The sequence below is a fragment of the Nuphar pumila genome, chromosome 14 (assembly GCF_984573655.1).
Source record: "Nuphar pumila chromosome 14, dmNupPumi1.hap1.1, whole genome shotgun sequence".
Taxonomy (NCBI): Eukaryota; Viridiplantae; Streptophyta; class Magnoliopsida; order Nymphaeales; family Nymphaeaceae; genus Nuphar; species Nuphar pumila.
This window is the reverse complement of record NC_143262.1, coordinates 9,984,389-10,045,405: the sequence shown is the minus strand read 5'-3', so window position 1 is coordinate 10,045,405 and position 61,017 is coordinate 9,984,389. Positions and strand designations below refer to the sequence as shown.

General features: G+C 37.0%; 1 protein-coding gene across 2 annotated transcripts; it reads right to left on the bottom strand.

The window, feature by feature from the left end:
* Positions 1-22,634: 22,634 nt before the first annotated feature.
* LOC149816315 (calmodulin-binding transcription activator 3-like) lies at positions 22,635-60,527 on the bottom strand. Of its 2 annotated transcripts, none has more exons than XM_089987521.1 (13): positions 60,262-60,527; positions 57,514-57,633; positions 55,075-55,190; positions 54,789-54,877; positions 54,317-54,359; positions 51,988-52,168; positions 51,701-51,832; positions 51,267-51,604; positions 49,550-50,041; positions 41,059-41,729; positions 40,330-40,918; positions 23,579-23,902; positions 22,635-22,845 (listed from the first exon to the last, which is right to left on the bottom strand). In XM_089987521.1, exons 1-13 carry the CDS (start codon positions 60,299-60,301, stop codon positions 22,735-22,737), a joined length of 3,246 nt encoding a protein of 1,081 aa, XP_089843647.1. In that variant the 5' UTR covers positions 60,302-60,527; the 3' UTR covers positions 22,635-22,734. The 2 variants fall into 2 exon arrangements, with proteins under 2 accessions (XP_089843647.1, XP_089843648.1); XM_089987522.1 differs by having other exon boundaries at positions 54,789-54,873; positions 60,262-60,491.
* Positions 60,528-61,017: the final 490 nt, after the last annotated feature.

The following is a 61,017-nucleotide window of genomic DNA, read 5'->3' as shown; positions in this document are numbered from 1 at the left end:
GATCGGTGCATTCCGACGGTAGATCGTCCTTCTAAGACAATCTCTTGGAACCACTGTTGCAGAAAACCCCTTTATGAGAAAACTCAGGAGAACACGAGAGAAAGATAACAACAGGGAGAGAGAAAATGAAGAGTCGGGCGACTTCCTCTATCTTCGTAACCCCAGCCCTAACCATGTTTTTATAACCCACGAACGGTTACAAAAATGTGGAAGAGACCCATTACGGAATACGAGGGGTCGTGACCCGATAACGAATTTATTTGTTATCCATTCTCTTAACCCATTATCTAATCCAAATAAAAACAAAAATCTGAGGCAAAAAGATCATTGGACTTTGATTGGATATGCCCCTAAAGGGTCAATTCCCCGAACCCAAGCCCGAGGCCGAGCCCGAGCCTGAGCCTGGCCCGACTCGGCTCATCACGGCACAACGTGATTGGCGGGCGCACACGTGTGTGTGTGGTAGTAATCTCACTCCCTTGTTCTTTGGAACAAGTGTAAGAGCTTCCATGTAGGTTATAAAGCCTACAACATACTTGAAACTCTTCAATATATGACTATTCCATATCATTAAGTCCAAACATACTCCAAAAAAGGAGTGGTCCCCATTGTTTTCCATTATTTAAATTCCCTATTCTCTTCTTCTTACACCCAACATTCTCTCACAAATTCAAAGAATGAAAATAGGTGGAAACCAAGATGCAAGATGGAGTAATATGCAGCAAGACATATCATGCTTTCAGTAATGATACCTTCCCGTTTGAACCACTACCTTAGTTGACTAACTTTACCCCCACAAGAACGAAGTGAACTAAAGTCTTGAACTTGAACCTTTGGTGTAGGAGTGTCCATTAGCAGCAACACGATAAATGTTCTGGTTGTAATCTTTAGGGCAGCGCGTTAAAGGTCATGCGCCTGAATCCTGTTTCATGAGTGACTTCAGGAATAACCCAATTCCTTAAACTGCGGCCACACAGTCACACTCACATAGGTGGGCTTCTCTAAAGATGCACTGCTAACATCTCGCCTAGAAGGCTTTGAACCCATCAGAGTTTTAACTCTTTCTTAATTTGCAGCTACAACACCTTTCTAGAGTAATTAGGAGAACAAACACAGATACATAGTATCACATTAAGAAGGTGTTATTCAGTTCACCCTACAGCTTGTTATTACCACATTGAACCTACTTTGTGGGATCTCCACTCAGATAGGTTGGGTTGCCACTGTAGATGAACTACTGATGGGTTTCAGTCACATCCCCTCTCTTGATTTCAGGACTAATGACTTATCTAGTTCTTTCGTTAATAGATCAACTGTGTTCTCTTTAAATCCAACATAGTCCACAACAACCACCCAGTTCCCTTACAGATTTTATTCTGACTTGAATGTATCTTCTTTGCTTTTGATTATATTTTGTACTTTAAATTTTTGCAATTGTGGTCATATTGTCACAATGCACAGATATTGCAAGAATTGGTTTGCTCATTAAAGAAAGTTCCTCAAGAAGTCTCTTTAACCACTCAGCTTCCATTTCTGTGATATCTAATACACAAAGTTCAACCTCAAAAGTAGACCATGACAAGATGGTCTGCTTTACTGATCTCCAGGCGACTGCGCCACCACCTAAGGTAAATACATACCCTGTTACGCCATAACTCCCAGAGTTCATGGCGATCCAGCTTATATCACTATATCCCTCAAGAACGACAGGTAATCTCTTGTAATACAAACTCAAGAAAATAGTTCCTTTTAGGTACCTAAGCATCTTATCTAATGCCTTCCAATGAGTGTGATTTGGACAACTTGTGTATCTACTTAATTTTGTCACCGAGAACGAAATATTTGGTCTCGTGTAATTTGCAAGATACATCAAACTTCTAATAATCTGAAAATATCTTAATTGAGACACAGGAACACCAGTTGTATTCTTATAAAGAGGAATAGAAGGGTCATATGGAGTTGCTACAGATCTTTCTTGGTTATAGCCAAATTTCTCAAGTACTTTCTCAACATAATGAAATTGAGAAATAACTGTAACATCAGCTGAACGAGTCAACTTTAACCCTAAGATCACATTTGCAACACCCATATTCTTTATATCAGATTTATTACTAAGAAATGACTTCGTCTCATTCACAATTCTCATATTGGAACCAAACAATAGAATATCATCTACATACGTGCATAAAATAATACATGCATCACTTTTAACTCTGCAATAAACACATTTATCAGATTCATTGACAACAAAGCCAAATGATAAAATAACATTATCAAACTTCTCATGCCATTGTTTAGGGGCTTGTTTAAGTTCATATAATGACTTAACAAGTCTACAAACTTTATTTTCATTACAAGGGGTCACATAACCCTCAAGCTGATCTATATAAATCTCTTCTTCAAGATCGCCATGCAAAAAGGCAGTTTTCACGTCAATTTGATTAACCGAGAGATTATAAATGGAAGACAGTGCAATAAGCACCCTAATTGCGGTCATCCGGGTAACCGGAGAATAGGTGTCAAAATAATCTATTTTCTTCTTTTGTTTGAACCCCTTGGCAACCAATCTCGCCTTGTATTTATCAATGGATCCATATGGTTTCAACTTCTTCTTAAAGATCCATTTGCACTCAATAATGGAACTACCATGAGAGAGATCAACCAGTTCTCAAGTGCCATTAGAGATAATGAAGTCCATTTCACTCTTTATGACTTTTTTCCAATGCATTGCTTTAATGCCTTGCTTCAGGTGAAGCCATTGCATTTCGAAAAGTGGGAGGATCATCCTCGATAAGGTAAGTGATATAATCACTTTCCAAATCTTTGGTAATCCATGGTCTCTTGCTCCTTCTTGGTTCAACCACTTCCTCAGACTCAATTGGTCTAGGGTGGGAACAAGATGGCTCAACCCCCATATCTGTGATCCTTTCCACATGTTCGAGAATGAAACCAGAAGTTGAATGTATATTTAAAGAAGAAAGATTATGAGGTACACCAACTTTCATGAGAAATACATCATCAAAGAATGTAGCTTCTCGAAGCTCAATAATAGAGTTTACATCTATGCTAGATATCTCAGACTTAATTACTAAGAACTTCTAGGTATAATTGTTTTCTATATAACCTCAAAAAACATCATCTAAGATTTTAGGACCCAGCTTCTTCCCGTTATGCTCTGGGACAAGTACCTTTGCAAGGCACCCCCACACTTTGAGGTATTTCAAGCTAGATTTCTTATATCTCCAGAGTTCAAACGGGCTATTGTCATTATACTTCTGAGGAACTCTATTCAGAATATGACAAACAATATTCAGAGCATTCCCTCACATATAGGTTGGTAACCCAGAACTCCATAGTAGAGCATTTATCATGTCAGTTAGGGTTCTATTCTTCTTTTCTGCAATCTCATTAGATTAAGGAGAATATGGAACGATAAACTCATAAACTATGCCAATAGATTTACAATATTCGTAATAGTTTGGTGAACCCCTTGACACTTGGTGGTGCATTGTATTTTGTGACTTTCTATCATAAAGACTTTCCAGTTTGGTCCAAAGACCATGCGTAATAGTTTCTGTGGATACATGATGAAAAACATTATCATCGATCCATTGCCGAATGAAACCGATAGCTTTCATGTCTAGCTTTTTCTACTCATCATCTTTCATCTCTTCTAATTTGCCGCTATCACCCTCTATAGGTCCATCCAAATCTTTATAAACTAAGAGGTCTTCCATTTTTGTTTTCCAGGTCATCCAGTTTGTGTCATTCAAACTGATTATACGACCGACGTTGTTCTCCACGACTTCACACACAAATATAACAAACTGAGACTAGAGAAACCAAGGCTCTGATACTAGATGTTGGAAAAAAATTGGCTTTCCCATAAGTGTGAATTGATGAAGGCAATACAACAATGACGGTAGAAGAAAAGGTAAACCAACAATGAAAACAAAAATAGCAAACAAAGATTTACGTGGTTTCCTCTCAAACTGAGGTACATCCACGATGACCAATAGGTCAGTACCTTCCACTATTTTCAAACAGAGTTTACAAAGTGGTCAAAGGACATAAGCCCTTATAAACACACGAAGGTGTAACAAAATAAATAAAAGAGGATATACCTCACTGAAGAACAAAGAACGAATGCTCTGAAGAACTAGACTCACGAAGCTGTCCTGAAAGAAGTGTAACGACACTTCTTACCTTTTTGTTCACAACACACCCTTTCGGTGCCCTAAAAGTGTTTCTCACACTTTCTTCCTGCCTTTTTTCAGCTCTCACTTTCTCTCTCTCATTCATCCCTTAAATAGAGGACGAGACCCACATTTAATGCAGAAGACTAAACGTCTTGCACAACTTACAATACGCCTGAAATGCCTTATCACAAATCGTTATCCAACGAATACTACAAATCGCTATCTAGTGAGTACTGCAAATCACTATCCAACGAGTACTGAAACAAATCGCTATGCAGCTTAAAGCACTAACCACAAATCGCCATCGACAAATGGCTGATCATCAAAACTCTGAATAGTTGAATCATCATTCAGCTACGAGGACTTCTATAAATCGCTATCCAACGAATACTCCAAAACGTCCTCGAAAAGATCAAGCGTCGCGCTTGGAAATTCTGTCGCGATAATGAATATGCATCAAACTACTGATGATGCCATAAATGATCAGTTATCAGACGATCCATTTTCAAGATAGATGGGTCCCATAAGGAGGGAAACCCAACATGACGGTCCATCTATGTTCAAATCCCATGGGAGTTTTGGCAACTCCGTGGAGTCGAGGGATAAGTCCTCAGAGTTTTACGCTGACATGAACAAAGACCATAAGTCTGACATGCTGAGCCTGTGTGGCTAGGTCTCTGCACCTAGAGAGGTTTCTCAGAGTAAAAAAAACCATTAAAAAAACCACATGTAATATTTTGTTCACTTTAGCATACTTAAGATTATGTAGAAACAAGTAAATAGGTATAGGCACACAAGGGCTCAGTGTGCCTAGCTAGGTGGACCAGCTTAAGCCCTTCAAGTTGAAGGAGGTCAAAAATTCGATATCAGGGGCACATGTCCTTTGCCACACAACTTAAGCTATATTAGAAACTATCCCTAGTGGGCAGATGGGAGTACTCATGGAGCTTGACACTGGGAACACCGACTCTGATCTTTGGTCCTTGATGCGATGTCCAAACTATAAAGGTGGTTTCTCCACTCTAATAAAAAAAAAGTAGATAGGTATACATTTTTTTTTATTGGTGACATAAAGAAACTCCCTTAAATCCCAGACCCATGGTGACAAATATTGCGAGATTTACAAAAATCTCACGATAATATCGTGAGAAATTGCCTGAAAGTTTAAAACGACATTTTTTCGTGAGATTTTCAAAATATCGTGAGATTTATGAAAAAAACATAAATACCGCAATTTAAACACGATATTTATGTTTTAAACGACTATTTATTGCAAAAAAATCATGTATTTTTATTTTAAATAATTTTTATTAATATTTTCTTATAAAAAATAAAAAAATTTATTTTTTTATTGCTGAGATTTTGCCAAAAAAATGCGAGATTTATGAAATTTTTTCAATTTCTCATAAGTTTTTGAAAAACAAGAAATTGCCTATAAAAAAGTTTGTCACTATGCCCAGACCTAGTCACGCTGGCTTAGTCTTCCATACTTACAGTGGCCGTCCTGGTAGCATAAAACTCCGTGCGTGCACTCCTTGCCCCCAAAGAGTCATTTTGCTTGGGCTCAGGCAAGAGAGTGATGCCCGTGGGATTTTAACCTTGACCAGTTACCACTACACCAAAACCCTTGTGGACAGATAGGTATAGAATTAAGTAGGAACAAACAAGTAGGTTTTGCCTACTAAGATTGATGTGACAGTAAATTGAGTTAAGGATGTGCATTAGGCCCGTCTATTTATTAGATCCAGGTAAACTACTTGCTTGTTTTTTACTTGAAAACGACTAGTGAATTTTTCATGCCATCGGAGGGAAGTGCCCATCAATGTAGTTGAGCTGCAGCCACCAACTTCCTGTTAGGGTTGCTTTCTGCCTAGGATGCAACTTTCTCACACATTGCCTCACATGCTTCCCTAATGCTGCAATTATATGAATGCAAATAAAATAAAGAATATATACATAAAACTTTGCTTGCTCTTTTTTTTTATTTACACGAAGAAACCATCAACAAGGGGATCAGAGATCTAGTCACACTGGCTTTGCCTGTCGTGCTTACACTTTCGTTGTCCTAACAACGTAAAACTCCGTGGGCTTACTCGTTACTCTCAGGGAGTCGCAACACTTTGGCTTGCACAAGGGGTGATGCCTCTGGGATTTGAACCTAGACCACCTGCTTAGTGGCCTAGGTCTCATCCCACTACGCCAAACTCCTTTAGGGCATTTGCTTGCGCATTTGAAATGTGTATGTTATGGTATATGATTCCATCTCTCATGTGATTCACAATCATATGATTCAAAATCACAAGGTGAAGAATATGATTTGGAATCATATGAAAAATTAGTAAAATGGAAAATCTCATGCCTACTTTCTCATGTTTGCTTGCACATGAGAAATGAGACATGAGAATATTATTGTTTCACCATTGTGAAAGAACTATTCTTATTTGGAACCAAGAAAACATGTCGAAGACTAGAAGTTACACACGTTAGATTGAAGATGTGCAAGTGGCCTTGTGTGAATCGGAATCTCACAATTGAGAACGAGTAGAGTTGCTCATGGTTTGGTTTGGTTTGGTTTATGTTTGATTGGTAAAGAGCTCATTCAAACTCATAAAATAGGTTAGGAAAGCCAAATCCAAATATAGTTGGCTTACCAACAGGAGCTCCTCTTGTTTGGTAAGAGCAGTTAGTGCACGTCACCTTGTGTTGGGATGTTACAAGTTCAAAACCCACTGGTGGAGGTCTGCCTAACCCCAGCTTGCCCATAAAAAAACGAAAACAAACAATAGGTAGCTTGGCTAGCTCCCCTCATATAAACTCATTAAATAGTAATAAATATATATTTATATCATATATTGCATGTACATAATAAATAGTTGCAGAATTTGTCTTACAAGCAATAGGTTTAAACTTCCATTGCTTCCAACTTTGAAAAAGGGCTTTTTTTTTTCTCTCGATAAACTAGTCTGCTTGATCTATTTTTTTTTTAAAGGCAAGCTAGGGTTAGACAGACCCCCACCAGTTATTATTCATCGTACCACTGGGGTTTGAACCTGCAACGCCCTACGATAAGGAGGCGTGCACTGACGGCTCCTACCAACCATGCTGAGCCCCCGTTGGTTAGTCTGCTTGATCTTGGCTCAATAGTTTAAGTTCTATTTTTTTCATATAGGAAAGAGAAAACCACCCCATAGGGGTGTAAACCAGGGCGCACCCCTTGACCCCAGGGAGCCACCGGCTTCGGTTTACACAAGAAGAATAGCGTCCCGGAATCAAACCCCGACTGCCTGTTTAACAGCTGAGGCCCGTTAAATGAGCTGAGCTTGAACACCTCAAGTTAGGCTTGTTTGGCTCGTTTACCAACCGTTAAATGAGCTGAGCTGAGCTTGAACACCTAAATGCAAGTGAAAGATTCTTGTTGGGGATGGACATCCGATTGTGTACCCCACCTGAGATGGGCCGGTTTGAACTGCATAAGTAGAATAAAGCCCAATAAGTCTCAGGCCAAACCCAGCTTTATAGTGATGCGTGATCAATTTGCTGGAGCCCAACCAGGAACCATCCAGACCCAACCCACCCCAAACTCAACCTGATGATAAAGCTTGGGACCAACACTAAGCCAACAAGAGCTAGATAGAGCATTTGACGGGTAGAGATTGGATTGGGCTTGTCATGCTCTAACGAGCCTCAGGTCAGATCAGCCTGATGTCTTAAGCAGCGGTAGGTGACCAACAGAAAACAAAAGCTGAGCTCCATCGTACCTAGGGATGTCAACTGATCTGATGCAACCCGACATCCGACCTGAATCCAAATCTGATTAGTCAGATTCGGTAGCTAAACTCGGATTCGATTAATAATTGGATTTGGGTTTGGTATTGAGTTTTGCATTCAAACCTGAATCAGAATCCGATTAAGTGTAAATAACGGGTTTTAAGCTAGTTGGATCTGGAATCGGTTTTATCTGATTTCATCAGACTTTGAATCCGATTAATTAAAATCCAATTAGGTCGGACTCAATAATGTCTAGATCCGACCTAAGTTTGACCTGTTTACATCCCTGATAGTACCATGTTGCAACTATACAAAACCATTTTTTTTTTGGAGTTAACTGGAAGGGTGATAAGAATTCTGTGAAGAAAATTCTCTCTCAGACCCAAGGGGTTTGGCGTAGCGGGATGGGGCCTAGACCGTTTGACAGACAGTCTAAGTTCAAATCTCATAGGTGTCACCCCTTGTGTAAGCCAAAGCTTGGTGACTCCCTGGGGTCGAGGGGTAAGTCCTGGGAGTTTTACGCCGACATGGACAAAGACCGTAAGTACAGCAGGTTGAGCCAGCACGACTAGGTCTCTACGCCCGGGGAGGTTTCTTCGAGTAAAAAAAAACTTTCTCTCTCTCTATATATATCCACATATCTTCAAGAGAAAGTGGTTGTACTGTACATACCAACCCCCAGGTTTGACAACTACAGTAGGGATGGCAGGCTACATTTTTTAGGGTTTAAGGTTTATTGGGTAGCTGGGGGGCCTGCTCAAATGGGCCAAGTATGGGGCCACTTTTTTGGTGCAAGACCAAACCCAACCCAACCCATCCTGGCTTAGGCCTGGCTCCCGCGGGCAATAGGTCGGTCAACCAGCCTGTAACCTGTTAACAGGCTGGCTAGCCCAGTCCAAAATGGAATTGGGCCGGTGGGAACCATTGGAAAGAGGTGGGCAGCTCACGGGCTGGCTGTGGCCCAGCCTTAGGTGTTTAGGGCTGCAGGTCCATTGCCCACCAAAAAGGATCCCAACCTTTGAATAGGATGGGTTCCAGCCGTCCAGCTGAAGCATCTGGACCAATGTTGTCAGTATCGGTATTGGCCCTGAATCATTGGGCTGCCCATTCAGCTGTATTGGCCGATACCCATACTCAGCTGAATCGTTCTGTATAGGCTAAAAATAATAAAAGATATTAAGTGTCAATCATCACGTGACACCTGTTAAAACCATTAAAATAATCAAATAATAATTTAAAATAATATTTATTTTTTTTGGATATTTTTTTTACATTTATTAAAAATTAGCTGAATCGGCCCTGAATCTTATCGAAATTATGCCCATAAACAATAACATTGATCTGGCCACATCAAGGTGAAAATGTGGACTAATCTTAGCCATTGATTGGACTGGCTAGGATTCAATGCAGGAGGGAACCCATCCTATGTGAAATGATGGGATCGGTGCTCATTGCCCACCAACAGCCGACGTTACCATCAGCCATGGATATTGCAAGCAAAAAGAGTTTCTCTTTTCTTTCTTTTTATATCGATGGATTTTTTTTTTTAAAGCTCCGGTCTGAGTCTAAACGATAAAAGAGATTTGCTATTTTAAGCTTTGTAACGGATAAAAAGAAAGTGCGCACTTAATAAAGACCATAAAGTCGGTATGCTATTGACACGTCTCATGATTTGTTGAAATTGACACTTCTCTTGGGTTTGTTGAATTTCCATTACATTAGTTGTCAGTATTATTATGCATTAATATGATTAATATGATGTGTTTTTCTCTTTTTATGAGAAAAAAATACCCACCAGGATCAAGCCCTAATTGGCCCCACCAAACTAGTAAACCTTGAGAGAGTGGACTGGCTACACAATTGATGATAGAGGGGAATCAAACTCGGTACCATAGCTACTAGAAGCTTCTTGTTACTCATAGAAGCATGCTTAAAAATGAGAAATGCTTCACTTCTTCGACACGGAAGGAAGTCTTGAAAAAATCATTTTTAAAACGAAAAATGATCGTACTATCTTTTTAAAAATGATGCATTCTCCGAAATGCCTACTAATTTGCTGAAATCTTCCCATATCCAAATTCTCCCATGCTCTACTTTTTTTTGATATTTTTGCCCCTTTGCAAATATGGTATGACCATCACAATTATTCTTTTTTAAGAATGTCATGCACTCAAAATGTGTGAAACTTCTTTAACTATATACTCTTGACGCACATTCGCAAATATAACACAACCTTCACAAATTATTTTTGTGAATTTCACCTAAAATTTGTGAACCTTCTTTAACTAAAAATATATGTATATGTGTGTGAAACATGTTTGTAAGATAACTAGTTTGAATATTACAATCAATGATTAATTTATCATATATGTGTGAAATATGTTTTTAAGATAACTAGTTCGAATATTGCAATTCAATCATTGATTAAATTCTTATATATATAAGTGTACGAAGCATATTTATAAGATAACTAATTTGAATATTGCAATTCAATCATTGACTAAATTATCAGATATGCGTGTGAATCATGTTTATAAGATAACTAGTGTGAATATTGAAATTTCATGATTAATTTATCATATATGTATAAAGCATGTTTTTAGGATAACTAGTTTGAATATTATAATTCAATCATTGATTAAATTGTTATATATGTGCGTGTAAAGCATGTTTGTAAGATAACCAGTTTAAATATTATAATTCAATTATTGAATAAATTATCATATATGTGTATGCGAAACATGTTTGTAAGATAACTAGTTTGAATATTGTAATTCAATAATTAATTTATCATATATGTGTGAAACATGTTTTACGATAACTAGTTTGAATATTGCAATTCAATCATTGATTAAATTGTTATATATGTGTCTATGTGAAACATGCTTGTAAGATAATGGTTTGAATATTGCAATTCAATCATTGATTAAATTGTTATATATGTGTCTATGTGAAACATGTTTATAAGATAATGGTTTGAATATTGCAATTCAATCATTGATTAAATTATCATACATGTGTGTGTAAAGTATGTTTATAAAATAACTAGTTTGAATATTGCAATTTAATGATTAATTTATCATATATGTGAAGTCTGTTTTTAGGATAACTAGTTTGAATATCGTAATTCAATCTTTGATTAAATTGTCATATATGTATGTGTGTGAAGCATGTTTGTAATATAACTAGTTTGAATATTGTAATTTAATCATTGATTTATCATATATTAAATAATTAAATTATGATATGTGACTGATTTCTTGCAAATTTTATTATGATTACAGGATCCACAACTACAAAAAATAGAAGATCCTACATGCCTTATGCATCAATTCTATTAGTTTTAAGTACATGAGTGGTTTTTAACACTATTAGAAGATGAAAATGATTGGTTGGAGTGAATGCATTTTTTATAATTCTTAAAAGTTACACCATAAAACATTGGTCATAGTCTTGTAGATTCTATGGTACAGTTCTGGAATTCAATAATGAATAAGTTTAAGTTCCTAGATTTTGAGATGACCATCACCTTGGAAGGCGTGATATGCATCACAAGATTGACGTGCCACGAGGAGCCATTGAATGTACATCGGCTTGAAGATTTCAAGCACATTTGTCGTATTTTATTGGGAGCACTCGAGAATGCATTCGAAGTTAAAAGGTTGAAGTTGTCATGGTTGAAGAAGAGTTATGACAACAAGGCAAGGAAAACGAAGGGAAAGATACTCTCTGTTGGAGGAAAAATCAGTCTTAGGGTAGATAAGGAGTTAAGAACATTCTTGATCTATTTATTTGGCACATGTGTATTCATCGACAATGGTGAAAAGTCGATCCATGCATCATATGTGCAACTGGTGTAAGATCTAGATCATGTCAATGAATTTGCATGGGGAGTAGCTTCACTTGCACACATGTATGTAAGTTTGAGTCAAGTGAAGTGTGGAAGAAACAACTTTATTGGTATATTGGTTTTGTTAGAGGTAGGAATATTGATTCAGAACTTTGATTTGATCCATATTAAAATATAATTTTGTTATTATGTGTTAATTTATAGTGTGGAAGAAAAAAACCGTCCGTATATTGGTTTTGTTGATGGTAAGAATATTGATTCAGAACTTTGATTTGATCTATATTAAAACATATAATTTTGTTATCTTTATGTATTAATTATGTATTGATCTTTGCAGGTTTAGATATGGGAACAAATATTCATTGAAAGGTTCTTTAAACATAACAAAGTCTATAGTTTTTCACATATTGCTATGTAGAGTAGGTCATGCAAGAAAAAAAAATTAGATGAGAAAGAGGAGAATGAAGGAAGAGGGATGGGTCCTTAGTTGGGAAGGGCCATTTGCACTGCAAAGTTGCATATGTTAACTGAAACACATATAAGTACACGTGAAAGAAGTGACTATATTTTTATAAATAATGCAATATATAACTCTGACCATGAATGAAACTTAATTCTATAGGTAACGTGGTGCCCCTACAAAGATGATATAATTCATGAGTATGTGGTTGTCCATGTCATGGACCTTGCAAGGAAGGGCATTTGATTGCGCAAATGAATAAAGTTGAACAACAAATAGCCAGCCAAGTGGTCCGACAGTTTAAAGTATGCTCAGCAACAACCTTGTGACCCTCCCGTTGTTGACAGAAGTGTCTCATGCTATCGAATGGTTACCCCACGTTGTTCTTCTTCCAAGATGAAAACTATTGTGACGATGATAATGATATCAACTTGTATTCCATGGTACGTGCATGTTAAGAGAACATAACTGCTCACAATAAGCAGTTCCAATATAAAGAGGGGCAGTGATATGATAATGCAATTATACATATATATTGTGATCTTTTCATACATTTTGAAATTCATAGTTAGATTTTACTTTGATTACAAATTAACTATATTTATAAATTACTTTCATTACAAATGAAATGAGGAGGAGCGAATTGAGGCTAGGAGCCTGAAGCTTAGAAAGCTTCAAGTTGATTGGATGCAGTGGAAGAGTTAACTCTTGCAAGGGATGAAATTCATAGGATGTAGGATTTACTTAAAGCGAAGAAGATCATTCTAAAAGCCCAAGAAGAGCTTGTGTGAACTCAAGCAGAACTGCTCTCTACCAAAAATAAAGAGCTTGAGAACTAAGAGTACAAGGGCAAGATTAACATCCACAAGAGTCGCAAAGAATGAATTTCTCACCGTTCTGATCGGATTCGCAAATAGTTATATGTTGTATAGATATTCTTATAATTTGTATATACTTTTGTTATAGTTTAATTAATGTCAGGTTTAAATTTGAATAAACTTATATACTTATGTTTGCATATACTTTTGTTCCAATCTTTGAATATATATATTATGAATGTGTAAGTGTATACACTGTATTTTATGTTTATGAATGTATTGACAGGTTTTTGTATATGGATGTCTGTATAATTTGAAACAAGTTTTTTATACTATAAATATGTGAATGTATGACATAAATGTATGTAAATAACAGAGCGTACGAACATGAGGACATTCACGCACTTTGCTATTTACCTTATCAATTAGACGACATTCGCATATCGGAGTTTGCAAATGTCCTCATGTTATTCACATAATCTGTTATTAACCTTATCAATTGGACAACATTCACACATCAAAGTGTGCGATCTTAAGGACATTTGCATGTTCTGGTCGTGATCATGACAGGATTGCAAAGGTCGAGAAGTTCACAATACATATTTGAGAACTTTGTCCTGTATTTAAGAGCGTTGTCAGTGGTCAACTTAAACGTCGATATACTTAAAGGAGATCTGCATGCAATGAACTTGCGAAGGTTCTCATCTCCACAAATATGTGATACCAATATGCAGACCACGTGATCATCATAAGGTTGCGAAGGTTGGGTCATTGGAGTACATATTTGTGAACTCTATCATGTATTTGTGTATGCCAGTGTTTAACTTAAGCATGTAAAAGGAGATCCACATGCAATGATGTGCAAAGGTCCTAAGTTCTACAAATATGTGATGCCAATATGCGAACCTTATGATCATCACAGGGTTGTGAAGCTTGGTCATTCACAACACATTTGTGAACTCTGTCATGTATTTGCAGTCGTCAGTGTTCAACTTAAGTCTGCATACTTAAAAGAGATACACATGCAATGAACGCACGAAGGTCCTCAGTTTTGCAAATATATGACGCTAATATACAAACATTGTGATCATCACATGGTTGCAAAGGTCCGATCATTCACAACACATATTTGTGAACTCTATCTTGTATTTGCGGATGTTAGTGTTCAACTTAAACTTGTATACTTAAAAGAGATTTGCATGCAATGAATGGGCGGAGGTCCTCAAATCCACAATTATATGTTGCCAATATGCGAGCCTTACGATCATTACAGGGTTATGACATGATCTATTTGTGAATGTTCTTTGTTTCGCATATTGAAATATATGAATATCACTGATTTGTGAGGTTAATGATCCCCCATGAATGTCATGAGGCCGCGAAGGCCATTAATTTATGGTGTGAAGATCATTCAAAACATGCTCTTATCATATCCTTGTTACTATCATCCACATAGTAACCACAATAAAGACATACAACCACTATAAAGAAGATAATATACACTAAAATCTGCATAAAATGTAATATGTTGTAAAATTTACATGGTAATCACATATCAATTACAATGTAATATTTACAAAAAAAGTTTATGAATACAAATTCTATGATATCAATAACAATTTGGAACAACCCACATCTCCTTCATATCAGTTTCCTCATCAGAAGCCTTTGACTTCTCCTCCTCTGCTTTCTTTGTGGCCTATGGACCTTTTGTGGTGGTTGGTTTGTCGTCCTTTGCCATTTGTTTGGCTAGTACACCTTTTTCGGTGGTTGGCTTCACTTTTCTTGTCATTGTTGTCATCGCCCTTTTTAGGGCTTGATGTTTTTGCATCTCATTCTTCTTATTTTCTTTTTTGCAATATTTGACCATGCCCCCCCTTACTGCCGTTACATCATTGTGAAATGAAGGTTATTAGCAAACAAATAATTATGTTACATCCCAAACACCTAACAAAACATTATAAATGATAATGTACCTGTGTGAAATTAAGTTTCAAGTTTTTGGGCAATAATTACATGTACAATAGGACAAATATACCACAATCTGTCCTGTAACAATCATATACAAAGTCAAAAACATATACATGTACATATTGAGTTAACAATCATATACAAAGTAATTACTCATTATCTTACTGAGGAATCTCACCTACGGGATAGACTTGCCAATCAAAGTAAGTGTCATAGCTAAATGACTCTATAAAAAAATAAAGTTGAAACCCAACATCATTTATACCTAATATGAGAAAAAACCTAAAATATTATTGAATAAGTAATAAGTTCGTACTAGATCTTTGATTTCCTAACCTATATTAAATGTGGTCCACATGGAATTATAGAGCTTGAACTCCCTTTCTTTCATGATCATCTCCCACAGAACTCAGTGTTGGTTTCCTTAGTTGAGAGAATTTAAGATCTACAACATAAATCACGTTGAAGACATAAGCACACATCATATGTATTGTAAATATAAATGTAAGTTTACAATGTTGTTTAATGGATACCTTGTCACATTCTTTAAAATGATACGACAAGTGTTGATTCTCTAAGAAAGAATGAGCCCTTAATTGAGAAAAAGGAGAGACAACCATTTTTTGTCAATAATTAATTTTAAACAGTTAGTTTCTATTAGTCGATAGAAAAACATGAGAACTATCATTTTTTGGACTCACCGAGAAATACATGGTAAGTTAAATGGTTTTTCTTAGTTTTATTTCTTTTGCCATGTCTCGTTTGTGTTTCTTCTTAATTCTAATTATAAATCTTTCTAAATGCTACATAATTAAGATATGTAATACATTCATGTTAGATTTAACTTTGAAGTATGTAGCCCTCTAATATATAAACAAACAAACATGCAAACCTAACACTTACATCATTGCTCAATAAAGTGTTCATGAAAAAATCATGCTTAGGCACATATTTTCTTATTGTCCATCTGGATGGTTCTCTTGAATATGTTTTTATGATCAATTACAATTGAATATAAACACATACATATAATACCACTAATTATATATACACATAACTTATTTCATTATACATCTTACCTCAATTGAATATATGCTTGTGGGTAGGACTTTGGATCCTAGCTTTTTGTTGACATGTTTCTCTTTAGGTAGTTTATCAATATTGTGAAAGACATAAGATATATATAGAAGACATAAGACATTGGAGCAGTTCATTAAAAAATTACGTTAAATAGATAGAAGCAATGTATTCAATAATTTTTAACAAACACGTACACATACATAAAAAAGCACACATAAACACACACTCATTTTACAACAAGAAGTACTCAAACATACTGTTATGCATGCTTCCGTCTGTTGTCGTCAACCTCACCACATATACTGTACTTGTATGACACAATATCATTTGATATTATTTTTCTTTCCTTTACCTTAGGTTGTCCTGGTGAATGCATAATCTTTAGTGGATAGATTGAAATAAGAGTTAATAGAGCACTACGTGAGACATTATCCACTATAAAAAATATAAATGTATGATATGCTGCTAGATACAATTCAACTTTGAAGTACTTGTCACAGTAATTCTCTGATACTTTATTGTTATACAAAATGCATGCAATCGCTAGTTTACATGAAATCCCACTCGTCTGTCATTCTTCACAAAGGCATCTCATCTTCTCAAGATCAATACAGTAACTATGAGATCGGTCATGAGCCTCGTACAAGCATCGGTGACAATGTATGGCAACCATATATAGTTGTCATGTCTTTCTCTTTTGTGTTTCTACCTTTTCTTTTACATCAAGCACAACAACACTTGATATTTTTTATCTGATATTCATTCTTTTCTCAAATAGTGTTATTAGCATAAGACAGAGCCTCTTTAGAAGAGACACTAGGGCCCTGTCACATATGGGAAGAATCTATAAATTGAAGCACTCTACTATATATGATGTTAAACACCCATATCTTATTCCTAAAAAGTGAGATGTAACTCAAAACTGTGGTTCCATGTCGGTGGAAAATAATCATATGTAGATTTATCTTGCTCCTAGTTTTTTTCAAGAAAATATGTGTATTGTAGTTTCGTGATTGCTCGAGTTACTCTCCACCAAAGTGCACTAAATAGTGAATCAATTTTTTTAGCAAAGTTCTTTAACAAATGCTTCATGCAATGTCCAATATGACATCTAAGAATGATGTAGGGGACAATATACTTTAAGCCAGAGTGTCTATCTTAGATAAAGTAAATTTTAATCTCTCTCTAAACTCGTCAAAGTGTATTAAAACTATGCTCGTGACTCTTTGGACTCCTTATTTTTAACTGCAAACACTATAAAAGATATCTCACCATAAATATCAATACTATGAGTTGACAATAATATATTCATGTGATTTTTTTTAAGGAATGTATCATCTACCATAAGAACTGAAGGGCACCCTTTTAAAAAGTCATCAATGCATGGACAGAAGGATAAGAACATGTAGTTAAATCGATCTCTCTTATCAGACTAATGAACCCTAGCATTTTAAGGTTTACCATTATAAAATGATTCAAATAGGTAGGAAGCATCTTGAAAGAGTATTCATATGAACCATATAGCTCTTCATTTATGTGTTCACAACCACATCATACTTGTTTGTAATTAATCTCTATACCTTCCTCGCGACTGATGTCATTGATGATTTCTCTTGGAGTCATGTTCGAGTTCTCGTACAGACGTTTATGAATAACACCTGTAATCAATGCAGAAAGCATTTTTTCACTCAAAAGTTGCCCAATGAACCACTACATATATGCTATCTTTCATAATTCTTCACTTAGAATGTTGTTTCGCGCACCTTTGTGCAATGGATCTTCCAAGGACAATCAACCATAGTCTACAGATTGTTTCTCGTGCATACGACAATCATTCAATTACTGCAACTCCTCAAAATTTGTGTTTTATAGTTATTCCCGATTACATGATATTTTAAAAACTCATGGTAGTGCCTTAAATTATTAAACCTTTACCCGACAACAATGTCTCCATCATTTGAGTTTATTCTTAACCACTGAAAAGATTCTCGATTATTAAGTTTTTCGTTATGTAACTGATCAATCAACTAAGAGGTCGTCACTTAAATGATTTTCAATTGCTCTTCATTGTAAGAGAATCCATTAAATGATAACATATTCAATCATATCCCATTAATATAAAAACAAAGACAATTCTATTGCCCAATAAATGCTTATATAGCGTATACAACATACTAAGGGTTCAACTTTCTAATTACCATTTGTGCATAATTTGCATCCACCATTGATTGTCCCATGTCATTAGTGTCTTGGTCCTTATTATTTTTTAGTCATCCTCTTTCGGTAGGGTATAGTCATCATCATCATCCGATTCTCTACTGTCGACATGATCGCTGCTACCACTAATTAGTTGTTCGGATACACAAACTAAATCAAAAGTCATTGTATTTATCTCTTCACTTGCTTTCATGTATGCATCATTCTTGTATTTCAAACTTTCAAGATTAACCATAAAAAAATACTTACATCTAAAGCATAAATTACAAAGTCTAAAAACTTGTATTCAATTATGTCATCTTCCTTACAAGGCTAGATGTTATCCAAATTATTGTGATGAAGATCAATAGCACTGGTTTACTGACGTAGCACTATATTCTCAACAAACATCCTTTGATCATATACAACATTAATTATTGATGCAATTTTTTTATTGCTTGCATGTACAACATCTATACTCCTAATTAGTTTAGGCAACCGCATGCCTTCCACATGCATATTAAGAACATCAATAGCCAACTGGTTGGGACAGACAGATGTTCACCATAGGATTAAGCTCAATAGATAATGCTTGAGATATATTCATATTCTTTATAGGATTCCCATCATTGCTTCTTCGATGAATATTTCATTTATCAATTGTTTCTTGTACATAACTTTTAACCACTTATTATTTATATTTGCAAGCAATCAAGTAAATCTCACTACTACATAACATAGAGTCTACATCATTATCATCATATAAAATATCTATCCATATTTGTTAGTTATCTATGTTTAAAGAATAATTATACTGATATATCCGGTTTTACAAGACATCAAAACCATAAAATCCTTAAAGCTACTATTTTTAGATACCATAGATCTCCAATTAAGGTAATCAATGAGACTATAGTGTACTTTAACCCTTTATGAGGTCATCATTAACTGTCTACACCAGCCACACAACATATCATTCATCTAATGAAAATAACATGTGAGAATAGGTCATCTATATATCTTTTATATATTCAATTAACACAACTACCAATAACAACTATTCTAAAAACCAACTACCTACAATAATCCCATTACTCATATTAAATGTTTGTGCACAATCAACCGCAACCCCATTGCACTAATTGAATGCTTGTGCAGTCAAACATAAATATGAAAACAAACAACATAAAACCACCAAATATTAAATAAAAGACAAATGAGCAAACATAAATTATCTATGAGACCAACATATATATATATATATATATATATATATATATATATATATGAAAAAACTTAAACATAATTAACCCTAAACAAAAAATTTGATGTCAAATATTAAATAAAATATAAACAAATATACATAAGTTATCCACGACAACAACCAAATACAAATACTATAAGGCTATTAAATAAATATATCTACAAAAAAACTTAAGAGTGCAACAAAACAATATATATATATATATATATATATATATATATATATATATATATATATTATATGAAACTCACCTTTCGACCTAAATGAAAGATGAGAAAGTTGACATAAAGAATGCCACAACCTCGTCAGAATGCTGCAAGATGAATATTACAAGTGTAGACACCCAAATTTTCATAATGCTCAGATGCTGACATATTTAGGAGAACACTTTTTTAGGTTCTTAAGCCAAAATCCCAAAAACCTAGCCACTTCTCACCTTAGTTTAGAAAAAATTCAAAAAGTTAGGTATTATCTTTAGAATTTTAGGAAAATCCAACCAAAAAATAAAAAACACCCAAAATAAAGCAAAAATCCTCAACTTTTTGGCTTTATCATCCAATGCGTTTGCCATTTCGAACTGAGGATGGCAAATCAGTTAGCCATCCCAGATTGGCGACGACATACCCTTTGTCATCCCACATTGGGGACGACATGCTCCTTGTCGTTCTACATTGGGGACGACATACCTTGTGTTGTCCCGCATTGAGACAACAAATCCTGTGTCATGCCGTATTGGGGACGGCGTACCCCATGCCATCTCACATTGGGGACGACAAACTCTTTGTCGTCCCATATTGAGGATGACATTATAGTGTGTCGTCCATCCTAGGACGACATTCTGCTATGTCATTTGACTCATCGACCATGATGATAAGCCTCTAAAGAGGCGTATCTCAGTCCAATCAAACCAATTCTTGTGTGTGTTCGTAGATGAGCCTTATCCCCCTTCAGGATATGACATATCCATTTGGGTTGGATATGAATTTTGAAAACCCATGATTCATATTTCATACATGACTTATAAATAGAGGTTAACCTCTAGAGTATGGAGGATTGAATTTTTTTTTACCTAAGTGTTGGCCCTAGAGAAAAATGAGCCCTAGTCTTGCCCTCACTTTGCCCCCCCTTTCTCTCTCGAGTTGTCGTACCCTACACGAAAGTGTTGCCGATGGAGAAAAGTCAGCTGGAACGTAAAGGATAAGCAGACTCTAAAATATGAAAAATTGATTTTCTGATCGACCTGCTTGTTTATTCATTTGTTTTAATTTTTATATTTAATTTGTTTTGTGAGTGCTTATACACGTTTGATTTCTATTGCATATCTCGTATCTTGATGGTGTGCTTCATGCTTTGGAGATTGAAAATATTTTCTTGCTTTACCTTCTCATGGAGAAGGACAATTGAGGCTTGAAATAGACGTTCCACATATTTTTAAATAGATTTAAAGAAGAGTTTTGCGAAAATCTGGGTAAGTCCTATTCCTTCACAACAAAATTTCTGTTAACAACAAGAATTACTGCAAATGGGAGATAAAAACAATGTTACAAGAGTAAAGGAAAAAAGGTTAGGGTTTTAACGATAAACAAACAAAAAAATGAATAAAAAAGAACCACAATGACTTTATATATGAATCAGAACGCATGCGATGGTAAGAGCATTCACAAAATGACATTGAGAATGATTTGTGAATGTCATACTATATTTGTGATCATATTTCGTGAAATATGAGGTTCGCACATTTTTGAGGCATTCACAAACATGAATTGTAAAGGTCTCACTATATTTGTGGACATACATTTAGAGTATTTAGTTAAAAGAGGTTCATATGTTTTGGGGAACATTCATATAAATTATTTATGAAGGTCATACTGTATTTGCGAACGTACTAGTTAAAGGATGTTCACACATTTTGAGAATATTCACATAAATTATTTGCGAAGGTCATACTATATTTGAAGACATACTAGTTAAAGGCGGTTCACACATTTTGAGGACATTCACACAAATTATTTGCAAAGGTCGTATTATATTTGCGAATGTATGTCAAGAGTGTTTAGCTAAAGGAGGTTTCCATATTTTGGGTGACATTCACAAAAATTATTTACCAAAGTCATGTTATATTTGCATCCGTACATCAGTATATAGTTAAAAGAAGTTTCACACATTTTGGACATTCGCGAAAAAGATTTCTAACAGCTGTACATATTTGTGAAAGAGAAAAAATGTTGAAAAAAAGTTGAAAATCAGATATTTTGGATATGAAAAGAATTTCCACAAATTGGCAGGCAGGAAACATGTCATTTTTAATATGATCATTTTCCATTTTAAAAATATGAACCTGCTTCCTCCCCCACTTACTTTTCAAATTGATTTTCTCTCTCTCGTATTTGCCTCTTTGTTTCTTGTGACTTCTCGCTTCCCCTTCCTACATTTTCATACTAAAAAATAAAAATTCTGTTTATAACAAACTTGGACGTTGATTCTATGTTTTTTCATGTCAGATTTTTATTTGCTTCCACTCCTGTTTTGTATTGGTTCATATACGTTTTCTTTTCGCTTCTCATGCTCTTCTACAATTGCTTTACAATTGTATCATGCTTTCCGCTTCGTGCTACTTTTTAACACTGATTCTTCGCTTTCGCTTCACGCATACTATGCTTGTGACCTTAAGTCCATACATTATATTTTGAATTGCTAAAAATAAAACCAACTTCTATTTGACAAGGAAATGATGATTACTTGTACAGAGACATCAAAAGTTGTGTTGAAACGGGATCACAAATCTCTGAAAAAGTGGGAATTTGAGACCCCTTTTTGAATGGCTAGGATCTCTACACGGGGCCATGCATTGAGACGCCTAATAAATTTGCCTTGAACAGAACATTGGCTATAAGAGTACTTAAAAAACTTTATCAAAAATTTATGTCTGACTAGTAATTGCTTACCAAGGGCCTTATGTCTCACATAAAGACGGTTACTTGGACAAAATCAATAGATGAAACCTACAAATTTCTCTAAGCATGATACATTTATTTTAGCTAAAAGGTTTCTAACAGATTAACACAATAAAAATTGAATAATATTACAACAGTTTTAATAAATTTACAATATAATGTACCGTCCAGACACTAGCCTGTGACAAACATAGAAATGTCATCATCTTCATCTTGTGTTTCAACAATGACCAGATCATCAATTTCAATTGACTCTGCTCCATTCATCAGTCTTTCAATTTCAACCTGTACAATATCATTTTCAGAGTTTCAATGAAATAATGATTTGGAAGTGAATTTTCTAGAGTGCAATGCAAAAGAGCATAAGAAATGACATTCAGCACAAGTATCACTCTTCATGGGAATGATAGACTACTTAATAATCGGATAGAAATGCTCTCTCTAAACAAAAGACAGTCAACTGCACACTATTTCACTTGCAGATTGCATCAGCCAGGTTTACAAGCAGCAGGAATAACAATAGCTAGTTTGCAGCATTAGTTAACATATAGCATATATATATATATATATTTGTCACCATTACCTTACACAAAGCTTCAAACAGACATATTCTACCTTGCATTTATTTGACCACTTGTGTGCATGAGTGGGCGTGTGTGTGCATTATTAAAAAAGGCAAAATAACACATTTTCAAAATTAAAATAATCTTGTGAATACTTTTTTGAGAAAAATATTGTGATATTTTGTCTTTTTATTTAAAATTTATTAATATGATTAGATTTTTTCTGTGTTATGAATATCCTTCTATTTTTTCATCATTTTTCTAATTACACGATTTTTATTTTCCATTTTTCTTTTAAAGAGATTTTCTCAAGATTTATACAAAAAAACAGTATCAAAAGGAAGTAGCTCTTTGAGATATTTTCAAGTCTGACTCTCTCTCTCTCTCTCTCTCTCTTATATATATATATATATATATATAATCATTTGAGTACAAAAATTAAGTAACAAGATTACCTTGCTCTCTTCAAACTCTGAGACAGCAGTGAGCAGCCTTCGGTACTGATCTCTGGCTTCAGGGTACTGAACCATGGACTTCACTCGTGCAAGGGCTTTCTCCAGCCTTGCTTCTGTTTGCCTTCTGCCTTCTTTCAGAAAATCATAATCATCAGTTTTAGAGGGGTCGCTTTGCATTGCAGGGCCATCAATGAAAGCTTCTGCCCGGAACCCACGCAGACCAATTCCCTTTCGCCTCCATCGTAGTATTGCTTTCTCAACAATACCCACGGACCATACAATCTTTCTCAAATGCTTCCTTACCTGATGACCCCTTACATGGGCCTACAAAATACAGAGAGTTAGGACTTCAAAATCATAATTTCAAGCATGAGCAAGAAACAGGACTTTTTCCTTTAAAGGAAAATTTCAAAAAAACAATCCTACAAAAAGTGCTAAATAGCATGACCGTTAGGACAATAGTAACAGCATCCCAGGTGGTGCAAGTGGGGGCACATAAGCTTGTTGAAATCAGCGTCTGACAGATGATTCCAGCAGTTAAAAAGAGAACCACACAATTGTATAATTTCAGCTCAGGTAAAACTTTGAAAACCTTGAGCTAAGGGATGTTCGCATTTACTCAGAAATATATCATAAATGCCTTAGTTCCCAAGTGCAGGATAAGTGGGAAATTCAGAGAGTTCAAAGTTTTTCATGCACAACTTCCAAAGCACTTGGGAACATTTGATTCCATTTTGGGTAGACACAAAATGATTGAGAAAAAGCGTTGCGCATAATCATCAAACCAGGGGCCTCAGGTTTGAATGACAATGGGGTCATCCCCCAGCTTGCCTATCAAAAGAGGGAAAAAAAAGGTGATATGCTGATAAGAGAACCTGTGTGATGGTTCACACTGTCTCGGAGGTGCCAATCCTCGCACAAACCAACATCAATAGACAGAAGCAAAATGAGAAGGAAACTGGCAGTATTCTCATGGCAGAAGAAAAAAGATCCACACTTTTCCGCTGCCACGTATAAGGTCAGAAAGATTTTCCTCACAATCCCACAATTCTAATTTTAGTTACTTCCACAAATGGCCCCTGATTTTGCACACATGACAGCACTACAATGTCAGCCTGGTTTTGGATCTTATAGACTTCAACATTGTGGGTATGGTTGGCCATCACTAATTGATATCATATTAGAAAAGGTTTTATATATTTATGGCCTTTAATAGTACAAATCAACATTTTCTGAACATGTTAAGTCTCCCTCATATGCTCTAGGTGTTCTTTTACTCGCAACATCGTTGTCTAAGCAATTTTTGGGATGAAGGCGTAATTGTTGTTGTTGTTGTTGTATCGTTGTCTAAGCAATGAGTGCTAGTGTCTATAGGAGTCATGTGTCAATTCTTTTGTTCTTCAAGGGCATTTTGGTCTCCCTAACCTCTTTGAGTAATTTTTTTCCCACTTGCCATCATAGTTGGCAACTCGGTGAGTCAACTCGTGACTTGCCTGAGTTGGCTCGGATTGGGCCCTTACCGAGGTAAAAACAATGTATGACTTGGTTAGAACCAAATTCGACCAAGAAACACCCGAGTTTACCTATGAGTCTATGACTCAGCGAGTCTAGCTTACTTTCATGAGATGCATTTTAAAACATAACATTCAAGGTTTTGTTAGAATTTAAACTACTAACTAAAAGCATTTAAAGCTTTTTTTTTCCAAAGCTGAATTTGAAAAGCTTTTTCTACTCTTTAACACTTTTCAAAGCTGGGTTTTCTTGAAAATATTTCTTATTCTAGGTGTTGATAATTGGTGGATGAGAACTTTATTAGCATTCAATAGAGAGAGAGAATTAAATGATAATAAAGACAGATTTTATTGAAAATAACATTATTTTAATGCTTCTTAAATAACTCTCATGCAGTTAATTATCTACAGTTTTTGAAAATTTGTGTAGAACATAAATATCATAAGTAACTTTATATTTTGTCAAGTATATCATGATATTTGGAAAATATCATGTCATTTTACAATTTAATATTTTGAAAATATCGTCAATCTCTCACTATATATACACCTATATAATTTTTTAAGTTATAAGTATTATTATATATAATAAATCACACTTATACATTAATTTTAAAAAAATGTATTACAATATATATAGTATACATTTTTAATAAATTAAATAAAAAACTTGACTCGCCTGAGTCGTCAAGTTGCATGCGGCCGACCCGATACCGATGAGAATGCCAACCATGCTTGCCATATGCTCTTTTTGAATGAGAAGAGTAGAGTCATTGAGCCCTAAGCTCTTCTCTCCCTTCTACTACATCACCTGACACCCTGTCCTCATTTCTCCTCGATCTCTCATTTTTCTCTAATTACTTTGCATCCTTTTACATCGAATATAGGGCGTTTTTAAAGGATTTTAAGCCTGAGTCATAGCATTCAGTGAAGTTATAAAGTTATGAATTTTATTGGCATTTATCTGTTGTCTTAGAAATGTTAGGTAGGATGTGTGTGACCATAATGGTGGTTACCTTTCACAAGAGCTATGAAGTTATGTTGAATTTGAAGGAGAATAAACTTCGCAGAAAACTGATTAGGTTTGACTGCAAGTAAAGTGTGTTTTTTAATTAGAAAGAAGGAAAAAAATATAATAGGTGATACTAGTAATCACCTAATGTGTTTGTGTACCTAGGATAGAGAAGGAATAACTCAATTCATATAATAGGTGATACTAGTAACAACCAATTGAGAATGGGGATAAGAAAACCCCTACAGAACCTCAAATGTTGGAAATATAGATGGTTTCCAAATTACAAACACAAACTTTATGGGAGAACCTATATAAAATGGGTCCATTTTATAGAGTTACTGATTCTTGCTGAAGGCAAGTGGGAGTATATCCCAGTGAGATGAAAAAAAATGAGAAAGAGCAATGATATACAAACTGGAGAAAAGAGATTGCTTTAGTGATATCATTATCAATATAATCCATGCTCCCTAGTATCTCGAGAACGTTTACCTCCAAAGAACAAAAGAGGTGTGAGAAGACATTGCTGAGGCCTACTAAAAAAAATGCTACGGAGAATGAAATTCTTGATGAGATAAGGATATGTTGCCAAGGTATGTCACACGGATACTTCATTTTGGCCCTGTATTGTGTCCCCTTATATACTAGTCATATTGAAAACTTCATAAAAATGGTCGTATCCTTGAATCTCCGTTGCGAAGGAAATAGATCCATAAGCAAATATTGTGCGGCGTTACAAGAATTATGGGATGAATTATATGACAATATTCAAATTGACTGTGCAGTATGTACTAAGAAAGAAGGTGTTCGACCTACTTTAAGTGGTCACTCCATAGTACGAGGCCATAAAGGCATACAAATGAAAATAATGTTAGAAATTGGTTCTTACCGATTTTATGTTCCTAGAATAGCACTTGAGAGAGGAAGATGTAAAAGAGAAGCTTCCCCTTGTGGTAGAGGAAGAGGATTCATGATTGGAGACAAAAAGAATAAGTAAAAATGCACTCATTGCCGCAAGACTTGCTATACTAAGAACAAGGTTGACACCTGGTTGGAAGGCTCAACTTTCACAATAACAAGATCATTCCTCAAGCTTAAAAAGCCCTCATGAAGGTGTGGAGCGTGAGACAAAATCCTTGGTTACTCTAAAGAAGAAAATTAAAAAGTTGGAGAGGTTAAAGAGCTTGACATCCTCTTTGATAACTATCATTCACCCCTCTCATACCACACGATAATCTCTCTTTACATTTAATCTCTAGATCATCGATTATTGACTCTGAAGCATAAACCATATGGCGGAAAAAAAGGTGTTTTCAACATAAGTTCATCTCTTGCTAATAGCCTAATTAACATAATTCATACTATCTGCCGTACTACATGTGCCTAGTTTCCTTGTAAATATACTTTTAGTTTGTTTTTTGATGAAGACCTTAAATGTTTTATGACCTTCCCTGATTATTGTATTTTCTAGTATCTAAGGCTGAGAAAAATCCTTGGTCGTGGGACTCATGTTTTTTATAAACCTTAGGCCAAGACATCAATGAAAAAGCCAAATTTGACCTTGGTTTTGGAATATGTACAGTTGTGGCACGATGGAATAGGACACTTATTATCAAAGTAATTAGAGTGAAAATGAGTTTGTTCTACAATATGATTTATGCCAAAAATCAAAACATCATAGAACCTCTTTTCTCAATAGTCTCTCTAGGAGTTGTAAACTGTTTCTAAAATCTTACATCTAGATATATAGGGTCCATCCCAGTTTTGTTCGTTGATGGTCATGGATACATTGTATCATTTCATGGAAGGTTGTATCGCATCGTTACCCGTATCAGTCGGGCCCAAAATAAGATACGCATCGTATCATATTGTATCGTAAAAATTTGTACTTTTTTAATATTCTTTTAAAAATTCTAAAAAATCATGAAAAATCAGAAAAAACTAAAAAAAATCTAAAAAAATCATAACACATAAAACAATGATGAATTGCACAAAATACAACCACAAAATCACATATGAAGCATTTATGTCTCTATGAGCTGCATAAAAAATCATCAAACATCAACCATCTCACAAGAACAATGCAAACCTATGTCACAGGGATTCGGCTAGCAGGGTGCCGCACCCGCGTCGACGCGACTCGACGCGGGTGCGGGTGCGGCACCGGGTGCGGTCAACCCGATCCTGGGTGCGTTGACCGCACCCAGGATCATTTAGGTCCATTTGTTTTTTGGATTTTTTTTTTTAAAAAAAAATTCCCTGTGAAATGGGCTGCGAATTTGAATTTTTTTTTTTAAAAAAATCTGCTGTCAGGGCTGACAGGCAGCTGCTGTCAGCTGCTGTCTGTCTTTAAAAAAAATCTGCTGTCAGGGCTGACAACAGCTGTCTGTCAGGGCTGACAGACAGCTACTGTCTGTCAGCAGCTGACAGGCAGCTGCTGTCAGCTGCTGACAGCAGAAAAACCTGCAGGGAAACCCCAGAACTGTACTGGAAGCTTTTCCAGCTCGTATAGAGACCATTTTGCTCTAAACTAATAGTATTTGTCAGTGCAAGCATGCTAGAAGTGGTATATCATGAATGACATTCATCTTTGAGAAATACTATCTTTGAGAGATACGATGCATTATAAAAACCCTCATTTTACCCTAAATGTCTTATGAAACTTTTTAATGTCAAAATATGGCCTAACTTTGTATAAGCGGGAAACTCCATCAGTGGCATGATTTTATTATCTGGGAAGACCACATCACCACCTTCTCTTGTGATAAGATGATCAAAGTGATACACTTCCCTTTTACATATATATATATATTTTACATTTTTGCCCCTGCCGCACCCCCGCACCCGGGTTTTTTGGAAGTGCCGAATCCCCGCACCCGCACCCGCACCCGGGCCCGCACCCATGTGACATAGATGCAAACTATTAAATATCTTGCAATTAAAAACATGCTACAAGACTCATACTGTCATATTACATCAACAAAAATATTATGGCAATAGTTGCACTAGATTTTCAATCGGTTTTCACTCATCACTTGAGTGCCTTGTTGCCATGCCGGATCATCTGATGTCATCTTTGTTGGAGTGTGGAGCTTGATTTTTTACTTTGATATAAATCTCTAATTTCCGCGGATCCAACTTCACGGTAAGTTAATGGGGGTTGTAGGGGACAGCCCCTCCCCCAAGACGATTTTTTTTTAGGGTAGCTTTGTAATTTTACTTATAATAAATATTTTTTTACCTTAACCCACTTTCTTAGTGAAAAAATGGTGGAAATACACTTTTACTTTAGTAAACTACAAAAGCCCTCTCCTTTGTGTATGGATCGCCGCTCCCAAATCGCTCTCACGAGTCCTAGGGTGCGTGGATACCTCTCTAATGGCTTCTACACAAATGAAGGAGTCAACCCCAAGAGGTCTTTAAAACCCAAAAACTGAAAAATTACAATTAGGCTATTTTTTAAGCGTGTTGACCCCATATTGTACGATACATCCCGTATCGTACAATACACCATGATACAGCTACGATACGCACACGTATCATGATACGAGTGTATATCGTATCGATATTCTTTATAGTAACAATATGTATCGTACGATACGTACAGCATTGATCAAAGTGTAGTATCTTGACATATGCATGGTATTGATTCTCTAGCCATTTGTGAACTATTAAGAATATAGAAGTCACTTCAGCTATAGATTTCACCTAATAAACCATGGTTGTTCTAGTATAATCATGAAAATTTTATAGTTTATACAAATCTTGTGCATAGTGTACAGGAGTATTTTTAACAAGGTTTGCTAGCCTCTAACTTGTATCATATATCAATGTGAAAAAGGAACAAGCTACCCCATTCTCATCTCACGTTTTCTCTCTTCCTCGTCATCATCATCATTGTCTTTTTCTTCTTTTCCTTATTTTTACTAATCCTCCAGTCCACACCAAATTAAACAAAAATTTAGCCCCAGGTAATGTAAAATGAAATCAAAGCTACAGTGAAGGTTCTGGACCTATTTTTTGATGAACGACAGGCATAGGTGATGTCAGAAAAGAGAGGACCGAATGGCAAGTAAAACGGGATTTTATCATTGAAAAAGTAGTGTTTTGTATATTACATATGTCATACCAAATATATAATGTATTCTGGGTCTGGACATTATACCAGACCCGGACCCATATTGTATATCAAAACATATAAATATATGTTCTAGGTCACGATTTCATTATTGAAATCGTGACAGCCGCAGCCCCTCTTCTCCTCTTCATTTTTCTTTCTCACAAAACAGATTCTAGTGAAAATCTCTCATGGTATCAGAGCGGAGATCCACCTAGGATTTGAAGCGGCTTCCAAAGGTCCGACCTGACTGTTTCAATCAAGAGAGGTTCCCTTATTTCTTCCCCTCTTTTCTTTTCGTAAGTCTTACTTTTTTTTCCCCTCTTGTCTGGAACATTCACGTCTCACATGAATCCCTAAAATCATCACGTCTCACGTGAATCCCTAAAACTCCCTTATTTCTTTCCTTCTTTTCTTTTCGTAAGTCTTACTTGAAATTTGTTTTTTTTCTCTCCTTGTCTAGAACGTTCACGTCTCACGTGAATCCCTAAAATCATTATGTTTCACGTGAATCCCTAAAATCAACCCACCTTCTTCTTCGTCTGGAACATTCCGATCTGGTCGTGCTTCTGCATCAGATCTGAAATACTCCACCTCTGTGCATTCTTATTTTGTCTTGAATATTCATATCGAATCGTGCATCTGCGTTAGATCTGAAATATTCCATCCCTGCATATCCTCATTTTTATTTATAACTTGAACTGAAATATTCAGATCTAATCGTGAAGTTGTATCAGATCTGAAATATTAAGTTTCTGATTGATATTTGCCCTATATACACCAGGCCCGAAGTTAGATCTGTGTCCCATTTCTGTCCAGACTTGATATTTGACGTCAGATTTCAATCTGACTCTAATCTATCAAGCGTCCACAGTTTATTTCTTCTTGATGTCACATCTGATATTCATATAGCATTCTGCTCTTTGTCCACATAATACCCATCTGCAATTTGTCTGAAAACACCATCAGTTTTAAATTTTGTTCAACGTGTGTTGTTCAAAACTTCTTCCTGCGTCAATCACAAGCCTTATAAATATAACAAGAGAAAGAAAACTTTTAGATCTGGTTTTCTCTTCGAATCTGAAAGTTTCTGATCGCTAATTTCTTGAAGGTTGCCCAGTTTCAGCAAAAAAAAAAAGGCCGACCAGCAAACTTCTCTGGCAGTAGACTGGGCACTTCGTGAATATCTTTGTTAAAATTTTAAATCATGGATTCCCATTCTTCTCAATCGAGTCTTCCTTCGAGTTTCCTCAATCAGCTTGTTTCCGAAAAGTTAACCACCTCAAACTTCTTGATTTGGAAGAGACAAATCATTCTTTTTATAAGGAGCCAAGGTCTCTTAGGTCATCTGGATGGAACCACTTCAGCCCCGCTAGAATTTGTTACGAGAGAAGAGAAAAATGATAAAAGGGCAATTTAAATTATGTATGTAAAAAATGCAGAATATCTCAACTGGGAAAGGAAAGACCAATAAGTAGTTGCATACATTACCTCTACATTGTCTCAAGAGGTTCTTGTTGTAATCCCTGACAATTGTACAACCATGCAACTTTGGGAGAGACTAGTGCAGACGTATTCGCAAGTTTCACAAGCGAGGATGGTTTTTCTCAAGAGAGAATTTCAGCTACTCAGAAAAGACTCCATGACTATCATGGAATATCTAAACAAGATAAGACTATCACAGATCAACTTGCATTTATAGGATGTGCAGTGAGCGACAGTGATATGGTGCAACAAACTCTGAGTGAATTGGGATCCGATTATAATATGATCGTCACTTCACTGTTGTGCTTGCCTGCTCTTCCTACTTTTGATGAGTTGCAGGCTAAATTAATTCAATATGAAATGACTCTGAAAGGCTTTTCTGAAGAAAATCACGCTCATACGAATTCACAAGAAGTTTTTACCACAGGGGTGACTTATGGTCGAGGACGGGGGTGAGGAGGACAAGGGTGAAATGGACACAGAGGACGTGGATTGCTTCTCACTCCAAATATGTCGACCAATGCTCAGAGACAAAGATCTATCCCCACTTGCTTTCTTTGTAACAAAAGGAGGCATATCAAGGCGAATTGTTGGTACAATCCTGAAAATAAAGGAAAGCCTCTACAGACAGAACAAAAAAAGGAAGTCCAGCAGCATCAGAGACAGTGGAGAGATTAGAGATATGTTGATATCTGCCTTGTCAGAATTGAATTTAAAGCAGAATGACCAAAGAACTTGGTTTGTTGACTCAGGGGCAGCAACTCACGTGACTGGTGATGCAGGTGAACTTTTTAAACCTATTCCTTATTTTGGAAAAAGTAAGATTGTCACTGGAGATGGATCCTACCATCCTATTTCTCACGTTGGAAAATCTGTCATTCCCATGTCACATTCTACCCTTGAACTTTCGGATGCCCTTCATGCTCCCAATATCAAGAAAAATATTATCTTTGTTTCTAAACTTGTTGATGATAATCATGCTTCAGTCGAATTCACTCCATTGTCTTTGCAGGTCAAGGACCTTCGCACGAGAAAAACGTTCGCTAAAGGAAAGAGACAAGGCAATATGTATGTCTTTCAAGAAGATCCATGTCATTCGGTCCGCTCTGCTCATCTGGATTTGAAGTCTTCATTAGAGTCATGTTCTTTCTCTTCAGCAAATGTTTTTAGTATTTCTGAATGTAATAAGCCTTTCCTATAGCACAGTTAGTTAGGACATTGTGGGAGTCACTTTATTGAGAAACTTGTTTCTAATAATCTCATTCCAAAAGAAAGTCTCAATGTGGATGAGAGAAGCCAAAAGTGTTCCAGTTGTCTTTTGTGCAAAAGTCATGTATTGCCTTTTCGCTTAGTTAATAAGAAAGCTTCAGAGTCTTTTGAGATAATATGTTCTGATCTATGTAACACGGACTCGGCTAAAGGGTTGCCGCACCCGAGTCGACACGCCCCGACACGGGTGCAGACTCGGGTGCGGCTTCGGACTCGGCCCGGACTCGGTCAATGCCGAGTCCGACTCGGTCAACGAGTCGAGGCCGAGTCCGTCGACATTTTGGACTCGGTCAACTTTGACCGAGTCCAAAAATGTCCATTTCAAGTTTTAAATTATGTTTTGGATCCGGGTTGGGTCGGGTCCAAACCCGACCCAGATCCAAATTTTTTTGGCAGCCGAACCCTAAAAGGGGTTTATCGACAGGGAGAGGGGCTTACCCTCTCGATTTTGCCTCTTCCCCTCAGCCCCTGCAGCTTTCTCCTGCACCCACGCCGGCGATCCAGACTCCGGTGACGGTACCCACAGGCAGCCACCGTCTCCCCCTCCGTCAGGTATGTCGACCCTCCTGCACCCTCTGCTCGTAGCTTCCCTCCTTGCACCCTTTGCTCGCAGAAGAGGGGCTCGCCCCCCCTCCCTGCACCCTCTGCTCGCCGAAGAGGGGCTCGGCCCCTCCATGCTTCCCTGTTTTCGCAGGGGAGGGGCTCGGCCCCTACCTGTGCTTCCCATTCATAGAGGAGGGGCTCGGGCCCCCTCCCTGCACCCTCTGCTCGCAGAAGAGGGGCTCGGCCCCTCCATGCTTCCCTGTTTTCGCAGGGGAGGGGCTCGGCCCCTCCCTGTGCTTCCCATTCATAGAGGAGGGGCTCGGCCCCCCTCCCTGCACCCTCTGCTCGTAGAAGAGGGGCTCGGCCCCTCCCTGTGCTTCCCATTCATAAAGGAGGGGCTTGGCCCCCCTCCCTGCACCCTCTGCTCGCAGAAGAGAGGCTCGGCCCCTCCATGCTTCCCTGTTTTCGCAGGGGAGGGGCTCGGCCCCTCCCTGTGCTTCCCATTCATAGAGGAGGGGCTCGGCCCCCCTCCCTGCACCATCTGCTCGCAGAAGAGGGGCTCAGCCCCTCCATGCTTCCCTGTTTTCGCAGGGGAGGGACTCGGCCCCTCCCTGTGCTTCCGATTCATAGAGGAGGGGCTCGCCCCCCCTCCCTGCACCCTCTGCTCGCAGAAGAGGGGCTCGACCCCTCCATGCTTCCCTATTTTCGCAGGGGAGGGGCTCGGCCCCGCCCTGTGCTTCCGATTCATAGAGGAGGGGCTCGCCCCCCCTCCCTGCACCCTCTGCTCGCAGAAGAGGGGCTTGGCCCCTCCATGCTTCCCTGTTTTCGCAGGGGAGGGGCTCGGCCCCTCCCTGTGCTTCCGATTCATAGAGGTAGTGTTTATTAACTTTATTTTATTTACTTATTTTCTTTTCAGTTTTCACTTTTCAGATATAATGGCGAGTTCTAGCGGTAGTGTCAATACATTTGGTTCAAGTTCTAACCCTGAATTAGAAGTTTCTCAACCACTTTGGAGGCTTGTGACAAAAGGGATAAAAGCTAGTAGTGGTGGTGGTGGGAATGTGCAGTTTCATTGTAATCTATGTAAGATTGTTTTCACAGGTTCTTATATGCGTGTGAAAGCACATCTTTTGCATATTCGTGGTCAAGGAATTAGGGCATGTTCTGGGGTTGACAAAGACATGTTAAAGCAATTAAAAAAAGAACAAGAGGAAGCTGAAAAGAAGAAAATTGTAGAGATGAAAAGCGATTCGATTAATTTGTCTTTTCCTACTGCTAGTGATATACAAGAAGAGCTTTTAAAGAAAAGAAAGATGGAAAGCAATAAAACAATACAAGCGTCATTCAAAAACATGGCAAGAGCAGAAATTGATAAAAAGATTGGTCGATTCTTTTACTCAAGCTCAATTCCTTTTAATGTAGCTAGAAGTCCATACTGGAAAGATATGATTACATCTTTGGCTAATTGCAATTTGAGTGGTTATGTGCCTCCTAGTTCAGAAAAACTAAGAACAGTCATTCTTGCAGAGGAAAAAAATAGAATTGAAGACTTGCTAGAGACCCAAAAATTTGCATGGAAACGACATGGAGTGTCGATTGTTTCTGATGGGTGGACTGATATACAAAGGCGACCACTGATAAACTTCATTGCTTACTCACTTAATGGGTCAATCTTTTTGAAGACTGTTGATGCATCTGGAGAGTATAAAGATGCTGAATATTTAAAGAGATTATTTGTTGAAGTGATAAAAGAAGTGGATGAAGAAAGTGTGGTGCAAATCATTACTGACAATGCTCCAGTTTGCAGTCGTGCATGAATGAATTTGGCAAGTGAAGATACATATTCACATATTTTTTGGACTCCTTGTGCAGCACACAGTTTAAATTTGGCACTTAAGAGTATATGCAATCCATCAAAAGATGAAGCACATGAAATGTGCTTATGGATTGAGGAAATAGAGCATGATGTTCGAAATATTAGAAATTTTGTTGTAAACCATCATCATGCCCTTTCTATATTTAATAGGCATTCTGATCTCAAGTTACTGAAAGTTGCTGAAACTCGTTTTGCTTCTCTCATTGTTATGATAAAAAGAATTAAGCAACTCAAGAATGCATTGATGATGATGGTGGCTGATCAAGATTGGGATTTTTATCGTACTGAATATGATGTCAAGGCTCAAGCTATCAAAAAATGTATCTGTGATGATTTTTGGTGGGATAAAATTACATATTTTGTTGAATTTACATAGCCTATTTGGGAAATGCTGAGAGAAGTTGACAGAGATGTACCCATGCTTCATAGAATTTATGAAATGTGGGACAATATGATTGAAAAAGTTCAAAGTATCATTTTTAAACATGAGAAGAAAGATATTGCACTTGATGATTCAGAATTTTACAATCATGTACATTCAGTTTTAGTGAGAAGATGGGATAAAAGCAATACACCTTTGCATTGCATGTCACACTCTCTCAATCCAAAATACTATGCAAAAAAATGGTTGACAGCAGGTGTTGGTCGTGTTTCTCCAAATGAAGATCCTGAGATATCAAGAAATAGAATGATATATTTGGGAAGACTTTTTAATGATCCTCACATGTTTAAGGTTGTAAATAGTGAGTTTGGCAAGTTTTCTACTGGGAGATTTGATTCTTTAGCAGCACTTGTGGCAAGGGACGAGGAAGATCCCCTTAATTGGTGGGCAACATATGGATCAGAGACACCAAATCTGCAACGTCTTGCAATGAAGTTGTTATCCCAACCTGCTACATCATCTTGTTGTGAAAGAAATTGGAGTACATATGCTCAAATTCACAACATTAAAAGAAACAAACTCACTAGTAAAAGAGCAGAGGATTTGGTATATGTTCACTCAAATCTACGATTAATTTCTCGCCGCACCAAAGAAGAGTATAGGTACTTTTTTTTCTTTGTATTCAAAGTTTGTATTTAAATATTTGTATTCAAAGTTTTAAGTTAGATACTAATATAGTGATTTTTTGATGCAGTTGTGGACCATCCAAGAATTGGGATGTAAATCCAGAAGATTTTGACTTGAAGGGAGAACATAATTTATATATTCTCAACATGGACTACCTCGATCCTGTTTTTCCTTCTAATTCAGACGATGAGGCAGATTTATGATAAGTTTTGTTGTTTATCACACTCACAAGCTTCTTTATGTGTTATATTTTGGTAAGTTTGGGTTGTTAAGAATTGTTTTTTTTTTGCTTTAAAATTTACAATCTTTATGTGTTAATTTATTGTTATATATATATAATTATAATATTTAAAATATATATATTTATAATATATATTTTTTAATATATATATATATAGCCGAGTCCCCGTGTCCAAATTTTTTGGAATTGCGCCGCACCCGTGTCGCACCCGCACCTGCACCCGCACCCATGTGACATAGGTTCTGATGTATGGGGCCTGCCCCAGTTGCCTCTGGATCTGGAAGTAGATACTACTTAATTTTTGTTGACAGCTACTCTCGATACACTTAGATATATTTTATAAAAAATAAGTCAGAAGTTTTTCTTTTGTTTCAGAACTTTCTTCCTTAGTAAAAAATCAATTCTCTGAGTCCATCCAATTTTTCCAATGTGATGGAGGAGGGGAGTTCTCATCTAGTGACTTTATTTCTTTTCTTCAAAATAATGGGATAGGAAAAAGGGTGTCATGAAAGTGCAATGAGCATGCTCCATGACAATAATCTTCCCATTAATCTGTGGACAAGCTTTTCATTCTACCGTACATGTGATAAATAGATTGCCTATGGTTGTTTTGGAAAATAAGTCTCCTTATTACTGTCTTTTTGGAGTTCATCCTAGTTGTCATGATTTACGTGCCTTTGGATGTGTTTGTTATGTGCACATTGATCAGTCTCTGAGAAACAAGTTTCAGGACAAGGCTCCTAAGTGTAGATTTGTGGGATATTCAGACGATTACAAAGGATACAGGTGTTATGATCCCGCTAACAGACGTATCAGAATCTCAAGAAATGTCGTCTTTGATGAACAAAATTTTGATCACAAAGCTGGCACAATGGATATGCCCTCTACCACAGCTGAAGTTTATTATCCTTGGTTGAACTCAGAACTCTTTGCTAGTCTCAATAAAGTCTGTTCTTCAGATTGTGTGCAGCAGGAAGAAGAAATGTTTGAGACTATTGGTGCATCGGGATCACAGAATGGGGAAGAAGCACCGTCATTGGTACCAGGCAGATACAAGGGCATTTCCTATACTAGACAAAGAACGACTGTGTCAGGTCTCTTAAATCGCACCCCAGCAGCTGCACCTACTTCCTCCCATATTCTTGAGGTCAGAAGATTCAATCGCATGTGATATCCTATTGATAGGTGGGTCAGTTATAACAACTTCTCCATGGATTTTCAGTTCTTTTTAACTGCCCTCAATAAGAAAGATGAACCTATTGTGAACTATCAGGCAACCACTTCTACCAAATGGGTAGAAGCCATGAATGATGAAATGCAAGCCTTACAAGAATGTGAAACTTGGGAAATTGTTCCCAGACCACCTGACAAAAATGTTGTAGGATGCAAATGGGTCTATAAAATAAAGTATAAACCAGATGGGACCATTGAACAATACAAGGCAAGACTGGTGGCAAAAGGGTTCACCCAAGAAGCAGGACAAGACTATGATGAGACTTTTAGCCCACTGGTGAGAATGAGAATGATTCAAATTATTCTTTCCTTAGCTGTTGAACATGGATGGAAGCTGAGTCAGCTTGATGTAAAAAATGCATTCTTGCATGGGGATTTGAAGGAGGAAGTTTACATGGAACAACCACCTGGATATTACGAGCAAGATTGTAAAACACATGTATGCAGGCTAAAAAGAGCTATCTATGGCCTAAAACAAGCATCTCATTTCTGGTTTGACAACTTCTCACTTGAGATTCAAAAGAATGGATTTTCCCACTCTCTACTAGATCACTCATTATTCATTTTTTATAAGGCAAAATGTGACCACCTTGTTACTAATTTATGTGGATGATATTGTCATCACAGGAAACTCTGAAGATCACACCAAAGAAGTGAAAAACCTATTAGGTCAAAGGTTCAAAATGAAAGATCTTGGTGCCTTGAGTTATTTTCTTGGGGTAGAAGTCGATAGCCGGGCTGATGGCTTGACTCTTACTCAGCACAAGTATACGATGAACGTTCTCAGCAAAGCAAGTATAAAAGACTACAAACCTCTAGGAACTCCAAGTGTACTTCACCAAAAACTAAGTACACATGATGGAGACCTGTGTGAGGATTCCACCAGGTATCGCAGTTTAATAGGGATGTTACAGTATCTCGCATTCCCTCGACCTGATATTGTTTATTCAGTCAATCAAGTGTCTCAGTTTATGCATGCACCACGTACTGGACATATGGAGGTTGTTAAGAGGATACTTAGATATCTGAAATGAACAATTGAAGATGGATTGATATATTCTCCAAAATCGTCTGGCAAGGATATGCGTGAGCTTACTGTATATTGTGATGCAGATTGGGCAAGAGATCCAGATGAACGAAGGTCTACATCAGGATATTGTGTCTTCATTGGAAGAAACTTAGTCTCTTGGAATAATAAAAAATAAAAAGCCGTCGCCAGATCAAGCACTGAGGCCGAGTATAGATCCATGGCTGCCGCTACTGCCGAAGTCACATGGGTCAGACATTTACTAACTGAAGTGGGAGAAACGATCTCTCGGTCTACCTTGTTGTGTGACAAGCAAAGTGCTCTCAACATGTCATTCAATCCAGAGTACATCGCAGTCGCGCTAAGCATATTGAGATAGACCAGCATTTTGTAAGACAAAAAGTTGAAGAAAAGGAGATCGAGCCTGAATTTGTTAATACTGAAAGACAAGTTGCAGACATATTTACAAAAGACTTGACAAAAGATCGTTTTTGGATGCTTAAAGGCAAGTTGTTCATGGTTCAAAACCATGATCAACTTGAGGGGAGGTGAAAAAGTAGTGTTTTGTATATTACATATGTCATACCAAATATATAATGTATTCTGGTCTGGACATTATACGAGACCCGGACCCATATTGTATATCAAAACATATAAATACATGTTCTAGGTCACGATTTCATTATTGAAATCGTGACAGCCGCAGCCCCTCTTCTCCTCTTCATTTCTCTTTCTCACAAAAGAGATTCTGGTGAAAATCTCTCAATCATTTGGGTTCCATTGCTTCCACTAGAAGCTGGTTTTTAGGGATCTTAGAGATATTTTACTGGTTTTTTAGAGCAGTAGAACCAGACTTAATGAGATATTATATGTATTTCTATTTTTAACCCTATTTGCAAATTTTTGAGATCTTAATTGTGAGGCTAAATCTAGTAGCCAAAGGCCTGAGATAGGTGTCATTAAGAGGTTAAGAGGTGTTTGAGACTGATGGATGGGGTTTCTCCAAGAGAAATAGGAGCTGAGACAAATGGGAATATATAACCAGGGAGACTACCAAACCAAATGAAAAAAGAGAAAGCCCTTGTGATCTCATGAATCCTTCAATATATAGTCCCAAACATTTCAGGACCTTTATGTACCATTTTGTCTTGAGAGTATTTTTTGCACATTTGTGATATACTGTTTTGGAATGAGAACAATAGTTATCAAACACTAATCTCCTCATTAGCACATGAAAGCTACATTCAGTAAGAAGCTGCCCACAAAAATTAAATTTCAACAGAAAAAATAGTTGTCAAAGATGTTATGAAGTTTATTTTCTTTCTAGGATGCATATGCTTGGAAACCAGCAAAATCGAAAGAACTCACCTGGATTTTGACAATGCGCTGACGGATTATCAAAAATTCCTTGCGCCCCTTCCAACCACGGAACTTTTTCTGTATCCTTATAGCAGCAAAATGAATAGGCTCATCATGATGACTTGTTCTCTGTGTCTTATGAACCGAAATGACTGAAAGAGCACGCTCATCTGAGATACCACATTTATCATCGCCATACTCAATCAGCTGCTTTCGGTGGAAGGACTGCACTCTGAATACTTGATGAATCCTTGCTGCAGCTTGTGCAGCATTACGGACGGCAGATAATGAGTCTTTCAATGAAGATTCATCTTCGATATCACCTTCACTAAGATGGTTGATACCACTATCCAAAAAGGTTACGGTACCTCTTTTACCAGAACCCGAAAGTCCATTTCCATCCTTAAGGGTTTCTTTTAAAGTGAGGGTGGAAAGATGTGATGTCAATGCAGCTTCTGCAAGATAACCAGCAATTCCTTTCTGTCCATTGCTGGAAGCCAGATCTGCTGGTGTTCTACCAGAAGGAAATTGAGGAGTTGGATCAGTCAATGCCCCTGGAGCTCCACCCATGGTAACCAGTGCAACAACAGTGCGCTCTCTGAGAATGTAACACGTTCATGAAAGAGGAAATCAGCAACTTAAGTAGCAAAAGAGGATTTCAGACAGACAATAACAAAATACTGGGAACTGAAATGTGGAGTGCTATACAACTAAGCAAAGAGGAATGTGAAGGTTTACCTGCCACAAAATGCTGCCCAGTGAAGTGCAGTCCAACCACGAACATCACGGAAATTGATGTTGACACCTGCAGCTATCATTGGTGCTATTGCCCAATCATAACCAAGGGCACATGCTAAATGCAGCACACCTTGTCCTTCATTATCTAACACATTTGGACCTCTACCATCTTCAAATGCTTTTACAAGAAGCCAATCATGTAACTTCTCTTTCATTAGTTTCTGCAGCAATTTGTACTCTACATGTCCAGGGGAATACCCTGCATCACTGCTAGAGTTCATTTGAAACCATTCATCCTCATTATCCTTCAGCAAGGAGCTGATTTTGATGCATATATTATGTTTTTCACCATCAATAACAGGGTTTTTTAGTTGTGTGTCCAACTCCAATGACAACAATCTTGCAAGCCGTACTTGAAGGAGCATCTCATTTGTAGAAGCAGTCTCCACACAAGGATTGCTTGCACGATACTCGAACTCGCGCACTTCACTACATGCCAACCTGTTTGAGCACGTGACATAGAATGGCACTCTTCCAACATTATGTATTGGAGCATGACAGCGAAGAACACCTGGGGCTACGACTTCTGCAGGAACTTCAATTTCCCCAAACATGCAGGACCATTTGTATGAATTCTTTTGGTTATGCAAGAATGTACCGGTAACCAAAACCTGATATATTTTTTGCAATTGCAGTATTATAAAGTTTACAAACAATAAAAAGGGGCAGACAACAGAAACTTGAAAACCCCAAAGCATAAATTATCATTCTGTGCATAACTATTTTATAAAAGAGCACAAGATACTAAAGGTTAAGAATGAGGTTTTACTTTTGTCTACTATTATTTTTCGCATACTTATCTTATCAAAAAGCACAAGATACTAATGGTTAAGGACAAGTTTTAACTTTGTCTACTTTTATTTTTCCCAAAATTAAATAATGCTTTCCTGTCATCAAACCAACATGGATGAAAAAAAAATCCCAGATAAATTTGTCTCAGAAGCAGCTATTTTTCTAGGGGAAAAGGTCTCAACCCCAGAAAGCCCAACTTGCACCCCTCACCCAACCCCCCCACTGAAAAAAGAAAGAAACAAAAGGTCTCCAAGCCCATTAGCCAATAATGAGGTTCTATGTCAAAGAGTAAAAAATAAAAACTACCAGGTGGATTTATGTCAAAGGGAATTTGTCCCTTTGAAAAGTTTATATTTTGCAATCAGACACCACCCTGAGACAGAGTAGCAACCCAAGAGTTGGATTGCAATGAAATACATGATGCAGGATGTTGAATAATGTCATATGGGTGAAACAGGTGTATCATATGTATTTTTAGTTTTGGTGCTACCCTCCTATTCATGTACATAAGATTATTTACAAGGGTTTTTTTATTTTGTATGACGGTTAGAAGGTCAACTATTTTTTTCTTTTAGTGTAGCCAAGAGGGGTCGACCCCTTTATGTTGTAATGCTCTTTCTTTCTTAGCAATGAAGCTTTTGGCATTCATCTCTCTTTGTGCTCTCTCATTTTGGGTTTTCACCTAAGTAACATAGACACACATGAAAGAGTGCTGTACCCGTGTTGGACATGGGTACCACCACCGCGCAGTGCGGGTATGCCATGTTAAAATATATATATATATATATATATATATACATTCGTATATATACAAGTATATGTATACATATATGTATATATATACATATTCTATTTTATTGAAATACCCGATAGGGGTATTATTGTAATTCTGTCAATGTACTTTTCTTTTTTATCTTTTTTCCCTTTTTCCTTTTTACTTTTTATTTTTTTCCTTTTAGGATGACCACAAGGGGCCCCACTCTTGTAGTCGTTGGGGCCCCAACGGTCATATTTCTGACCGTTGGAGCTCCCAACGACTACAAGGGAGCCCCCTTGTAGTCTCTTCCTTAGAGCCTCCCTCCTCTATAAATAGAGGAGGTGTTCTCCTTCTTATGTATGGGTTTTATACCCCTCTCTCTTCTCTTCTTCAATATCCAACTTATGACTTTAAGTCATTTCCATATTTGAGAGTTTTTGTGTGTGCACATTTGGTGATTGTGTTCTTGGCTTTAGTGGTCACTCTTTAAGAGTGACATTTGCTCTATTGGTGCTTCCGCCTCTTTTCATTACATGGTATCAGAGCTCGGTTGGTGATTGGGCTTCTCTCTTGTCATCTTGGAACGCGTGCCTCTCAAAGTTTTTTTGAAGAAAATAAGAATATTTGGTGCCGATGGAACGTGACTCTAAAGTGGAGCTCTCTTTTAAGCTAAATGGGTCCAACTACCTCATGTGGGCCTCCGCTATGGAAAATCACCTAAGAGGTAAGAAACTTTGGGGTTTTGTTATGGGAACTACTCCCGAACCCTCTCTTGTTCTCACCAAAATTGAAAATGAGATTGAGAAGGCTTTAGATGGCGATGAGCGCATCAAAGCCATTAATGATCATCAATCCAAAATTGAGGATTGGGAAAGTAACCATGCCAAAATTTTGGCATGGTTTATGAACAATGTAGATCTTAAAAATTGTGCTAATATTGCCAAATTTAGAAGGGCCAATGAGGCTTGGTTTTTCCTTAAGGGTATGCATACCCAAAAGGATCTTGCTCGACAATTTTTTTGTCAAGAGAAAATCCGTTCTACCAAACAAATGGACATAAGTGTCCGGGACTATTTTAGCTCTCTAACCCCCCTTTGGGATGAGCTTGCTCTTCTTGAGCCTAAGTGGGTTGCCCCACAAGATATTGAGCTAAGAAGAGAACAAATTGAAAAGGAGCACTTTTTTCAATTCCTTCATGGACTTCGCCTGGAATTTGAACAAGTAAGGGCATCTCTTCTCCATAGAAGCAAAGCCCTACCTATTGAAGATGCCCTTGCCGAGATATGTCAAGAAGAAACTCGGCTTGGTTTGAGCATTAAGAGTGATGATGTTTTGGCCGTTACTAGGCCCGGATCAAATGTTAAAGCATATAGACCTCCCCACTTTAACAAAAATAACTATAGACCTAGAAAGGGGATTATATGTCATTATTGTAATGAACCGGGGCACATAAGACCCGTTTGCCCAAAGCTTAAAGGAAAAGTTGCCGCGGTTGGAGAAGATTCTTCAAAGAAGGAAGAAAGCACCAAAGAAGGAGATATCAAAGAAACTCTAAATCACATCTCTGAAGTTCTCCAACATTTACTCAAGGCTTCTCCTTCAACATCCGGGGCCGCCATTGCCTACTCTTCATCTCCTCCAGGTATGTGGATACTAGACTCCGGTGCTTCTTTTCATATGACATCTCATAAAAATTCTCTTTCAAATATTTTTTCCGAACCTATATCTTCTTGTGTTTCAACGGCCGATGGTACATCATTAAAAATTGAAAGTATTGGATCTCTTAATTTTAAGAATTTTTTTGTTCCTAAAGTAAGAATCGTTCCTAAAATAAATTTAAACCTTTTTTCCGTATCTCAAATTACCGATCATGGATGCCAAGTCTCTTTCTCACCCAAGGATTGCACCGTGCAGGATCTCCAGTCAGGGAAGCTGATTGGGCAAGGCCATAGAAGGGGTGACCTCTATTTCATGGATTTTTTGACACTTCCATCTAAGCCATCGTGCAATCTTGTAAAAGACAAAAGTATTGGAATATGGCATGAGAGACTTGGCCATCCAAATTTTGTAAAAATGTCTCTTTTTCCGTTTTTGAACAATACTTGTAAAGACAATCACATGCCTTGTAAAGATTGCATTTTTGGGAAATCTAAAGCTATTCCATTTCCATAAAGAAGTTACTTTACCACTCGGCCATTTGAACTTATCCATTCCGATGTGTGGGGACCTTCCCCTATTTTGTCTAAAGGTGGTTTTTCGTATTACGTTGTATTTATTGATGATTTTACTCGATTCACATGGATTTACTTCCTAAGTCGTAAATCCGAAGTTTTTTCCTTCTTTAAAGAATTTCATGCAATGGTCAAAAACCAATTTTTGGGAAATCTATCTATTCTTAGATCTGATTCGGGAGGCGAATATATGTCCAATGATTTTCAAACCTATTTAAAAGAAAATGGAATTTGTCACCAACGTTCTTGCCCCAACACTCCGCAACAAAATGGCCTTGCGGAAAGAAAGCATAGGCACATAATAGAGACTACAAGAACATTGTTAATCTCAAAAAAGATTCCAAAATCTTTTTGGGCCGAAGCGGTTCTAACCTCTTCATATCTTATCAATAGAACTCCTTCGTCCTCTTTGAAAAATCTTTCTCCATTTGAAAAACTTTACAATATGTCTCCTGATTATAAAAGACTAAGAATTTTTTGATGTAAATGTTTTGTTTTAACCCACAAGAATGATAAACTTTCCCCTAGGGCTATTGAATGCATTTTTTGGAGATATGGCGAAAAACAAAAAGGATATCGATGTTTTGACATACTTAAAAACAAGCTTTATATCTCTAAAGATGTCACATTTCTTGAAGAGGAAAGTGGTTTTTCGCACCAACCGAATGAAAATATTGATTATTCATTCTTATTTGACTTATTGCCTAAAGATGATCATATTGATTCTAATGAATCTCTTAGTGAAGATCTTGTTGAACATCCAAGCGATGATCAAAACCTAAAAGAAAATGTTTCAAGACCAATACAAGTCTACTCTAGAAGGAATGAAAGGAATCCTCCTTGTGCCCTTGAAAGATTTTCCCAAAATGAGTCCATCAAAGAGACTTCTCAAAGAAGGTCAAATCGGATTTCTAAAATACCAAATAGATTTGTTTCTTATGACTCTTTTTCGCCTAATTTTCGAGCATGTCTACTTGCCCTTCACTCTTTTCATGAACCATCTCATTACAATGATGCTAAGCAATATGCTCATTGGAATGATGCTATGCAACTTGAACTTAATGCTCTTAAAAAGGCACAAACTTGGGAAATCATTGATCCTCCCAATGGCAAGAAACCCATTGGATGTAGATGGGTTTTTAAAGTGAAAACTAAGAGTGATGGTTCATTGGAAAGATATAAGGCTAGGTTAGTAGCCAAGGGATATGCCCAAGAGTATGGGGTAGATTATGATGAAACTTTTGCCCCCGTTGCTCGAATGACTAGTGTTCGAGCTCTTATTGCTATAGCCGTAGTTAAAAAATGGCCAATCTTTCAACTAGATGTCAAAAATGCCTTTTTGAATGGTAATTTAAATGAAGAAGTGTATATGAAACCGCCTCCGGGTATGGATTTAAATGGAAAAATCTTGAAATTAAAAAAGGCCTTATATGGTCTTAAGCAAGCCCCTAAAGCTTGGTATGATAGGTTTAGTAATGTATTAATAAATTTAGGTTTTTCTTCTTGTTATACTGACACTGCTCTTTTTGTTAAAAGGACAGGTGACTCCATTATTATGCTTCTGTTGTATGTTGATGATATGATCATTACTGGGAATGACAAAAAGGGAGTAAATAATGTAAAGTCCATGTTAAAAGAAACTTTTGATATGTCTGACCTTGGTTATTTGAGATATTTTTTAGGGATTGAAGTGGCTTATTCCCCGCGAGGATATATCTTATCTCAGATGAAATTAGCTGCAGAAATTTGTGCCAAATCAGGAATATCTGATGAAAAGAAAGTTGAGACTCCTGAAGTCATTAATGCAAAACTGAGACTTGAAGATGGTGTTCTTCTTGAGGATGCAACCCCCTACCGTCAATTAATCGGATCTCTCACCTATCTATCCATCACACGTCCAGATATTGCTCATGCGGTTCATGCAGTAAGCCAGTTTCAGCATGCACCTACTTTGGTTCATATGGCAGCCGTATTGAGAATTGTCAGATATATCAAAAATACTATATCCAAAGGACTCTTCTTATCCTCTTCCTCCTCTCTTGACTTAACTGCTTTTACTGATGCTGACTGGGGAGGAAATCCTAATGAACGTATCTCAATAACGGGTCTGTGTATTTTTTTAGGTGAATCCCTAATTTCGTGGAGATGCAAGAAGCAGCAGAAGGTTTCACTGTCATCCACTGAAGGTGAATATCGGGCCATGGCAATGACAACTATGGAAATCGTATGGCTCAGAAGTCTCCTTGCTGACATGGGCGTCCCCATTTCTACTCCCACCAAGCTCTGCTGTGACAACAAAAGTGCGATTTACATTGCTAGTAATCACACCTTTCATGAGCGGACCAAGCATATTGAAATGGACTGCCATTATGTTCGAGACGAATACCTCAGAGGGACTATCTCATTACCATATGTTACTTCAGAGCATCAACTAGCGGACTTCTTCACCAAGGCGCTCCCAACTCCACGATTCATGTTTCTCCTTAGCAAACTTTCGGTCTTCTCCCCGTAAAGTTTGAGGGGGCGTGTTAAAATATATATATATATATATATATATATATATATATATACATATATTTATATATATACATTCGTATATATACAAGTATATGTATACATATATGTATATATATACATATTCTATTTTATTGAAATACCCGATAGGGGTATTATTGTAATTCTGTCAATGTACTTTTTCTTTTTTATCTTTTTTCCCTTTTTCCTTTTTGCTTTTTACTTTTTATCTTTTTATTTTTTTCCTTTTAGGATGACCACAAGGGGCCCCACTCTTGTAGTCGTTGGGGCCCCAACGGTCATATTTCTGACCGTTGGAGCTCCCAACGACTACAAGGGAGCCCCCTTGTAGTCTCTTCCTTAGAGCCTCCCTCCTCTATAAATAGAGGAGGTGTTCTCCTTCTTATGTATGGGTTTTATACCCCTCTCTCTTCTCTTCTTCAATATCCAACTTATGACTTTAAGTCATTTCCATATTTGAGAGTTTTTGTGTGTGCACATTTGGTGATTGTGTTCTTGGCTTTAGTGGTCACTCTTTAAGAGTGACATTTGCTCTATTGGTGCTTCCGCCTCTTTTCATTACATGCCATGGATTGGGTCCCGCACTACGTTGGGTCAGGTCCAACGAAGACCCAACCCGTTCCAGTCTTTTTTAACCTGGCCCGATGAAAACTCTCCCTCTCTCGTCTCTTTCCTCATGCCCTAACCCCATCGCAGCCTCGCTCTCTCTGTTCTGTCTCCCTCTCGCCTCGCCTCTCTCTCTCTCTCTCTCTCTCTCTCTCTCTCTCTCTCTCTCTCTCTCTCTCTCGTCTTCCCCTTATTTGTCTCCCTCTCTCGTGCTCTCGTCTTCCCCATCTCGTTTCCCCTCTTTCTCTCTCTAAGTCATCGAGAGAGAGAGAGAAAAAGAAGAGGAAAGAGAAAGAAAGTGATAGAGAGAGAAGAAGAAGGAAGAAGAAGGTGAGAGAGAGAGAACAAGAAGAAGAGGAGGAGGAAAGAGAAAGAAAGAAGAAAGAAGAAGGTGAGAGAGAGATGTGTACCTCTTCCGCCTTTTTCCTTCTTCTCCTCCTTCGGACTCCACTCTTCCTTCTTCTTCTATTTCAGACCCGCAGAGAGAGATAGGAGGTGGGACAAATGCCCCCCCTCTCCCTCTTCTTTTTTGTATACCCACGTTTCTTTTTTATTTTTTAATATTATAACTTTACCTTTTTTACCTTTTTTATTGAAAATATCAGTTAACCCTTCTCTTTATCAAAAATGTCAATCTGCTCCTCACATTTATTAAAAACATCAATAAAATTATTTTTTTACTAAAAACTGCATTGCATTTATAAACCATTATGTGTATCTTACATTGGACCCACACTAATATATAATAATATATATAGTTGTGTCCCTGTACCGGCATTTTTTGAAAATGCAGTATTCCTCCATACCTGCACCCGTACCCATGTTACATAGGTTTTCTCTAATGCTAAGCAATTCTGAATACAGGATACATTAAGCCATGAACCCAAGTCTCATGGTGTCACACTTTATGCACTGACATAAATTTCAAAGGAATGAGATAGAACTTCCTCGCATGAACCCAAGTGTCTTAAAGTGTCACCCTTATTCACCTAGGGATGCCAATGATTCAGATTTGGGTCAGATATCCAACCAAATCCAACCCCATTCATTTGGATTTGGTAGAATGAGGAGTTTCCAGTTTTTGCGTCCAAATCCAAATCCAAATAGAACCTGAATCCAATGGATACCCGATAAGTGTAAATCTCTATTATCATTAGCTTTTTTATGCTAATCGGGTCTGGATTTGGTACTGCCATTTTCCATCCATATCTGATAAGGTCAGATTCAGTAAGGCCTACATCTAAACAGAATCCAACCATCTAAATCCCTATATGCACGGAAATAAATTTCAAATGAATGAGATAGGGCTTCTTGAACCCATATAGACCATTGTACATTGAAGCTGCTAAAAGATGCATTGTTCCATTTTTTTTCTTTGTGTAGTCCCTAATCTACTATATCAAGATTGTAAAAGAAAAAGCAAAAAACAGTAAGCTACAGCTCGTGGGAGGAAAAAAGAAAAAAGATAGGAAAAGAAAATAAATTACGCAAAAGGTTGAAGTTTACATGCCTTTGTTTCCATGCCTGAGTATACCCAATTTGGAGAGAAATCAAGAATGCTGAAAAGCTGCTCTTGTGAAAGTGACGGGCTCAGCAAGTCAGCATCCACACCCATATCCCGGCTTTCCTCCACATTCCAGTATAATCTTGGATCAGATGGTGCAAGTGATTCATCCACATCAAATTCTTTGCTCATCCAACGACAGAAGCTATCTAACTTTTTTAATCCTTCTCCCTCAGATGGGCAGTCTGACACTTTTTTAATTGAAGTGGAACTTGCTTCTACATTTGCAGCACTCTCTAAATCCTTATGTTGTTTCTGAAAACTAACTTCTAAAAGCATGTTGTTTTCCTTCAGCTGCACTTGAAGCTCATTTTGGAGGTCTGCTTCTCCAGTTAATGGTTTCAGGTCATAAGGTGCATTTACTTCATGAAAATCTTCATGCAGTTGTCGGCTGATGGGCCATGTAGATGAAGCTGAATGATCTTCTTCTGAAGCCAACTGTTTCAATGGTTAAAAACAAAATGTCACTTCCACAAATTTATGTTTAAATCCAAAAATTGAGAGCCCAAAAGTACATCTACAAAGTAATTGAACTTTAAGTGAACTACAGAGTGGAACCAAGAATTGGACTGTCTAGAAATGTTAAGTGTTGCCAAGTATCAGCTTTAACTGCTGAAAGAGTTAGCTGATGCTGATTTGTTAACTGAGCCACTCCACTCAGATTCCACCAGCCATATTCAAGCAATAGTTAAAAGGACTGGTAAGGCAGCTGGCCTGACGCAACTACCAAAGTTAATAAAGAACATAGAAAGAGGGAACAGAAAAAACTTATGCTGCAAAGCAGCAAAAGAGAAGGCAAAACGGAATTTCTAATGCCACGAACATCTTCATCAATATAAATAAACCAAGAGTTACATTCGAAGTTCTTTTTTCCCTACTCAAGAAAAATGTACAGCTTTCCATTCAAGACTTGACCAGACTCTATGGAATGATAAAGAGATTTTCACAAATGGGAAACTTATCACATGTAACTGCTAAAAAAAAAGCAACCATGAAAAACATACACTGGAATAACAGGATGGAAGTAAAAAAAACTGCATCAGAATCACAAACTAAACATGCATCAAGAAGCACAACAAGAGAGAGAGAGAGAGTTTGGTTGAGTGCCTCTTGCTTCTTAAGGCTCAAGAAGTTATCACAACACCCGACTTAAAACTTATAACAGAAAGAAAACCAAAAATTACATTTGCAGCTCTTTTTGCCCTATTCCTCTATATAAATGCACATTTGTCCATTCCAGACATAACCAGCCTCTATGGAATATGGAAAACTTGCCTATCCAGAGGAAAAAACAAAAAGCAAAACATACACTGGAGTAACAGGATGGGTCTTGAAAAAAAAACTTCATCATAGTCACAAACTAAACATGTATGAAGCACAATTTGAAAAAATTTCCCCTTTGTTTTGTTGAGTGCCTTCTGTTTTTGGGATTGAGAGGTATCACAAGACCACACTTAAACTTTGATAACAGTAAGAAAGCCATTTGGACCATGAAAACGAAAACCGGTCTGGTTCAAAAAATAATACATGATGAATGTGAAAGTTATCAATAGCAAGGAACTCAAAAGCAACTTCAAGAGAAGCAGGATTATTGCTACCTGAAAATGGCATGAAACATAAAATAGAATCCAAAAGAAAACTCATCTTAGAGAAAAAAAGAAACCTGCCACTCAGATCTGTCATCCAGTTTCTTGATATCATCTTGTTTTATTCTGAGCTCATCTGAGAACAGTTGTTCAAGGTTGGCATGAACCTGTCTGCTTGGTGTCCCATCAATAACAAAAGACTGACCAGAAATATATGCAGATTGATGAGGTGCATTCTGGAAATCTACTGTACTTTGTTTCAAGACCTCTTCCCAGGAAGTTAAATCAATCTGTCTCTTGGGCTTGTGGAAATTTATTTCAAAACCAGAAATTTTACGGTCGCCGGTCAAATTTTGATCAACAAGAGAGGCAAAGGAGCTTTGCAGAATATCAAACTGCTTCCTGTCATAATCACCTGACACAAATTTCTATTACCATCTACTTGTACTCTGTGATGCATGATACCTACCTTGATGTGCTTATTAAGTTCACAAAAAATACATTGTCTTACCTCTATCACTCGAAGTTTGAATGTTGAAATAGTTTTGAAAAATGTTAGGCGTCTCCTGACCCGAAAAAATCCCATCTTCTGAGGGTTGTAACTCAAAATGAGAATTATAACTGGAAGTTACTTGAGGATCACCTGTTAGTTAAACCAAAATATAAGTAGGCATATGTCTTGCACAAAGCATTCTAAACTAAAATGCTTTTCTATACTTCTAACAAGTTATTTGTTTCAATTTCTTAGTTTCAGTAGAAAGAATCAGACTTATTGGGCAAGACATAATGCATCCATACTGGATTCTGCATCTTCATATTCCAATGCCGGAGAAGTGCTTAGGCTTGATGTATTTGCTGATTGACATTGCAGTGGACTCTGATCTGAAAGTAGAGAAGATGAACAAGCAGGACTAGCCATCTCAACACTCACAGAATTCCTTTCAGCATCATTCACACGGCCAAAGCTTGTTTTGTTGCCCTAATAAACAGATCAACACAAAAGATCAGGATATATGCATATCTTCAAGTTCAAAATAATAATAATCTGCTTCAGTTCATGAATGTAACATAGAACAACTGGCAATTCAACTTCCCAGAAAGAAAAATTAATCTGAAAGGTGCACCAACTTCATAATGATACTGAGTCTATAAAGCTAAAATACCAGAAAAGTCATAACTACTTTGTGCTCTCAATGAACTATAACACAAAAGACAGTCATTGTTAAAGCCCGTTGTAAGCAGAACACTGCAAATTTGTAATAAAAGTGTAGAACTTAAATTGTGAAAGCCATTAGCTGCCTCTTATTGATTAAAGATACCAACCATTAAATTCTTAACAATGTAGAACTTAAATTGTCAGGCAAGGCCCCCAGGTAGATAACTATAAAGAGAATAACAAGTTTCTGAGTTACTTCTGCTTTCAAAAGATGCACAATCTTTCCATGTACAAATCTTTTATAATGCTCAGTCTTTCTCTCCTCTTTCCCTTGTGAGACATTCATCATCCTAAAAATATTTAACATTTGCACATCAATGATCCTGATTGTAATTTTCATTACTTCTAAACGACCCCATACAGTTTGTTTTGCTAAAATAACTGTTGCAACCATCATCACTCACCTTGTGGTACCCTTATGGAAAAACAAATTCTAAGACACTTTTTCTTAAAATTAAATTTTAAACATCAACTAGAATAATTGTTTGGTTCTTCTTGGAACCTACAAGTTTTCCACATTTGCTCCTTTTGTCACATATCTTTAATTGTTAGACATTAAATCGCTATTTATCAAAGAACGAGCACAAGCTGATGATAATCAAAATACAATAAATCGAATCAACAGTTAATTGCACACCTTGGTATAGTGTAGTATTTTTTCCCAACCCGGTAGCATTAAAATGGTGCAAACTACAATTTAACAATATGTGTTAAGCCTGCAGGCTATGTAGTCAAAACCGCTAGTCGGCGCCTAGGCAGCAGACATCTAAAAGGCCTAGGTGCATCTATTCGACTTATGTCCTTTCTTTAGAAGGAGTCTCAAGTTAGCTTGGTCAGAAAAGTGTTAGTATGCAGTTTTGCTATCTTTGGCTGTCACAATGACACTTCTATTAGCATGTGAAATCAGACACAATGAGACAATTCAAGGACATAATCAAACCAATGTCGGACATGGTCAGCACCATGTCCCTCTAACTTCATCTATTCATTTTTTGTAATCTTGATTGCTCGTTTTGAACTTACTTGCATGTTTTGTTTTAAAATTTGTCATTGATTATATTAGCTTTTAATTTTTGAGTTAAATTTATCATTTAATGTTTTTCATCATAATGTTTTAGAATTATTGCAGAAAATTTTGCATTGAGATGACTACATAATTATGCATGCATCATATATAGATGATCATGTCCCTGTGTCTTAGTTTTAAAAGATTTCATACCAAGTGTGTCTGAGTCAAATCCCATCACATGTCCATGTCTATGTGACATGGATCCTTCAAATATGATGTCACGGATTAGGGGCAACACATGTTGTTGACATGGGGTATATGTCACATGAATACGGTTGTGGCCAAAATGAAGTGTCTGTGTGATATAGCATGGGACAGGTGAAGACCGCTGGTGTGATGGATTGGTTAGAAAGAGAAAAAGAATTTTTGGGAATTGTCCCAGATCCATCAACCATACATCTTAGACTGCAAGTTTCTTGTGCCACAAGAATTGGGCCACCTCACATATTAATTATTTACTTTAAGACATCTAAACAAACTATGAGATATGCACACTACCTTGTATTAAACAAAAATCCAATACTTTTATGCAACAAGTAATTCAGGAAGCACTTCCTACTTGTTCAGAAAGCATGCTTATTCCTTCTGTGACTAAACACTTCCTGTAACACTGCTCTGACATTTGCAGCCAAAATACATTTCAATCATGATTTATACGAAAAATCTTACAAGCTTCAAGGGAAAAGAAATGCACGAAAGACTTAAATAAAAGAAAAAGAATTCATAACATTAAAATTTCAGTCAGAAATAGCATGTTCAAAGCATATAAAAATACTTTTGGCATGCAGAACACCAGATAAAACATAAAGCTACAATACAACATGATAGAGACTAGGTTCTACCTTCACTTCACGATAGTGAACTAGTACAATGTGCTCGAACTCCCTGCATTGTTGGTAAACATATCAGTCGAGAACACCAGATCAATCAACAAAACACAGAGAGCCTCTGTCAGTAGATCTGAGTATAAATAAAACATTGATCTAGTATGTTGGCTAACACGTGTAAATAATTTAATAGTACAAGCCTTTCAATAAAATAATAATAATAATAGTACAAGATTTCCCTATTATGTGGCATCGTGCATAAGTCAAGCTCATTTGCATCACTTAAAGCATTTGTTTTCCCTGTTTTTCCACGCATACAGCTATATATGTTGAATTCAGACATTGTACAAGGCACCAATTTGTTCCGCCATGAAAAACAGGACTCATACAGACATCACAGTATCAGATAAGATACAAAAAGACAACAAACAGCAGAACACATGAATATTGAAGCTCACAACTCAAAGAAATAATGATAAAGACTCACTCTTCAAGCATCCAATAACTTCTTCTTTGAAAATTCTCATTTTCTTCACCATGAGCATAGTAACAGTGCAAGACATCAACACTGCCTGCCTAACACACACACAAAGAGACAAACTTTTATGCATCATTACAGTGTCCAAGAATCCAATAAAATGCCAATTATTGAGATCATGCTCTAAGATGAAACAATTCAAGTAAATACCTGAGATTTAGCAGCATTGGGTCATAAAAGAATGAGACCATAAAACATATTTAGGGAAAAATATTCAGTACGCTTTGATACTTACTTTTAGCCTCTCATGTGCTTCCCTCACAGTCTTCCCATCTTTTTTCTTTCGCCAATTATGACCATCCTTTCTAAAGTATCTTAGTACCTTTCGGTCAAAAAGGAAAAGTGACCCACCTGACAACAGAGACCATTAAACTTGAATGTAGGACATCATACTCAGTTTGACTATGAACCACTAAAAGTACAACAGGCATCATTCTCCAAAACTGTAGCACATTATGACTTCATGATTTGCTTAAAGAACATCAGCAAAATCTCACATATGCAAATCCCTTATTTGTAGCTTATACACAAAAGACAGTCACTTTGACACACTTCTACAGCATTTTATTCTAAAGGTGATCTACTCAAGTAAATACCATCAATATTCATGGAACTGTGCCCTCATCATGCTCTACCAAAAACTTTATTGCAACTGTAGGTCTGTAGTGGACACTAAGTTACTAACATTTGTCATCTAAGCCTTCGATGGCTCCCTGAATTCTATAGGATTTGATACTTCATTATTAGGTTGAGCTATCAGAATTTCAGAACATCATAACCTTAGTAGGATAATCCAAAACCTAGGGAGAGAAATATTACCAGAACCACATTAGCAGAAGGCTGTTCTAGCAGAATATTCCCACTCTTAAAGAGTCTTAGAAGGTAAATAGACCAGATTACAGCTTTCCAGGTTACAGATGCACTATATTAGTTCTGCACATCCTTAATCAGAGACAGATTTGCAGGAATTTGTTTTTAAGTTTCGAACAGGGGCACAGGAATGAATCTCTTGACCAGGGAACACATATTAGAAAGATGTACACTTAACATGTCAAGTGATGAAGTAAAAAGCCCACAGAGTTTGACTTATACAATTCTGAATGTAGCAAGGGTTAGCAACATATGGTGATTTGAGTTGCATTAGTGTGTGTGTTCACATGTATGCGATCTCAAGAACTTGGGGATGGGGTTTCTCAGACACCTACTAATCTGTAAGAGCTGGAGAACTTGGTTAAGAGGTCATCTGACTCTCTCCCCACTCTTTCCAGACTTACGATTTGGGTGTCATTCCATTCTGCAATGAAAGGAGTACCAAATTTCTTAAATTAGTCTCCTTTGAATTTCAATTCCAACTCAAAAAGGGAAAAACAAGAGAAAAGGATATGTAACTGAGCATGGAAAAAGTCCATGAAATTATGTAGTGCATAATTTAAAAAAAAAGCCCAATTCAAAACTCCCTCAACCCCTTGGTATCAACCAAATCCTGGAAACTAGACAAAGGTATGAGCAACAAAAATAGATTTCTCTAGCACCGGCTTACATCCATCTATGTTTTCAAGGATACAACTTTTTGATTGTTATTCCAGCAGGCATGCAACATCTCAAAATATTTTTGGAATATTTCAGAATAATTTCCTGTCTAAAATCTTCAAAATGACAATAAATCATAGATGAGACAATAACAATCGCTGTTTGATTAAAAGCTATATTTCCGGCCTCATCAATTATTCAAATACTAAATTCTCCTCTTTGGAAACACATGCATACAATCTATGCCACACCAACACAAAAAAATCTGAGTCAAAACCTTGCAGACAAAGAATTTAATTTTCAGCCTTTTTTCTTCTTTTTAGGTACTGATGTGAACAAAACATGATGCGGATACGCTTGGTATGAAACAGCAATTCTCAAAATTAGGACAAGGGGACAAATAGGTACATACACACACACATATATATATAACAACAATGCTAAATCACAATAATTTATATCAAAATAATAAAACCAAGCAAAAGTTGAAACGTAATGCAGTTAATGAGAAATGTTAAAAGAAAAGGAACACAAATGAATACAAAATAAGTAATCAACATCATAAATGAAATGGATAAAGTTAACGGCACAATGCTGACTGAGTCCAACACTGGTTTGACTGTGTCCATGAAGTGTCCTGGGGTGTCTGAGTGTCATGTTGTGTAGACATAGGATTTGCACGCTAAGTGAAGTGCCCATGAGACATAGATTCACTCACTAAAAATAGTTACATTTAAACTCACAAAAGAAAACTAAAACAGTAAGTTCATGGTACAACCTCTAAATTGGATGAAAGGGATCATCTACATTTTCAATCTCAAATATTTCACTACAACCTACAGATGGGATCTTCAATAATTCAAGGCTGTAAGCAATAGGATTTGAACTCAAACTTACACTTTAACCACTTAAGTCTATGATAAAAAATATATGTAAATTATTTTTATTACTAGTTAACGAACCTATACGAGCCAAGCCAAACACCTGTTTCCATGTTTGGCTTGCAGAGTCTATTTCACGATCTCTTTACAAGCTGAACAGGAGCTGGGCCACGAGCAGCACATCTCGTTGCCCAGCCCTAACTACATGTATGCAGTTTTGCAAGAAAGTCAAGATGATAACATCTCTAGAAAAAGAAACATACTAGGTGGCTTATTAGGTGGATCAGGGGCAATTTGAAATTTGTGATAGTTCTGAAGAATTTCACAAACTTCTGCAGGGCGCAACCAGCGGTGTTGTGCTTCCAAGAGTATCTGCTCAATATCTGTTCATCAAGACAACAACCAGTTTAATCTTCACTTGAGAAAAAGAAAGCAAAAAGGAAAACAAGACAATCAGTTTAAGCACAAGAGAGACATATATTTTTATATCTAAGCAGCAATTGAGAATATGAATCAGGTATCACAAGTTTCAAGCAGGTATCTTTGAAGGAAACCAACATTTGTGTGAGATGATGCAAAGCTAAAACAAGAAGATAGGTAAAATGTATCCATATTATATCTGGAAGGTTTGCATGGAGGATTGTTAATGAAACCTGCTTTTTTTCTTCTCATATCTAAATAGCAAATGATTTTTGGAATATACAATCCCATCAACTGCAAGTAATCCAAAGTTACAAGTCCAAAATGAAGCAACAATTACAGGAAAATGAATAACAAGGAAACTGCACAAATCAGCAATGCTTACCATTTTGTTTTGAGTTTTTGTAAGTTTCACTTAATATACGAACTGTTTTAGACACATCAGTGGTGTGTGTACATGAGATGCTCACAAATCCACTTGGTGGGATGAAAACGCCATTAATCCTTCATTTCCTCTGCATTTCATGCATAACTATAACACCTTTTCAGGAGCTATATAATTGTAAAACAACATATATGAGGCCAGATTTTTCTTTTCTGATGTTTGTATTCTATGAGCTAGTTTAATTATGTAATTTTTATAGTTTATAATATTCACGTAATGTGCATAGAGTGCTTATTCTTCATCTTGATGGAATTAATGAAGCAAGTTTAATCCCCAAAGCCCCTCACTTCATGACACTCTGATAGTTTGAACAAAATTATGAAACTCAACTTATGATTATTAGAAAATTTGGAATGTCAAAATGCCATAGTAAAAGTCAAAAGGAACTTTATAAATTAAAAGAGCATATAGAATTTGATACAGAATCTAAACATGTATAAGTAGGAAGCATATGTTGCTTCCTTATAATATTCATGTCTCTTTCCTATCGTGAAAACCCCTGTTTCGGCTCCCTCTGCTATGTTAGAAATTTTTAGAAAAACACCTTCACATATTTTGTGAATTATTATTGTGCTTTTAATGTAATACAAATCAAAATTAATGTGTTAATGATGGGCAGATTAATTGTTAAATGTGTGAGCATCAGAATTTCAAAATAACGTTATATTTAAATAGTCATACATCTTGTCACCATATCACTGGCAATTTTTTTTTTGCTTGAAGTTTCATTTAGTGGTTGCTCCATGTGCTTTTGGTACGTGCCTTTTTATGATGCCCCTCTTCTTCTTGATCGATTGTAGGAACGAATGCCTCATATTAAACGGCAAAAAATACTCCTAACCCAATAAACCTTCCACTGTCTTTAAATTCATTCAATCTTTATACTACAATTACACCTATGTCCCAGTTCCACCATCAACTCAATGTCAAAACTACAGAACTTCAAAAGACTTGCTGATTAAATTAGGTTCTGTATTTGATGCTTTTCAGTTGCTCTAACTGTCCGATTCAATCTTGTTTATGGTTACGTTATTGGCAATTATAATATATGACTTGGAATTTTGATCATATGGAATGCAGTGTGCCAATGGTCATAGATGAAGGAAAAGAAAAAGACTTGCTGCTAGCCACAGTTTGAGTGGGACCAACACAAACCCATGAACCACACCTCAACACTTCGTGAATTTGCTAATTTATTCACGCTAACTAACTTAATTAGCCAACACCTTGTTGTCTGATCAATGATTCATAGAAAACTTGCCTGATTTAACTTATCAAATTCAAGCACAATCTCCACTGAGAATTTGAGTAGTTCCTTAACTTTGTTCTGATAAAATTTTCTCAATTTCAACTGTTCATTCATGGAGATGATGACAACAAGAAAGAATTCATTCGGTTGAACACACCTCTAAGCTAAACTTTCCCTGAAACACTTCCCAGTAAGAGGAATCAAACATCGAAAAAAGAAACAAAACTGCATCGTCAAAGAAAACTATTAACGAATTAAACACATCAAGGCTATCACCAGAAAGGTAAAACAATCAAATGTAAAAGGCAGGGTTTGAAACACTCAGCTCAACTACTACGTAAGCAAAGTCAAACATCCTAGAATGGACTGCACCATGCTCTCTAGTAGAAACCATACTTTTTTCACATTTTCATTATTTTAGTGTGGGTTAAGCGCTACGGATACGATCTGCATGGTTTTTTCATCAAAAACACGTTTCGATCGCTCAATTCTGCTGCATAAACAGCTATTTTAAGACTTCCAAAAATCAATGGTTTACAACGTGCCAAAATTTTACAATTAAAAGCCCTTCCTTACTTAGAAACCACTCGATCCAAAGTATAAGTCCTAACAAAAGCCACCGTGATCATATGTAACTCACGCGTATGAGTTTCTACTTCAGAGTACGGTACAGTCTCGTATAGCAAACACTCTCCACACACACACACACACAGCACTTACATATAGCTCGATTTCTTCTTCTACAAGAAACCAAAAGGAAAACGAGAGATCCCAAAAGATACACGAAATCATCAATCAGATCAACCAAAAGAACAACAATTCGAAATCGGATTCACTCGTCAACGATCGGAGAATCAACTAGCAAGCCAAAAACAGAACGGAGAAGGAAATTTCTACCTAATCGGCTACTGATTCCATAACGTCGGCCTTCCGCCATGATCGAAACACCACTTGGATCTCACTCGAATCCGCCTTGAACCAGAACGAAGAGCTCCCCGATGAAGCACAAAACCCTAAATTTCTCCCCACCAATTCGAAAACCTAACGCAAGAAATCAAGAAAAGGAAGAAACCACATCTCGACTCTCCTCGAAGTGGAGAATTTGGAGACGACGGAATTCGGAAATCGGATGAGTCGCCTTTTCGTCACGGTATTTATAGAGTGGATGAAAATTGACGAAAAACCCTTAATATTTTCTCTTATTACAACTTACAAGACAGCCCTCCGCGTAGGCCCTAGGTGTGCGCAGGAAAGTACCGGGAAATGGTTTTTAAACCGTCCACGTCAGAAACTCGGGTCCCCACCAAAAACGGTAGAGAAATTTGGACCTTTCGATTGTGAAGATGGACGGTCGTCTTTTTGGTTTGGGTAAGTTCCACAACAGGATTAGTCAAAGTCAAAAGGTTCTCTGATGAGTGGTAGGCGGCGGCTCGGTTCGAGTCTTGCAATTAGTGCGAAGAATCAGCTGACTCGGTCAAGTGGACTATGCAGTATGGAACATATGCGAAACGTTAACGATGGATCCAGGGCTGCAACGGACTGAGGTTCAAGGATGGGAGCTTTGACTATGCTAGCTGCTCTTGACATAGTTGTTTGGTCAACAACCGACTCAAACTCGTCCCCTGTAACATGTGGGTTGGGTTTGGACTATGA

What these genes read in the sequence shown, in the direction of transcription:
- LOC149816315 (XM_089987521.1), bottom strand. Translation starts at nt 60,301, where the DNA reads ATGGCGGAAGGCCGACGTTATGGAATCAGTAGCCGATTAG. An exon ending in TTCACTATCGTGAAGTGAAG is followed by an intron (nt 52,169 to 54,316) that starts GTAGAACCTAGT and finishes TCTGTTTATTAG; the next exon opens with GGCAACAAAACAAGCTTTGG. An exon ending in ATATGAAGATGCAGAATCCA is followed by an intron (nt 51,833 to 51,987) that starts GTATGGATGCAT and finishes TTTAACTAACAG; the next exon opens with GTGATCCTCAAGTAACTTCC.